This window comes from Sinohyriopsis cumingii, unplaced genomic scaffold (genome assembly GCF_028554795.1).
Source record: "Sinohyriopsis cumingii isolate HCF-2022 unplaced genomic scaffold, ASM2855479v2 utg000957l, whole genome shotgun sequence".
Lineage (NCBI taxonomy): Eukaryota > Metazoa > Mollusca > Bivalvia > Unionida > Unionidae > Sinohyriopsis > Sinohyriopsis cumingii.
The window spans coordinates 1,364,615-1,436,703 of NW_028315947.1; the positions used below are offsets into that span (position 1 = coordinate 1,364,615).

A 72,089-nucleotide genomic window follows, 5' to 3' on the forward strand; every position below is an offset into this window, starting at 1 on the left:
TTTTACAGACCGATCCGTAAAATAAGGCATTTGTTCTGCTCATGAATCAAAAGATATTGTTTTTGTGCATTTGTTTCATCTTTGTGTCCGTCACGTTACTTATAAGCACCGTTTGCGATACAGCTATCAACCCGGACAGGTGACATCCCTTTGGGCGGACGTCCGCCGTGAAGTTTCAGATAAATCTGCAACCCCGTTGGTCAGTGGCCCCGGGGGCAAGGTTCAAAATTTAATATACATAGTCCTGTTGATTACTGTATGAGTTTCATTTTCATTTGGTACAGTTCATAAATTACTCAAGGTATATTATGCAATTAACCTTCTTTCTCACAGTAAGTTACATGGGTCTTGGGACACGGGTTATTTGGGTCAAAATATACATGGGTCTTGGGACACGGGTTATTTGGGTCAAAATATACATGGGTCTTGGGACACGGGTTATTTGGGTCAAAATATACATGGGTCCTGGGACACGGGTTATTTGGGTCAAAATATACATGGGTCTTGGGACACGGGGTATTTGGGTCAAAATATACATGGGTCTTGGGACACGGGTTGTTTGGGTCAAAATATACATGGGTCCTGGGACACGAGTTATTTGGGTCAAAATATAGACCACCATGACATGTAATCGTGGACGTCAATTACAGATCTCGGCTAATAATATAGCTCTCACTGACCCGCATGACCTGGTATCGTTACTAAGCGATGTTGTCGTTTACATTGAACTAATGGCCTTTGAGATTTATGCAAAAGCTTCCTTTTTCTTTTGTAAGCTCTTATTTTATGTAGCTTTCAAACTCGTTTGACGACTGTAAGTGATACCGGTTGACAACAATTTTTCCAACATTTCATTGCATCCCTCCCCCCCCCCCCCGGGTTCTGGTTCAGAGTTAACAGTCCAGGGGTGGGATGGGGTGGAGGATTTATATTTTGGTGGAGAGAGTAGGTGTATGGATTTGCGATGGTGAATCATTTAAGTCCCACTATCAAAAAAGAAAGTATTCTCAAACCATCCCGTTGGTTTGTACCACCCCACCCACAACGATTTTAAAAACAGAAGGCGGCAAAATATGTACAAAAAAATGCACAAAGCTTAATCACTTCATTCATTGATTTATAACCTGTCACCAGGGGGTATCAAACAGTCATTTTGTCTGCGTTTTGAATCAAACGGAGACTCGAACCCACGCAGACATAGGTGAGATGGCAGTGATCCTTAACGGAGAGCGCTTTAGACCACTCGGCCACTCGGGGCCCACTGTTTTGTATGAAACATAGACCGCTCCGGTGGCCTAGTGGTTAGAGCGTCCGCCTCGAACGTGGAACGTAGTGGGTTCGAACCCCGGCCGAGTCCTACCAAAGACTTATAAAAAGGATACTAACAGCTGCCTTGCCTGGCGCTCAGTACTGGTTTCGTGGATTGCTTATTTTTCCAGCCAAATTTGAAGTTTCATTTACTAGACAATTTTCTTTTTCTCTATGCCTTTTCTGCCATTGAATATGAAATTGGACAATTTTCGGACAAATTACAATGACTGGCTGAACGCTTTCATCCCTTAGTCACACATATCGTGTTGGGGAGCTTACTACTATAGGAAGATAAAAGGATGCCAAAACGTAAATATTCGCACCCACCGACCGTTTAGAATGGTTAACTGTGGATCTGTTTTGATTAAGTTTCGGGATTTGTATATTCTGGGTTAAGTTGTTATGATCATTTTCTTTTATGGGCATGAACTTTTCTTCTTTTTTTTTTCTTCTTGGGACGGGGAGGGGGAGAGGATCCCGTACAATTTACCGATATATCGTCAAAATATTGATCTAAATAGAGCATCAACATTGGCACTATATGAGGATATTTCTACAGCTTCACGTTTGGGGTTATGGTGAATTGTTTCACATCGTCTTACTGATTAATATCGTGTGTAATTTATCATCATATCGACAAAAATGCCAAATTTAAAAAGGAATGGTTTAGTGCATTGTTTTGTGCAGAGTGTTTCACAACTGCGCCTATAAAGAATTCATACTTTGGTTTTGGGAAGATCAAAAGGTTTTCTGAAGTCGCTAATTGATCTCTGAAAGACCATTCAAGGATTTATTACTGTACTCAATATCTTTGATAGATAGGCGGAGACTGATGTTGATTTGTAACAGACATTCAATATATTTATTGTGCTTTAAGTATGAAACAGCATCTCCTTTGGTCTTTCTGTTATTTCGTGATAAAACAACCAATGCCTTAGACTAACATATCAATACCTAAAATCCGACGAAACTGACATAATCAATCGACCTTGTTCCGTGTCAGCGCATCCATGCTTGTATGACGTAATACACAGTTCCATTTTATTTTCCCCAAATACATTTTATGTTGGTTTTCTTTTTTTTCTGTATTTTTTTTTTGAGGGGGGAGGGGTCCGGCCTATAGCGAAAACGCTTAGGAATCTATTATTATTATTATTATTATTGTTAATGACACGCAATACAAATTAATCAACTTTGTGTCTCTATCCTCGTCTACTAATATATTATATAATACCCACAGAGTATTTATCTTTAATGTTATTATATTACTTATTCTGACATTGAATGGACCGTGCAGTAAATAATTTCTTTGAGTCTGGCCCCGAAATGAAGTTTCTTTGAGACCGTCCCCGAAATGAAGCGATTTCCTAATGACAAACTTAAGCATTATTGCTAAAAAGCAAATGCATTTTCAGAAGAAAAAAAAAGACTACATTCCAATTAAAGCACCTTTCCAGGTCTGATAACAGTATGTGCAAGTGAATGAATCATGCATTTGTGTGTGTATCATTATAATTAAACAATACTTTCCTGGAGTTTACCAGCTAATAATATCTTTATTAATACCATTTTCCTATAGTGTAGCGGGTAGGTATATCACAATGACATTGTTCCTAGTAATATAGCAGGTAGATATATCCAAAGTAATGTCTCTTTGTATCCTGACGGGCTTTTTAGTAAGCCAGGGGTGATAATCCGCTACCCTACTTTATTACTGGTGTCGCTTTTGCGGAGCTTTCATCTTCTAGTTTCTCATGAAGATAGATAAACCTGCTTAACCAGTCTCAGCAAGCGCGAGTGCATTTTTCTCGCCATTGTGACCAAACATGTCCTTTTCGCTCTGCTTGAATGAGCCTTTCAAAGTTTCTCACTGGTTTGTTGGAGGTTGTTACATTGTGTTCTTGATGGCAATTTGTTTATGTATACGCAGGAAAGATGAGAACATTTCTACACAGACGGCCATAGTTCATACTGGAGAATAGCAGATTGTCGCCCTTGGCTTGTGACGATGTCTGTCAAGATAATATAACAGTTTTTCGATCTGCTTTTCTCCTTAATAGAAAATAAATAAAGGCCAACGCATCACTAAACGATTGGCTGTGGTCGCGAAAACTTGTTTTGATTGCGATTTGATTGCATGTGAGTCATTGGAGCTACATATCACAGTGATAGACAGGTGAAGCTGTACACCTTACTGATCACCTGCCAATGTCTACTGGCTATAACGCAGGTTAGCTTATTATTAAATACACAACAGACTGACCAATAAGGGCTTTCAGGTCACCTTCCACAAAATATACTTCTTGTGAACTACATTTAAAGTAAAAGCATGTGCCAAGAGTGCAAAAGGTAATATTTTATCAATTACAAGACGTGTGTTTGAGTGAACAAGGTAGCAGTGGCATCACTCGGGTTGGTGTCACCCAGTGCGGTAGCTCATGGTGTCACCCCCATGGTCCTCCTTCCGTAACAGACCATACAGAATCCTTAGTAATGTCATTTTGGTGTCACCCCCTCTGATGGTGTCATCCGGTGCAGTCCGCACCCCCGCATCCCCCTAGCGACGCCACTGCTGTGCCTGCTAGTCATGTATTTAACTATGATCGGTTATCCGCTTATGAAATCCGACTAGACCGAGCAGTGTGTGCTCTGTAAAATTTGCAATTTTTCATTTTGGTGTCACCCCTCTGAGATGGTGTCACCCGGTGCGGTCCGCACCCGCCGCACCCCTCTAGCGACGCCACTGCAAGGTAGTGCACTTCATTGAACAAGTTTGTTTCAGTAAGGTGAACAAGTTTGTTCACTAACGTAAACAAGTTTGTACACTATGGTGAACAAGGTAGTGTTCTATAGTAAACAAGGTAGTATTCTATAGTGAACAAGGTAGTGTTCTATAGTGAACACGGTAGTGTACTAAAGTGAATAAGGTAGTGCACTAAAGTGAGTAAGGTAGTGCACTATAGTGAACAAAGTATTGCACTATGGTGAGAAAGGTGTTACATTATAATGAATAAGGTATCGCACAATGGTATAAAATGGTGCATCAGGGTGACATTGACCTTCCTTGCACACTGGAAATATACTGGTAGAAATAAGATAGCATAATATTAGAAACTGTTGTGAATGAATGAATGAATGAATGAATGAATGAATGAATGAATGAATGAATGAATGAATGAATGAGTGAGTGAGTGAGTGAGTGAATGAATGAATGAATGAATGAATGAATGAATGAATGAATCAATCAATCAATCAATCAAAGAATGAATAATCGTCTTGGTGGTTCTATTTGTCGTGTGTGGTGATGTCGCTAGTGATATTCCTTCAATTAATATTAATTTGTAACGAATATAAGCCGTCTATGAATAAGATGAAGATTGTCTATATAATTCGGTTTAAGAATTGATAATACAACCGAATTTCATAAATAACAGAAAAAAATATATTTTTAGACTTTCAAATATAAATAAATTCAAAGACTAATTTATCACATTCCTTGATTAAAACATGTATGTGTCTATTAGGACAAAAATTATATCCTAATATGTCTATACATCCTTGTGTTCTTCCTTCCTTCAAACTGAGTATATGACTAGTTACTTCATCCGGGAACAGGTCAAAACGTACCCAAACCGAAACGTACCCAAGTCAAAACGCACCCAAATCAAAAGATACCATAATTAAAACATTACCCACGCTCGCTTTAAATAATAATATAAATTTAGCGTCTTGTGTTTCCTATGACAGTGTCCGGCCTGAGCAATAGAAATCGGCAGACGCAATGGAACCATCTTACGTTATGAGTTAGACTGGTTACTGTTACAACTAACTGCTCATGCTAATAAAACAATGCCCAAAATACCGAGAACAGAAACACCATAAATTAAACTGGATTTATGTGATTTTTTTTTTCATGTGAGTCAGCACATATTTCTAGTTCACTTGTCAGTAAGCGATATATCGTGTACTATATATAGTACATGTCACACCGGTTGTGTAAGTATTCAACACTGATTATTTCAGTAATGGGTGTCATTTTTTAGAATTTGATTATACATACCTTTAAGTGGCAAGTATTCATTTGATTTGGATTTGTATACAGCCATATTCTTTTGGAAGGTCATTATTTAGACACTAGGAGAGGTACATAAGGCAAAATCAATGATAAAGTACGTACACATTTTTGGACAAAATGAACTTAAAGGTGTGATCCAGTACAATCTGAATTCAGTGTAGCTCGCTGTGATGTCACAATGAAAACTACGCATATAGAAAAACAAATTCGTACTACCCTCGATCGTGACGATTCCACTCGACGCGCTATTATTTTGATCCAAGTTTAGTACATCACACCATTGTAAAAGTTCATAGCGATAGAAAATTTTTGTTTGGAAGTTTCTTGGTGACAATTAAGGTGCAGCGCATTCAATAATCAGCATTGAATAGACATTCGTTAAAGAAAATTAGTGTTACGTTTTAAAAGAACAATTCATAATTAAGTTAGACGAGTAAATGCGCATACATGACCCACGTGACTTGTACTAAAATTGCATTTCATATGGCTTTTTAAAGTGCAACAGCACATAATACAAGAAAATTGTTGGCCAGTGAGCTTTTGTAAAAATAAATAAAAAAGACAATTAGCATCTCTGCCGAACGTTACATTGGATTTAGGTGGATTGCAGGTGTTTAATTTTACATGTTCAACCGATCTGATAAGTCTAAATATTTGTAGGAATACATGGATTTTAATGCAGCTACATATTTTATATTACTCCTTAAAAGGAACGATAAGAAGTATTACTGGTAATTCAGCTGGTATGACTGAAATACGCAATGGAAAAATGGAAAGCAATGGAAATAAAACGAAATACGAATTGGAAAAATGGAACGCAACGCAAATAAAGAGGCAGTGAATTTTTTGTGTGTTCTTCAATGTTAATATTAAAAAGTCAAAAGAAGTGTTTAGTCGTCAGATGTATACATACCTGTTTCTATTGCGAAATAGAAAATGGAATTAATGTTCAAAACTGACGTTAATAATTGTATGAAAGGTGTGCATTTGAGTACTGGTTAAAACACATGAAGCAATCATCAAGCATGGTTCAGATGAGTTGGTGGAATTTTCTCCATGGAAAAACACAACATAAATATATTCAAACGATAATGTTTAACCTAAAGACGTATTTTTTATGTGCGCTGGAGCAAGATCGTAAGATAAAATAGTTCCATTGCATCTGCCAATCTCCATTGCTCACCAGGCCGGTCAGTGACTGTCACGTGAAATACAATACAGCATAATGATGTCATTATTTAAAGCAAGTTTTGGATCGTATTTTAATTTGGGTACACTTTGATTTGGGTACGTTTTGACTTGGGTACGTTTCGGTCTGGGTACGTTTTGACTTGGGTACGACGTGGATACGTTTTGACTGTAAACCACTTCATCTTACCTGTATCCTAAAATTGGCCAAAATTGTCCTCTGGTAATCATTTCCAGTAAAGGAGACTATATCCACATCTGATTGTTAAAGCCAAATTTCGAAAGTATAAGCTACGGTAAGGGGACCAATTGACATGACCCAAATTTTGACATTGTAAGTAATGGCAAGGGGACCAACTGACCTGCCCCAAATTTCGAAATTGTTGTTGTTGTTGTTGTAGGGTTTAACGCCATTTTTCAGCACACGATACATGGCGGCCAGTATTAATGGTGGATTAAGAACCCGGGAAAACCCCGGAAAGAACCACCGACCCACGAGAAGCTACTGGCAAGCTTTCTCACATACCCACATTGGCCGAATCCGAGACTCGAATCCACGCAGACAGAGGTGAGATGGCAGTGATCCGTAACGGAGAGCGCTTTAGACCACTCGGCCACTCGGGGCCCCAATTTCGAAATTGTAATTAATGGCAAGGGGACCAATTGACCTGCCCAAAATTTTGAAATTGTAATTAATGTTAAGGGAACCAAATGACCTACAGTATGATATCTTTATCTCCACATGCTTCATTTGCATATTCATATGCATACTCATTTGTATATTCGCTAAAATTTGTTGATGTAATTTTGAAATGCGATAGTGCAGATAACACTGATAGATTTCCCAAAATGTTATTCCTGCTTGTGTTAGAGACTGATATTCAAACTTACATTGTATCTCAGCTAAAGTAACTGCTTCCAGTGACCTAGTGGTTAAAGCATCCGCCTCGGATGCGGGAGGTCGTGGGTTCGATCCCCGGCCGAGTCATACCAAAGCTTGGCTCCCATCATTAAGAAGTCAGTGTTAGGACTGGTCGGCCTGGTGTCAGGATAATGTGAATGGGTGGGACATCATGCTACATGTCTGCGGTATGATGTCCCAGTGCTAGACATCACTGTAAACTGCTACGCCGCAGACATCGTAGCGATATGGCTGAAAAATTGTTAAAGATACGTTAAAAATCCAAATCACACACACACACTCAGCTATCTCTAGTATGTTGCCGCATGTGCTCGCTTATAAGTCCATCTCAACTGCAAACTGATAAAACCCAGACTTGACGTCATATAATGCGCTAACAGAGCTAGGTCTGTGCATTTTATTCGGAGTAGTCAGTACTACAAGCAACATTGATCATGACCTGTAGGTACATTATGCTACGACAAATCAGAGTCTACGACGTTTGCCGTTGGGCTCGACTTGTACACGAATACAGAGGGTAATTACGTTTCATCAACAATCATTACTAGCATGTGATTATTCAGTTCTCAATTCTGGCAAGCACGTGGTAAATGTTAATATACAGAACGTCCTTTATTACAAATGGGTGGACATTTTAGAGTAACGTGGGGGTAAAACTGGGAGATAATCACCGCCTTATCGTCTTCAGCATCTAAATGACCAGACATTTAAATTATATGCATGGTTTGACAAATAAACGTGATCACTTTGTGAGGATGGAGTGGTGGTAGGGTCATTATTGGATATTGACTGTTCAGGGTGCGTTTCTACCTGGACAGAGGAAACAACCCTACCTAAATAAGGTATAAATGCTTCCCTATAAGGTCGCAAGCAGACGATATTCTGCCCATTTTAACTGGACGATGGGTAACCTGGCAGTTTCTCTTATATGCGACCACCACCATTGTCCATTTGGAACAAGGCACACTGAAGTAAAATCAAATTTAAAATTACAAATATAGATACTAACAGAAAGCCTGAGTTGCGTTCTGTTTATGTATGTTTTTTAACAGTATCTTGAGATTCAATAAATTTACTTCAACTTCCAAACACCATATAATCACAATGGTAAATCTGCCAGCATGCCACAAATATGGCTGCTGATGACGTCATTCGGGAACTATTAACGATGCTCTCGTGATCAGTTAGCCAATACAATATATATTTGGGATTATCTTGAGTTGCAAACTATGTATGGGTGTCTACTTATATGGTGGGTAGCTGTGAGTGCATTGGTCGTCCCACGCTGCTTAGAACCGGAAAGCTCGATATCCATCAGTCCAGTAGCGTTCTAACTAGGGGTGGGGTGGGGTGCGGACGTGGTTGTTGTCACCAGAGGCTTTGGGGCGCCAAAACACCTTTAGGCCTTCATCGTCGCCTCGGGCGCCATTTACCACAACAGTAACACCAATAGTGCTCGAAATTTCGAAATTTGTCTTTAACAATCAGCTATGTACTGGAATTGTTTATTAGAATACGCCACTGCTTTAGCCCGTCAGTCCATATTTTTGTGTCAACTTACACTGGCGGGTAGACATTCAAGAACCTGAAACCTACACCAAAAGAGTATAGCTACATTGGGAATATATGTGACGTCATTGATGTCCAGGTGATTGTATGGATACTAGTGGTGTTACTGTTTTCGCATTATGACTAACTCCGGAGTGATGTAGCCATAACGCAACCACCTGTTTTTCGCCGGGTCGAGGGAGTGGGGGTGGAGAGATAACAAATTATGTCATGTGATCTGTGAAATTTATCATTTATTTTCAAAATTATCGATTCCCTTCATTATGCATTAGGTTTATGTTATAAATAGAACAAGACAACATCGATCAACATATGGTTACCCATCCCATTTTCTATCTCAAATATCGTATGAGTTTACCAGATTAAAATCTGTTGAGATTAACATTTCTATTGGGTAGCCAGCCATGACTACATCTTTAGATTAACATTTCTACTGGGTAATCAGCCATGACTACATCTTCAGATTAACATTTCTATTGAGTAATCAGCCAATACTACATCTTCAGATTAACATTTCTATTGGGTAGTCAGCCATGACTACATCTTCAGATTAACATTTCTATTGGGTAGTCAGCCATGACTACATCTTCAGATTAACATTTCTATTGGGTAATCAGCCAATACTACATCTTCAGATTAACATTTATATTGGGTAGTCAGCCATGACTACATCTTCAGATTAACATTTCTATTGGGTAATCAGCCATGACTACATCTTCAGATTAACATTTCTATTGGGTAGTCAGCCAATACTACATCTTCAGATTAACATTTATATTGGGTAGTCAGCCATGACTACATCTTCAGATTAACATTTCTGTTGGGTAATCAGCCATGACTACAGCTTTAGATTAACACTTCTATAGGATAGTCAGCCATGACTACATCTTCATATTAACATTTCTACTGGGTAATCAGCCAATACTACATCTTCAGATTAACACTTTTATAGGATAGTCAGCCATGACTACATCTTCATATTAACATTTATGTTGGATATTCAGCCATGACTACTTCTTCCGATTATTATTTCTATTGGATAGTCAGCCATGACTACATCTTCAGATTAACATTTCTCTTGGGCAGTCAGCCATGACTACATCTTCAGATTTACATTTCTACTGGGTAATCAGCCATGACTACATCTTCAGATTAACATTTTTATTGGGTAATCAGCCAATACTACATCTTCAGATTAACATTTCTATTGGGTAGTCAGCCAATACTACATCTTCAGATTAACATTTCTATTGGGTAGTCAGCCATGACTACATCTTCAGATTAACATTTCTATTGGGTAATCAGCCAATACTACATCTTCAGATTAACATTTCTATTGGGTAGTCAGCCATGACTACATCTTCAGATTAACATTTCTATTGGGTAATCAGCCAATACTACATCTTCAGATTAACATTTCTATTGGGTAGTCAGCCATGACTACATCTTCAGATTAACATTTCTATTGGGTAATCAGCCATGACTACATCTTCAGATTAACACTTCTATAGGATAGTCAGCCATGACTACATCTTCATATTAACATTTCTATTGGGTAGTCAGCCATGACTACATCTTCAGATTATTATTTCTATTGGATTATTTCTATTGGACAGTCAGCCATGACTACATCTTCAGATTAACATTTCTATTGGATCTTCAGCCAAGAGTACATCTTCAGAAAAAAAAATATTTTTGCTCGCAAGTAAGTCGAAGAAGGAGATCCCGTTTTGTCTGCTATTTTAGATCAAAAGATACATGGTTATTATTTTTATTTAATAAGCGCAAACTTTGTCGAACAATACCTATCCCAAACTGAATTGTAATCGTCCACACCCCATAACTGATGATTATAGTTCAAATTATGTTTGACAAGTTTCTGTTATTTCCATCTTTAGTTTCAGTGAATAATCGTCTTCTCCACTTCAATATTGGATAAACATCAGCTTGCATACATATAATTACCGTTTGACCTTGCACTGCTCAGTACATATTCTTACATCTGACATCGCTTCAAGGTCTATGCGCCCTTGTTCATTACGCTCTCTAATTTGGCCATGTGGCTTCCAATACGCACAGCACAAGCTATGAGTTGTAAGTACTTTTAACTGATTGGAGTACCTAAAGTACAGTATTGTAATTACTTTTAACTGACTGGAGTACATATTGTAATTACTTTCAGCTGATTGGAGTACCTAAATTACAGTATTGTAATCGCTTTTAACTTACTGGAGTAGCTAAATTACAGTATTGTAATTATGTTTAACTGATTGGTGTACTTAACTACAGTATTGTAATTATTTTAACTGATTGGAGTACTTAACTACAGTATTGTAATTACTTTTAACTAATTGGGTACCTAAACTACAGTGTTGTTACTTACAAACAGGTTAAACTATTTATTCGAATGCCACTTCAACAAGCAATTTAAATTTGTTTTATTGAGTTTTCAAACGTTAACCAGAAAATGAAAGTCGAAAATATTTCAAAACAATTTTGATACATTAAATGTAAATGAGAAAATATACAGGTGTCTTAACGCCATAGTGCTAACCTATTCATATTATCGGTTACAGATGACCAACTTTACAATTACATGCTCATGTGAGTTAATTAGAACGAAAAAAGTCATGATCTTTCCAACTGTGTCAATTTTTGGTGAGTTTTTTAAACCCCCAAAAATCCATTGCTTGTTCTAGTGGTATATATACCCATTTGTAACTAACAGTGATGTAATAAAAAGTAGAATTAATTACCATGTATAGTTTCTGCCGTGCTCGTTGGAAGTCATATCACAAAAATACATGGTGTGATGACTAATAAGGGTAGATAAACGTACAACTGCTAACTGTATGATCGTTGGGACTAAACCAATATTATAAGTTATGGATTGCAGGTTATGATTACTGTACCACTGTCTGTATGGAGTTCTTAAAACTGTACTATAGTCTTTCCTATATTTAGTAGTACTTGATGGTTAACGGACAAAAAGTCACAATTTGAAAGTATCGTGGCAATGGTGAACATGTGGACAAAAGTCAGGATAAAATGTCACACTTTAAATTTTCTAATTCTCCAAGGTCCATAAGACAAAATGTCACAAATGCACTAAGGACATAGTCACAACTACACCTATATTTAGGACATAGTAACAACTACACATATATGTAGGACATAGTAACAACTACACATATATGTAGGACATATTCACAACTACACCTATATGTAGGACATAGTCACAACTACACCTATATGTAGGGCATAGTCACAACTACACCTATATGTAGGACATAGTCACAACTACATCTATATGTGGGACATAGTCACAACTACACCTATATGTAGGACATAGTCACAAATACACCTAACAAATACACCTATATGTAGGACATAGTCACAAATACACCTATATGTAGGACATAAAGTCACAAGATGAAAAGTCTTTACAGAAGGGTTTTTGTACATTGTTATTGTTGTGGGTTTACGCCATCTTTCATCACATGATAGGCTATACATGGGTGGCGGTAATTATACTAGTGGAGGAAGAACCCAGAAAAATCCTAGTAAGAACCACAGGTGCGCGAAACGCCACTGGCAATCTTTTTCAAACACCGAATGGTAAAGGCGAGCGCTTCAGACCACTGGGCCACAAATGGTCCCTTGTTTATACGTAATATGCATAAGATAAAAGTGTAGTACTGCTGATTTGCAAATGATTACAATAAACTGATGGCTTCACAAGAAAAATGAAAATTGTTTAGCAACTTTAGTCCTAAGAGAACAGGGTAAAACAAACAAAACACGGAGATCACTAAGGTCAATTTAAGACTTTCTGGGGGCAGGTAAAGGTTGTTTAAATTAGAATTAAAAAAAAGCCCAATTTTTGTCTTATCTTTTAAACAAGTATATAAATAAAATCAAACCATTTTTGTGCTAATTTGGTGGGCTTTTTTTGTGTTGCGTGATTTCAAATATGAGCATGTTCACCGTATATATGATTTAGAAAAAAAATATAAAACCCGAGGTTTTTGTCAAAGAAATCATTCCAGAGTTGAAATCGACAAACAAGCAACACATTATAAAAGTTCTCACTTAGCTCTCGTAACGAACAAAATTTGACCAATATCGAAAATAATTTTACTTTTATTTAATGTTTCTTCAAATTAGAAAAGGAAAATTTCTTCCGCATAGCCAGTTCGAAGGACTACACAAATGGGGTACGAACATCAATACAACAAAAAGCACCACGATTTTCTTACATGCATGGAAAGGACAACTATATATCGATTCCTGGCAAGGATCAATAAAAAAAAATATCAGATGGGGCTAGGAAGCCAGCCGAAAGGCGTAATGCGTGAGAATGGAAGCACAAGTCTTTCCTGAAATACAATTTAGACTTAGGAACGGAACGAATGGAAACCTGGAAACCACAATCTAATACATCCCTATAAAAAAGAAAAGGAAATAGAATACAAATATTCAAAATACAAATTTTTGAAATATGCATAAAACTACGGGGTGGCTGTATTGGGTCATATACGGATATAAAACCCCTTTAACTTTCGATCTAATGGTGGTCACCTCAAACCCTACTATTAATCCATATCTGGAGGTCGGAGAAGTGTCCACACAAGTAAAACGGTTGGTTCTAAACTCCGTTTTGAAGGTTACTTGTATATTATACATGAATTAGATACGTTCGAGCAAAGAAATATGTGCACACTTAGGTCCAGCACTGACTGGATGTAGAGGTATTTTCTCCAAAGACTTGCAAAAAGAAAATCCGATTCCAGGCCAAAGGCCTGCCCCATAATCACGTCCCTGGTAGAAAAAAAAAAAAAAAGAGAGAAAAAAAGAAGTGAAAATAGCCAAAAATAAATAAATAAAAACAACCTACACACAACATGACAGAAAGCTATGTTAAATCATAACGCACTCAGCAATATTTTTGCAGACTGTGTATCAGCGTGTTCAAATTATGTCAAAGCCAGGCTACCAGTTGCAGAAAATCGTCAAAGAACAGTTTGATGCCCGAGTATACAATGAGAAATAATAAGGAATGCCAGGGGCGATTTGTTGTTGACCATATAATTTCACTGAGATGTCTTTGGGGCCATCCATTTAGTGCGTACGCAAGAATCTGGCAAAGCTTGACCCCTCCCCACTCCCTGTACACATGCACACATTTTTACACATACACCTACGTACGTTTGACGCCCTGTTTAATAAAAACAGATACTCCACCGACGATGACTGTCTAGCTGCATCAAATAAATAAGCTGCGTAACTTTAGAAAGTTTTAAAAAAATCAAACGCCTGCTGAACCCAGTTGAACAGGTTAGGTATTAGACAAATTATTATCGTGGTTTCAACCCCCACCCCCACCCGTTTCATATGTGTACGTACATTATCAGTAGACCCCTCCCCATACGCAAGCGTATGCATTTGGGTTAACCCCCTTCCTCCTTCCATGCGTACGTACTAAATGGACGGCCCCTTTCTCTAAATCAATTTGTCGCAGGTGAGTTGACACAAGGTAGCTGCAAATACGTGTATGGGTAGCGTGCTACAAAGGCTACACAAAGCAACACTAAATACATGTATACACTTTGTGTTGTGCGCTGTAAAGGGTTAACATAGCCGCCAGGCTTGGAAAGCAACAGGTTTTGACTGGAACGCACTATAATAAAGTTTATATTGTGACATTCTATGGCAATCGATTACTTTTGTTACAGCTGTCAGTACTTTCAGCTACGATTCGACCTGGTGGAATATCACACACAAAATATTTGTCAAAATATATTCTCGTTAATATGAATAAAATATATCATGCAAACAAGAAAACACCCATTCATAAATCCACACATTGTCCCCTTTTTCCATCGATTAGACATCATAACAATTACAAGACACAAAGAGAACATCATGAACACTATTACTACTACAAGAACCTAATACTATTACCACAACAAACATTATTACTACCACTACTTGGGGGGTGGGGGTGGGGCTTCAACTCAATGCCTTCTTATACATTCATTATATCATTCAATATCAAGCAGGAAGGTCAAAGCGTCCCTATTTACTAACCCAGGGGTGGATCGATATTATTCACATACCATTCGGTTTCTTTGCATGTCTGCCGATTGAAACAAAAACATAAAGCCTCAAGGTTTAAAAAAAAAAGCCAAATAAGTAACTTTATTGACTGATTTATAATTTCTAACCTGGTTATCGCCAAGGGATCATAACACTCTCATATTTATAGCGTTTGAAAGCAAACGGAAGCTCCCGATGTAAAGAGGTGTGATGTGATTTTTATTTTTAACGTAGCTTTAACAATTTTTCAGTCATATCGCTACGATGTCTGCAATGTGGCAGTTTATAGTGATGTCTAGCACTGGGGCATCATGCCGCAGACATGTAGCATGATGTCCCACCCAGTCACATTATCCTGACACCAGGCCGACCACCTGACACCAGGCCGACCACCTAACACTAACCTCTTAATGCTGAACGCCAAGCGAGGCAGCTGTTAGTACCATTTTTTAAGTCTCTGGTATGACTCGGCCGGGGATTGAACCCACAACCTCCCGCATCCAAGGCGGACGCTCTAACCACTAGGCCACCGGAGGGGTTCCCGATGTAAAGAAGCAAATAGAGTGCTCGTTATCAATTGTTAGTTTCTAGAACAGACTATTTCAGTGAAAGAATAATGTGTCGTCTGTGTTTAATATTTGCAATATCTAATTTAATATTTCTAAAACAAATTGAACAAATAAATAGGATAAACTTTTATGTGCACGTGTTCTAAGAGATTAAATTCAAAATTTACGTAATTAATGAAATTTTCCAAGACGGTGAACTACATCATATCTGTTGTTTGAAAATATAGACACGTCCAAGCAAATATGGTGACCATTTTGATTCGGAACACCAAGAAATTTACAGTATTTTGTACCACATGGCGACAATCATGTTAGAACTTATAAATAAATCGATGAATGAAATGACTTAATTTTGTGCATATTTTATATCACTGATGCCTTCTATTTGTAAAATTGTTGTTGGTGGTGGGGTTTACAAACAAATGGGATGGTGGGAGAATACTTTAGAAACATCACCAGGTGCGGTTGATAAACACGAAGGCGAACATATCGCACATAATTCCCAGTGGGTTGTCTCGGGAGCTATAACAGCGTTTTAGGGCATAATTTTAACTATATAACTGTAAAGAAATCGTACTCCTGGAAACGTTCGGGTTATTTCGCGCTCACTTACCCATTAACCCCACCTCGCACCTCGTAATCAATCGCACTATCAATATAATTTCCTTATATATATATATATATATATATATATATATATATATATATATATATATATACACACACACACACACAGACACACACAACGAAATGCTACACGTAAAATTAATTTTATGTCGTTCAATACTGGTTCACTAAAATTATATATAAACACTGCCATAACTCGCATTAGCTGAGGTTCAGCATTTTCAAAACAGATATGTATGTACTATCTTTTTTTAAATAGTAAACCAAGTTCAATATAGTGCACCGCGTAGTGTATCATTAGTACACTCAAGTGCATTGTGGCGTAAGGTTCTGTTTATGCGCAACAGTGCAAGGTGCAAGTCTTTCCTCTATAATGCAATGCATATTATCAGTTTTACACATTTTTATTCAATTCGGACCTATCTAAATATCAAAGCTAAACTTTCTGGCAAAAAGTTTTTAAGACATTTTAAGCCAATTAATAAATGGGTAACAAAATCGGCCTCTTTACCACTCGTCCGATTGTGCTGACTGTAGACTCAAGATAATGTTCTAAAAACAGATCGTTAAAACCAGTCAGATGATGTAAGGCATCGTTCTTGATTAGACCGAATACGAGTCGCGTGATCTATTTTGAACTCGTGCACTTCGGTATAAATATGTTAGGTGTTGTTACCTGTAAAGCTGGTTACAAGCCAAAAACGCCGCTGTAATATCAGATTATGTACATTCCACGCCTTGCAAGGATCCAGCATAGTACGAAATAGATGTCGAAGGAGCAAGTTTAAACTTTAAAACAGCAACGAGTAGATTTTTGAGCAATAGTGTGGCTGGTACATTAGCTATTATGACAAAGAATACGCGATCAATAGAACGCGTGCTCGCGTCTGAGAGAGAGAGAGAGAGAGAGAGAAAGAGAGAGCAGTGATAAATGCATAATCGCTGTATATCTTGTAGCAGTTGTGCTTCCGATTGATGCCTACTGTTTTTTTGTGCAAGACAAACTTTTAACACACGGTTAACACGGTTTACGTATGTAAAAATCGACCGTTTTGATTGCCCCAACCCCCTCCTATTAAACAAAATAAAAAAGGAAGAAAGAAAAAACGCCCATATTATTATGCTGGCTTCATAAAAAGCGTTATTTAATATCATAGTCTTTCGTTGACGGTTCAGTATATCGGATCACCGGTCGTTACGATACATTATAATTGTGTTCTTTTTATAAATTCACAGACACTTGAAATTGGAAACAAACAAATAAGATTTAATGCGTGTTCTGTCTTTCTTTATATTGCATTCTTTTTTTTAAATTACAACAATATTACAGATGGTATATGATAATTAAATATCTGCATTTATTAAAAAATGTCAAAGCTTGTATTAATAAGATGTACTGAATTGAAATGATACACTTATGTCCACCTTAAGACGTTTTTAAAAACAATAAGCTCAGAATATGTATTGGGATACAATAACATATCGTATCGGGGCTTACCTATTATGATACATATCGTATCTGGGCTTATCTATTATGATACATATCGTATCTGGGCTTACCTATTGTGATACATATCGTATCGGGGCTTACCTATTATGACACATATCGTATCGGGGCTTACCTATTATGACACATATCGTATCGGGGCTTACCTATTATGACACATATCGTATCGGGCTTACCTATTATGATACATATCGTATAGCAAAATCAGTGGACATACACATTGCTGCTACAAAATCAATAGTCATACGCACTCGTACTACAACACCAATAGACATACAGACTAGTACAACATAAATGTGCATATAAACTCGTGCTGCAACATACACAATCGTACTGCAACGTCGGTTGATATACACAATCGTACTTCAAACGTTTTGAGTTTCAAAATGACAGCACAACGTGTACGGCATCACCGACTGCATGTGGGCAACCATCACAAATTGCATTTGCTTACCACTGTACGAGCCAAGTCTGGGACAACAAATTTCTGAAGCGAGTGATTAACATACTGTGAAAACATAAACCCACTCACAATAGAAAAACAGTTGTTCGATTGGAAGTTTTCACCCCACCCACTTCGGTGGGTTGGGTTACGTGGATTTCTTGGATGGTTAGTACCCCACCCAATAAAAGGTAAATAACTGCTCTCTGAAATAAACGGTCGAGTTTATTTTTTTAATCAGGGTTTAAGTTTACACAAGAGGCCGTCGAATAAATGGGCATTATTACTATTCGTGTTTACACCATACCAACAGGCAGAAGAATCAACAGGCATTACTACTCGTGTTTATACCATACCCTACAGGCATTACTACTCGTGTTTATACCATACCATACAGGCATTACTACTCGTGTTTATACCATACCCTACAGGCATTACTACTCGTGTTTATACCATACCCTACAGGCATTACTACTAGAGTTTACACATACCCAACAAGCAGTATAATCAACGGACATAACTACTCGAGCAGGTAGGGTCTAACATGAATTTGTTCTTATCTACTCACAAAATTAAAATTAAAAAAAAAATCTGCCGATCGTGACTTTCTAAAAGAAGACGGTGATATGATGTATATACTCTTTCAACTTGATAGTGAAAGTGGTCACCCGCAGAGTAAGACTACTTTAAGTCCTACCACTCCAATTCAAACAAGTTAAACGTTGTTTTGGTGGCAAGGCCAAATTTTTGTGTTATCAGCCAGTTTTTAGACAGAAACAAAAATTAGAATTTTGAGAACCATATCATCCTTGCCGAGCTGGTCCAAACTGGAAATTGTTGCCTCGGGTTGCAGTAGACACTTGATTCAAATCGGTTTTATTAATGAAAAGGGCTGGACGAGACACAACGGAATAGTCTATGGTACGAGCTTGCGTGACAAGACTAGGAAATATGGCGATGACGTCACGCTTTACGTACGTGCATTTGCACACGGGTAAAACGATCGATAAGGCACTGAGAACATCGATCGAGTAGCCGACTGGTAAAAACAATAATACCAACAATAATGATGATGATGATGTCACTAGATCACGTTCTTGCTAGTACAAGTATTTACTTAAGCTCATATGTACACATAAACTTACAAACAAAATGACGCTACATTAGAGATCCATTCGTTTCACAAATGGATTGAGGTGGCAGTTATATCGCGATTCTTATCCCGTCTACGATATCCTTCAGCAACAATAAAACTGTAAAAATTAGCTGCAGCAATACTGGCACAATTTTGCATTTATGACCCACTGGGTGCAGTGCCGTCTTAAGGCATGGGCACACTGGGCAGTTGCCCAGGGCCTCACGCTTCTAGGGGCATCATGCTGCCCATATTGTTAATGAATATTGAAAGATATTTTGGCAATTTAATTTGCTTTAAAAGTGCAGTGGGAAGCACGTTTCCCAATTTAAAAAATAGTGACATCTAGCTGAATTCCTGTGGGTGTGTAGGGCCGGTAGGAGGTACCAGTGCATTGCTTTGCCCAGAGCCTACAATGTTGTTAAGACGGCCCTGACTGGGTGAAAATCACATGCCACCCATTTCGAGAGGAGTATCAAGAATTTCAAGATGGCTACTGTTGTGGGCATGCTGGATATTATTAGACCAGCACCATTTACATTTAAGACCAACTGGAAATCATTGGATACTTTCTAGTTAAAACCCAAGTAAATATGACTGTTCAAGTAGAATTGTTATAACGAGATTTTGTGAGATGGCTGCCACCGCGGTTATATTGTACGTACCAGCTGGACATCATTGGATACTTTCTAATTAAAACCCAAGTAGAGTTGTAATAACGAGATTTTGTAAGATGACTGCCACGGCGGTTAAATTTGACGTTAGATCGGCGCCACTGTTATTGTTTAGAACCATCTACACTTTATATATTAAAAGTCTTTTATAGAAAACAATATTCATATGACCATCCATTAACGAGGATCTGTGATAACATAAATTCCAAGATGGCCGATGTGGTTGCCATATTGGATGCCTGAGCAGCAACTTTTCATTGCCTACCAGCTAATCCATGGATTCAATCTGGATGTAAAATTTCAAGGCAATTCCCCAAGGAGTTTAGGAGAACTCGAGATAAATGACCCGTACTAACGGATTGAACACATGCTATCCCTCAAGCTCTTCTGTTGTATGACCGGAAGACTTAATAATAAATTAATAAAGCAAGAAATGGTGATCTTCACATTACTTAATGGGTGGTAACAAGTAGGAATTTCAAGCACACAATGAATGCGAAAAAAAAATGATTCCTCGGTCCAGTGCCAGTAGTAAAATTACTCCATGTTTGCGAACATTACCTTTTAGAGCTCGCCTTTCTATACATTTATAAAATAGCAGACATATGATCTGCCAGATTTGCAGGTATGTATGTATGTATGTATGTATGTCTACACAGATGATTGGGTATGTATACGCATCTATGCATTCACGTACGTTGACGTACTTGTCAATTCTTCCAAACACTTTCGCTTTTTAACAGTTTGTTGACTTGGAATCAGAAAAAGACATTTTATGGATTAGCTGTTTGCGAAACATTTCACTTTAACGAATTGTATCCGCCAGTTTATCAATTTATTTCGATGGATCTTTCGGTCAAGTTCGTCACACTGGCGTATGGATGTTACAGGTGTTAGTGATTTGGATTTTTAACATAACTTCAGTCTTTTCGCTACGATGTCTGCAGTGTGGCAGTTTATAGTGATGTCTAGCACTGGGGCATCATTTCGAAGACATTTAGCATGGTGTCCCACCCAGTCACATCATACTGACACCGTTCCGACTAGTCCAAATGCTAACCTCTTAGTGCTGAGCGCCAAGCGGGGCAGCTTTTAGTACAATTTTTATTATAAGTCTTTGGTATGACTCGATCGGGGTTCGAGCCCTCGACCTGCCGCATCAGAGGCGGACGTTCTAACAACTTAGGTCACCGGAGCGGTCATGTTGTGTTGAAAATGAGATGAACATAGTAATTGTAAATTTAAGATGTTCACAAAATGAAATTTATCAGAATTGTTTAAGAGAAAAAGAGCAATGTGAAAGTAGACAATGTTTTAAAGTTTATATATTGTATTCTGCCAAGACCAGTTATGTACCCACGTGATTTCATATTACTTCTGAATGTTTATTCTTGCTCTGATTGTAAATGTTAAACAGTTATGCCAACGGATTATCGATCGTCACCTTATAATATTGTAGTACTTTTCATTCTCATATATCATCGTCGTGTAACGTGAGATTTACTTTCAATTCATGAAGTTGTGTTCGGTTCTGGGCTAAGCGAAGAAATTGCCAATCAAAACACTTCAAAGAAACAAGATCCAACGCGACTATTCAGCTGGGGTTTTTCTATATACTATGCTTGTTCTACAAATATCCGTGAGCGGATCACCCTTTGATATCAATCCACAGAGTCAATGCAACGAGATTGATGAAAAGCATCTTATCGACCGTGTCCATTGCCTTTATGAACTGATTAGATGACAGTAAGGAGTCGTTTATTTTAATTGATTACGCAGAGGATAGACTTCAACGTGCGGTACTGCATTTGAAGCGGAACAATTATGCTGAAAGCTGCAGTATGTGTTTGCGTTTAAACAAGAAAATGTATATATCCTCAATCTAGCAAAATGTCACATGAGACGATCGTTTCTAATTGGATACAAAGAGTTTACTAAATTATGTTTGCAAGGAACGTCATGAGGAATGTTCAGAGAAAGAAAATTGACCATAAATTGGAAGGTTAAACGTAATACTGCCAGTATGAGGTGACTATTGCCCCAGAGTCATAAGCAAGACTCTGTGGCGGCAAAAATGTCAAATATAATACAACTAAGAAAGAACAAAATTTGAGCTATGTTTGGGTTGATAATTATCCACAGCCTAAATTCATGGACTGTGAAGAAATGATGTGTTGCAATTATTGTAAACTATATCATAACAATTCTGGAAATTCAGCCCTGTATTAGATAAAATAAATTCTTGATTTAGCAAAGCTTATCGTTAGTTTCTTTTACCTTATAATCAACGTAAAGCACGGTATATGCATGACACTACACTAGGGACGGCCATTTTCAAACTACATGAAAATATGCGTGTTTGTGTGATGGATTTTAAAAGTAGCTTTAACAGTTTTTCAGTCATATCGCTACGATGTCTGCAGTGTGGCAGTTTATCGTGATGTCTAGGGGCATCATGCCGCAGACATGTAGCATGATGTCCCACCCAGTCACATTAACCTGAGCAGTCCTAACACTAACCTCTTAATGCTGGGCACCTAGCCTAGCGAGGCCTCTGTTATTACCAGTCTTTGGTATGACTTGGCCGGGGTTTGAACCCGCGACCTCCCGCATCCGAGGACGCTATTACCACAAAGCCACCGGAGCGGTATATGAAAATGAAATGCAGAACAAGTAAAAACAAATTACATGCTGCCCAATATGGAAAACCAGAATGACCTTAAGCTTTTGTTTTGTCGATTGACCAAGTCTTCAGAAAGAAGTTAAAGAAGGTATGAATACTAGTGTGTGTGTGAGAAGTCTTTGGTATGCCTCGGCCGGGGACCGGACCCACGACCCCCGTATCCGAGGCGGACGCTCTAACCACTAGGCCACCAAAGCGGTCCTGAATACTAGGAAATTCCTGTATATTCTTGCTGGCGGAAGTAATGATGCCACAATATCGGAGCAAGAAACAGTGTAAGATACATTGATATTAAAACAAATTAACAACTAAGATATATGAAGAAATAAATAGGTTGTACAAGAGATTGAATTTTGGAACAAGTGAAAATGCAGGTGGGGTAAAGTGCGTTTTCTGAAACCATCTGAGCGTGTAATGTTTGCAAGTCGCAGCATTACGTTTTTGGAAGTCCTTAAATCCGTCAAACGGTCGTCATAACGCTGCCAATGTTTTGCACAGTTGATGAACGAGCATATACTGATGCGTGTTAAATGGGGAATCTAGGAAGCAACAAGAATCAACATTGATTCTGAAAATATATTTGACATGATTGGAAATATATACTACACACGAAATAATACATACACGTATTAATATCAGAAGAACACGTTTTTAAAAATTTCAGCTATGTAATACTATATTGGTTAGTTTTTGTTCACATTTTGCCTAAACACGCACGGTGCCGGCGAGTTACCGTTCTTTCAGTAGTGATTGAACTTGAAAAAGTTTAAATACACACCTCACCCATATTCATGCACCCCCCCCCCCACCATATCGTTATAAAAGCAGGCATAGAAGATCGTACATAATCGTTTACTTTGTTTTTCAAAGTTCAATTACGGTTATTATGCCAAATATCAATCAACCCTTCCCAGAAATGCATTCAGTCGTACGTATGAAACACGTGTCATGATAAAATCGTTGTATAACCAGCGCCCACTAATAGCGGCGCCTATTGCTACAATAATAATGTAACAAACTTCCTGAAACAGCAAAATAACCACAAAGCGAAATATTCGTTTCATATGTTTAATACTTTAAAATATTTCCAGCTACTTCAATAAATAAATCGTTAATCACATGCTATAAATGCGTCATCACGTCATGCCATGAGTTGTCACCGAATGTTTTACTCATCCAATCGAGTGACCTAGTTTCCGGCCAACACAAAGGAGCGACAAGCTCTAGTGAAACGCTTCACTGCCTCTCAGACACGACACAAACACCTCGTCATGGCGACGTGAACAATAAAATACCACAAGTCTCCATTGAACAAAGGCGTTCCCGGTTTTCACCGGATAACCATAGTTTATGATGACTAACGGGCCGTGGCAAGACACTGAATGATAGGGCGGACAAAGGTTTTTGGCTTTGAGAGGCTCCCAGTGGGGTGGCAGAAATGGAAAAAAAAAATAAAACAGAAGACGAGCAAATGTAGTTAAATAAGACGATCAATGTGGAATACTTCAAATTTGGCCCAACCATCCCTTTATATAAAAGTTAAAACTATTATATTATACTGCACTGTCAATCAGTGATTTGAACATCTGCCCTTAGATTAACAAGCTTTTATGCAAACCCGATTAATTGAATTACACTAAAGCTATCTAATAAGAGTGTCTTCATTCTTTGTTTACAGTCAAACAAACAAAAACGGGACATTCCAGTGAAACTATAGAAACACACTATCATGACAAAGTAAAGGAAAACAAAAGAAACAGATCTTGTTATGAGGTGTGAAATTTTTTGAAAATTATAAGCAAACTTCCGTTATAAGAAAGATGGCTATTAACTTTACCCACCAAAGTGAAAATGATGTACAGGACAAAAGAGTAATCCCCACTAGTAGCCTCAATCGTTACAATCCTAAGAATCAACTACCTCATGGCTGGTTTGCAAAATGTGTGGTAAAACAATAAATAATATTGGCCGACAAAGTTCTGAGATCAACAATACGATACAATACGCTGCAAGGAACACTTTCGATGATCCAATAGTTTAATTTCCGTTCCTAAAGTCAATGTTCATGTGTGCTGGACACGACTAACACAGACTGTGTATAATGTAATCAGGTAAAATTGATTGCACAAGTCATTATCACACTGTTAATACACTTATATCCATTATCGTATATCGAATTAAATCAAATTCGACAACGCCTTACAACTTGTTCATAATGAAACAACCGAGCATATAATTCGCACAGATAACGGTAATTTTAAATTCGTCCTAACACCTTTCTGTTCATCACTCATACTGCTAAGGCAATTACACTGGACAAAGACACTGAATCCACTTTGACTTCAATGCTGCATGAAACACTGTCTGGTTTTAGATGACAAGTTCCTAACCGTTGTGATCGCTCATGAATATTGGAATGTACACTCGACTGAGATTCACTTTCCGAGTTTTGTTCCATTGGTCCATCTTGACACAAACCCCTGAACCCCGAATTAAAGATGGTGACCAGACTGGATATTTGAGATGTTTCCGTCTGCATGCTTTCTACGCCGTCGTTTGAATCTTCGTAATCGCTGTGCACCGAATTAGCATCGTTGTCCATTCGGGGTTTTTTGGGAGTAACCAAATCGCAATCAAAGTCACGTGATCTTCTTCTCTTTCCACAACATTTAATACATAGCTTGTTTTTTACATTTTCACTGACAGTGTAAGTGTGGCTTTCCTGTAAAACTCCATTGTCTGTGATCATTGGATTTGAGAAACTACTGTGTGTTGACTTTTCTGCGTAGGATGAAACATGAGTAGGCGCGTTGTTTTCCTTGTTTTCCAAGTCATTTACGTCAATGGTGACCTCTGACCCAGGTAAGACGCGCGAGTCACTGACCTCGTTTCGAGTACACTCAACTTCCACTGACACGTTGTTGTATGCGTGTTCTTCAGTTTGAATTTTACTTACAGTTTCTTTTGGTAATTCAGATGGTGAATATTTTGTCGTCTCGGGTTGTGATTTTCGGCTAGCTATCATATTATGGAAACTTTCCATCATGTAAGCAGTCCGGGCTTTATTCAACACACAAGCCACTAACAGGTTCTTATGCAAGTTGATACCACCACGCTGTTGTCTTGAGGCTACTATTTTCCCCAAAGACACTGTAATTAGCCTCTGTGCTTCAATTGCTGCCATATTTGTAGATTATATACTTAAATTCCTTTTCCAATGTCCTTAAAGGGTATTTCAAAATCAGTAATTACACTCCGATTGCTGACTGCACAGCAAATCTGACTCGACACCACTCTGGCAGCTTCGCTACTATAATGGCGTAGCGTAGTAAAACATCCTACTTATGATATGGTTGACGTCATTGTCGCGCGGGACAACCAATCAAAATCGCACGAAAGGTGCGTGGCGTTAGAATTGACCAATCAACGCAGACCCTAATTATAGCTTTTAACTTTCCACAATATGATAGTCTAAAAATAGTCCATGACCGTCTGAATAAAGGAAAATTGCATGTAACTAAGTTAGCCGCCGCGTGTTTAAACCTGCCTGAGTCACGGTAATAATCACTAAGGCTGTACACGCACCACATGATTATGACCGGAATTTTACTCAGCATTTTCACAGGTGCTTTGTCTAAAGAAAAACTAAGATAAGTATCGTTGTTTTATGCAATAGCTTAATAATATATACACAAAAATAAAGTTCTTGCAATACATACTCTCTTTGTTGCGGAGATTACAGAAAAATTAGGGAATATAAATGTGAGAGATCTGGAAATTTGTGAATCAAGCCAGATAATTGGGTCAATGGTTAACGGTATAGCAGGGCTCACCAAGGAGATTTTAGGAATAACCTGGTCTTAAAAATAACTTTGTCGGTCTAGTTGCATGATTTTCTTTAAAGTCTGTGATATCTGACTAGGAGATGTGCGCTAGATCAGGATAATGCAAACTGGGTGACGATTTAAAAAAATAAAACAAAAGATGTAAATAAACAGAAAAACGAGTATTTAGATACACTGTGAGTTTTATTTGTGCCAGTATAGAAATTAGTATGCATTAAAATACAATGAAAATATTCCTCTTCCAGACCAATCTCGAATTTTTTTTTAAATATTAAAAGAATGTTCAAAAACATGTTAATATCAAGACTACCAAACTTTTATTGACAGTCTACATCGTGGTTAAAACGAACAGGTTAATGATATTGTCTTAATCATAATAAAATACATGAATTACCTTTCAATAATTTTTGTATGCTTCTCATCTTTGTCTTGTTTGACCATCCCTTCGTCCGTCCGTCCGCTCTCCAATCCGTTTGTCCGTTGCAGTGCATATGTCGCTCTTTAATCGACTGTAGAAAGCATGGATACGTTTGATTAGAACAGAGCTGAGAATGGGTGGGGGGAAGCAACCGGGGATATATCCCCGGGGCCCGGGCCGGTAAGAGGCCCTGGCCGAATAACACTTTTTAATTTCATAAAAGAAAAATCTTGCTTCAACAAGAACTAAGAGAGGCCCGTGTGTGTATTACCCCAGGGCCTGTCATCGCTCTCTACGGCCCTGCATTACAATATATAACTGTAAAAAAAAAAAAAAAAAATGAAAGATTTGACTTTTCAGGTAAATTAAAGGTAACTGATACTTCGGTTAATGTTAAGGTTAATGGCGATTGCTACGTTGAACATTACATGACTCGTATACATCATAAAGAGAAATACGTTGGGTAAGGGGGGCACTGAGTGGCCGAGTGGTCTAAAGCGCTCTCCGTTACGGATCACTACCATCTCACCTCTGTCTGCGTGGGTTCGAGTCTCGGATTCAGCCAACGTAGGTATGTGAGAAAGCTTGCCAGTAGCTTCTCAAGGGTCGATGGTTCTTTCCGGGGATTTCTCGGGTTCTTCCTCTACCATTAATACTGGCTGCCATGTATAGCCTATCGTGTGCTGAAAAATGGCGTTAAACCCTACAACAACAACAACAACAACAACGTTGGGTAAGTGTCGGAACTTGAACGTGCACCAAAATGTTCTGACCTCAACACAATCACTAATACTTAATACTGCGAACATGTTTTGTACTGTTGAATTTCTTATACTCTGTTATGCAATTTGAATTGATTTCGTTATCTGTCAAAACAAAAAGTGATCAGTACTTCCGCAATTTGTATCGCTTAACATGCATGAGGACTAAACGCCTACACGGAAGTTTTTACATTGAAGATTCAAGATGCGATTTGGTGGAACAACAAATTCTCATTGCTACTGCATTGTTGCTGCTGCTTTTTTGCACACAAGCAATTAACGGGGTGAGTGCAAAACAAGAATATTTGTGCATCGCGGAATGAAATTATTTCAAAGAGCTATTACAGATATAAGCAAATAACCAAAGCAGACGCAACCACAAGAATTGGGTAAAAATATTTACGAGAGAATGAATGAATGAATGAAGGAAGGAAGGAAGGAAGGAACGAAAGCTAATTATTGGATGCCTGTTGGACAAACTATGTATGTACGGTTGCATGAATGCATGCATGCAAGGACGGATGGAGGAATAGATGGATGGGTTGATATAGATAGTGGATTGATGGTCGGATGGTTGGTTGGCTGGATGGCTTTAGGGACAACTGTACCACATTATGGGGTAGATCATGCCAAGGACTTATGTGCTAAGTGACATTTTCAAGGACACATCGAGGCAGCCAACCGACTGACCTTTGCGGATATTGAACTCGCGACCCTTAGATTACGAGCCGACCTTTAAGAAATTGAGTTACCGTGGCTATGTCCGGTGGATGGATGGGGTGGATAATTGTGTATGCAGTAGGCATACCGTGGCCCTGTCCGGTGGATGGATGTGTGATAATTGTGCATACCGTGGCCCTGTCTGGTGGATGGATACGTGGATAATTGTGTGTGCAGTAGGCATACATTTTTTGTATATATGAGCTGCTGAACAGACGGATCTGCTCACTCACTCGCTCACCTAACATTGAAGTAGCGGGATATATGAAGATGAGTGCTCAGATATAGACTTATGCGATCTGCAAGGTTGTACCAAAATATAGCTTGTTAATTTGCTAATTAATTATAAAGTTAATTAGCTTTTTAGTTCTTTTTCTGCACCAAATATATTTTGTTCCATTAATTTTTGTGCGCTTAACCTTAATGCTATTATGTTCGTCTGTTCACCGGTCTTTTAGCCTCCATTACTTGTATTACTTTTTGTTTATATTAGTTTGCCTATGCAACATAAGCCGAGTACAATATTTTTGCACCAGTCGATTGGGATATCGGTATGGTATACGACAACATTAAAAAATAATTGAAACTTTTCTTGCACATTAGTACAACACATCAATCCACTCTTATAGGGATATGACAGACAAAAAACAACATAAAAATTGATATTCACTATCGCAGTAATACTTGGGTGAACTGTTGTACAAAAATCGATAGTCTCTAAAGCTAGGATATATATAAACATATTCGTTATACACTAGTTTAGTTGTACTATCGCGCTACTTGATATCGTATTCAAATAAATTGGATCATAAAAACCTACAAATGCGGGTGGCTTCAATGATAAAAAGATAAATCATCAACCTCGGCCACAGCCTAACACTGTTTGGTGCTACCTTAATAAGCATTACATAGTGTTCAAACTTACTTTCATCAACCTCGGCCACAGCCTAACACTGTTTGGTGCTACCTTAATAAGCATTACATAGTGTTCAGACTTACTTCTTAGTATGTTAAATTCAAATCAATTGATAATCTTCTTATCCATGAAGTAAAACTAAAATGTATTTATTATTAACAAATCTTAAACCTCATTAAACCTGCCCCCACTCTTTTTATTAAATATTACTCTCCATAGAAATGCAATCATCAGTGTTTGCGCTACAATTTTCACTTTAGCAACGTGAGTGACAGTAATATATTTGAATTTCAAAGTTCCACCACTTATTCCTATTATATCTATGATTCATATTACAGTGTTCCCACTGGAAGCGAATCTCAAGGTGACCAGGGTCAAAGGGCGTAGAGTGCAAAGAAATAGTACTATGGGTCACCATTTGATGCACACCACCTGCTCCTGTCCACTTTGCAAAATATGTTTTTTTTATCTAATGCTGAAATAATTATTATGTATCCACAGGGTCACTCTTGATGCCCTTATCTGATTGATTCTCATTTAAAGGTCACATAGCTTTGTAGTGGAGTTGAGGTTTTCTGAACATGAATAATGCAACGGTAACAAAGCTCTCTTGAATGGTACTTTGCACATTTACACGAGCTGGACAAGGAAAATATGTACCGTATTTAATGATAACCCAGCACAATACGAGTAGGAAACGGTAAGGAGAGAGAGAGAGAGAGAGAGAGAGAGAGAGAGAGAGAGAGAGAGATTTGTGCTTTGACTGATATGTATGCCGTTGATCAAATGTACAATGCCAAAGATAATACTTACGGTGGAATTATTTGTGATGTGTGAAGGAAATCAAATTAAGTTCATGTTGTTTTGTTGTTGCTGCTGCTTTTCCTGTTTCATTGTGCTTTCACTTGGTTCAGCAACTCCATTAGTATATATCGAGTTTGCTTAAGTTTGACTGCAGTAGTGAATATCAGTTTTGTAACGAACAATTTAATGTTGACATTAACCTTTACTAGTAGGATAGTGTATTGCGCTAGTAGACTTTAATTATTTTAGGTATTGTTGTTTTTGTGTTTTATCTCTTAGCGAGTTGGTTGGTGTGACTATGCTGTACTACTCCACATTTTGCCGTGTGAACTTGTGAAGGAGGGATCTCTCTCTCTCTCTCTCATATATATATATATATATATATATATATATATATATATATATATATATATATATATATATATATGTATATATATATGTATATATATATATATATATATATATATATATATATATATATATATATATATATATATATATATATATATATATTGTGTTTTACCATCGGAAAGGACCCACATGAAGCGCATTTTGTTGTTTCATAGGTCAGGTGACAATCTGTGTATAACGGACTAGGTAAACAATGATTCACTGCTATCTTATGTTCAGGATGTGGAATCATTTACAGTTGTGTTTGGATATAATTTAAAAAGAGTGATTTGTTTAAACTGTTCATTGGAATTACAAAGTGCTCATTGACTTTTGGACTTATAACTGGATTACTGAAGACTCATTAAAAACCATTAAGGATTAATATCATTGTGAAACATCAAGACTAAAGGTATATAAACACATTTAGGCTATTGAAATTCATTCGCAATATTTTATACTTTTTGACTTGTGTTAGAACATTTAGAACTTTGTAATAATTGCACGAGTTGTGTTATGTAGCGTAACTCCTCCAACACCTATGAAGATCTTGACGTCAAATGTTAGGATCCAAGAGCGGAGTAGAGGCGTTATATAGATGTGTAAGACGGTTTCAGATTCATTCATCCCCACTGAGTGGAGCTTGGGGATAGGGACATTTTACACATTTGACTGATGGGAGAGGAGGGATGGGTAGCAATAACTGAGAAAAGACTTGAATAATGCTGCTTTTTACTGCAGTCTTCTAAATTTTACAGTGAGACAGACGGACAGACAGACAGCTTACATTTGGACAGATGGATGGATAGTTTGGCAAATTGCCAAAAGTGTATTGACATCCAACAGTGAGGAAATGACGGACGTTTTTGTATTTTCTTCCGGCTTACTAACACTAGTTTTAGATGATTCAAAAAGACCTACCATAAGCTTTACTAGCCCAACCCACGCAAGTATATCAGAGATATCAGTCGACGATTTTAGTTAGAAACTATAAATAGATTCTGATCTCGTAAGATCTTAGAATGCTAAGCAAATCAAATCAAAATGAGAAAATTCCAAGCGAATGTTGTACATTATTTTGCAACCAGGTTCTGAGTAATATATAATAGAAACCTTACCTGTAGATGATAGTGCTTACATAGTGGGGAACTGACTAAGTTCCCTAAGACAGAATCCCTCTGACATGCGTAGGGTAGGACCAGAGGCGGCGTTAGGAGTACGCGGGGCCTAGGGCCGACCATGACCGCGCGGAGCCAGAGTATCGGTATCTCGATTGGTATGCTACTGCAAACACTGATTATGTCCAGATTAGATCAACTGCGATTTGGCGCACGAATTTAGTTTTTTCATTATTGGCGCACAAATTTTTTTTTTTTTTTCATTATTCATAATAAAAATTCTTGTTTGTGGACAACGGGATTTTTAATCGAAATTAGTGGTGTCGAGAAAATGGCTGCATCTATCTGCATCTGTGCTGCCACCTGTTGATTGCGTTACGAAGTTGACTAAGTTGACTTCGCAACTTTGCGTGCATTACGTGCGGCTTGTATCAGCGTTTCCCATTTACCGGAGAACATAGCTTGACAAACTCATAAGGACGACCTTATGCCCGAAGCGCGAGGCCCCCTCAAGGGCGGGGCCTGGGGCGGTCGCCCCACTTGCCACCCCAAAACGCCTTTCATAGGTAGGACAAAAACTCCCTAGGACAAAAGCCACTTAGGGGGAGGGCAAAAAAGCCCTCACTCCAGCTTATATTTCTTAAAATAAATAACTGTACTACAGTGCTCATTCTCTCAAATTATCTGCAATGAATCACAGCAGTTTTAACACGCAATTACTGTGAGTGTTTGATTAAAACAAGAAAATGTTTATAATTGTTTGCTGAAAAAAGTACAGAAATATTAATTATATATTTAAGTGCGAAACATTGCATTGGTTGTAAAAATAATTTAGCAATCGAAAGTTGATGTTCTTCATAGAGCAGGTATGTTATACAGGAAAGGGTGGTGTTGATAAGACTGTATCAGCTGGCGGCATTGGTTGTTACATTGTAAACATGGTTACAGATATCGCATGTTGAAAGCAAATGTCAGGTCTCTCTTTATCAAAGTATATTGTACGCAGGAAGGGTGTTTTTGACAAGAATTTAGTAGGGAAAAAGGTACAATAGTAAGAAAACTAGATCAAATGGGATAAATAAATCATGGTACTAATTCATGTAGTGAGAAGACTTAAAAATTTCCTTAGTCATATTGTCACTTGCTGACATACGTCTTGTTCATAATTCCAATAAAAATAATTGTAACATTTTGTAACATTTGTAATTGTAACATTTTGTCCTGTGACTTTTTAATCATACAATTCTTTCACAACTGTGAAAATTAGAATTGAGACTATTTGTTCTGTGACTTTCTGTTCTACAATTGGGTATCCCTCATGATCTCATTTCTCCAATTCAGTACACAAGGGGATACAATTAGTAGGGCTTTAATTGAAAACATAGGATCATTTTGAAGTATTTCAAAGTGTTCTCATATCAAGACAGTGAAAACTATGCATCAGTCGCAGGTTTAAGATGTTATGTGTGCTTTATCTGAAAGACTGTAAACTAACGAGGATTGCAATATCTGGAGCATGTGTCAAAACTATTCTGCATTTCGCGGCGGTTAGGTTGTTTTATAAAACAATTGGTCATGTCTGGAATTTATGGACCGCACTAGAACCGGTCCACTAAAATGGGAATAAATGGAAAGATTACTTAAATCGTCATTGCCAAGGGATTATATTTTATTATCTGTGTGGTCATTCCAATCGTTAGTATTTTGGATTTTTATTTATCTGCTGTTTTGTAAAATATTACTTGTCAAGTCTCATAAACTTTTTTGACACGTCTGCTTGAGATAAGCGCTGAGATTCAGAATCAACACGTCGGAAATAATCCTGTCACTAACCGCAGAGGTGAGTCTGTACCTTAATTGAGGACGGTCACGTGATATGAATATGGCCGCGCCCATTGAAAGACACACGTATGTATGTATGTATGTATGTATGTATGTATGTATGTATGTCCCTCACAGAGACATCTAAAATAAACGCGTCCCTTAACAAGCACGTGTAACCACTCCGGTGGCCAAAGTGGTTAGAGCGTCCGCCTCGGATGCGGGAGGTCGTGGGTTCGATCCCTGGCCGAGTCATACCAAAGACTTACAAAAATGGTACTAACAGCTGCCTCGCTTTGCGCTCAGCGTTAAGAGGTTAGTGTTAGGATTGGTCGGCCCGGTGTCAGGATAATGTGACTGGGTGGGACAATGCCACATGTATGCGGCATGATGCCCCAGTGCTAGACAACACTGTAAACTGCCACACTGCAAACATCGTAACGATATGACTAAAAAATTGTTAAAGCTACGCTAAAAATCCAAATCAGACACACACAAACAAGCACGCGTATCTAAACTATAAGCAAATCCATCGAAAGCAATAGCAGTTCTTCCTTCTTTTTTTTTTGGGAGGGTGCTCTCCCCGGTTGATCTTCTCAGACCATTTGGGGAAGGTGCTGTCCCCGACGATTGATCTTCTCAGACCCTCCTGCTCTACGTATGATTGTGTGTATGCTCTATTTTTGTGTATGCTATTGTTTGTATTATTTATACATTTAATAATTTTAATGTTTTCTACATATACTTATATAGCATGATTTTTTTTAAAAAGTATTTTATTGTTTTAATAATTTTTTTTACTTTAAAGATGAAATGATAATCTATTCCAGACATTCCTCATCGTGCAGTAGGAACGTTTCGCTCATGTTTGCATCTTTTTCTCGTTTCTGCCACTTTAATGCTCTTCTTCGTTTGTCTATGTCTTCTTGTTTTGTCGAAGTTGATGGGATTGGTCCGGTTGTTATTTTCTCTGGTAGTGTCCTTGTAGTTGACGTCATGTATTCTTGGCATTCGTTATATTCTTCTAGATGCTTATTTATCTGGTTGCCTGTCCTTTGGGCTGATTGTTGTTGTGGTTTTAGTGTTCCAGTTGTTTTTGTTTCTCTTGTAATGTTAGATTTCTCTTTGCTTCGCTGATTTTCTTCTACTTGGTTTTTTTCCCCCTCTAATTTTTGTTACTCCTGTTTCTGTTTCCCTTGTTGTGTGTTTCCCTTTTTTGTAATTGGCTGTATTTGTTTCTTTATTTTTCCTTCCATCTTTTGTTTCCCTTGTGGTTCATTTGCTTTCTGTATTCCTTGTTTCTGCAAATTATTTTGTTGTTGTTGTTGTTAGACTAGTTTTTGTTCTAGCTGTTGTTGTTGTGCACCTTGTTGCTGTTTTGGGTTTTGACTCCCTTTATTCGTTTCTTGTAGTTTTTGTCGCTCCATCTCTTGTTTCTCTTTTTCTAGCTGCTGTTGTTGGTATTGTATTTGTCCAATCTGTCCAATCTGTTGCATTTTCTGGTTTTCGTTTATTTGTTCAAGGTTACGTTTACTCTCCTTTTGTTGCTCCTTTTGTCTTACTATCTCATTTTCCTGGTTCCCTTGTTCAGTTTGTTGATGTTGTTGTTGTTGGTTTTTGGGGCATTTGTGTTGAGTGTGCCCCGTCTTTTCGCATCTGTTACATATTCTATGGTATATACAGCCCTTCTTCCTTCTTTTGTTTTTGTTCCTTTGAGGTATAAAACACTGTCACAGTTGCTATCTTCTCAATTATTTTATTTATGTGTATTTATTATTTTTAAACTAGGCAATGAAATGTACCCAAATCTGAACACATACTTGAAATGCAGTCTTTTGAAGATAAACACCTTCATAATCATTATAGCAATTTAAAAAGATTAATTAGTTTGTCTCAAATTTCGTAGACTTGATGAAATGCCAGAAATACTTAACGAAATGGCCATTTTATGCTGACTTCCTACATTAATTGCCAACGAGTCTTTGATGATACTTTCGATCCGCGCCTTTTACTATCTACTCATACCTCCTGCAGATCTATTCAGAAAGTTTGCAGTTGGTATTTTAACATGGACTGCAATTGTTGCATATTTTACGAAAGATTAGCCATTTGGTTCCATTGTCCGAAACTCGCCTGTGTTTATTTTATGCATCAATTAGCAGGAATATTTTGGTACCTCCCTCAGCTATGTACAAAGATGACAGTTTTTATCAAGATTGCTTTGATAATAATTACTGCACGTTATGAGGATAAATTTAGTTTGCTCAACTGCCGGAAATTAGCAACACTGTTTTATATTTCCTTGCGCTGCGCTTATTTTTTAATCTACTCGTACCTACGTTTTTATGTGCACATCTCTTAGTTTTGTTATGATGACTTGATAACAATTATTGCACAGTTAAAGGATTTGTTACTTTGCTGAACTGTATAAATCTTGTTTATATCGTTACTTAAGGCATTTATTATCAATAGTATAATTTTGCACTATCGCGTAGTACTCTTCCATACATACCAACGATTCCACCCAATTAACCGCCAATGTGGAGGTCACTGACAAACATGTGTGTGTGTGTGTGTGTGTGTGTGTGTGTGTGTGTGTATGTGTGTCGCGGTTAGGGTATGTTAGTGTGGCTAGAGAAGACGTGGGTTTGTATGAAGGTGTTCAAAATGCAGACAAAAAGATAGATATTTAGATAGATAGGTGCATACATACATACATACATACATACATGCATACATACATACATACATACATAAAAATCGATATTTTTGGAAAAGTGTGTTAACTTCTATTTCGTATTCAACAAATAATTTCTAATTTCAGGGTGTTTGTCTTTTTGTAATCATATCATTATGTATGTTTTTATGTTATAGGTGTTGTCTTGTTGTCTAATGTTGTAAAGCGCTTAGAGCTTCTAAAGATTAGGCGCTATACAAAGTCCTCATTATTAGTAGTATTAGTATTATTAGTATTATTATTATGTTCCACCGCATTCAAGAATTTGTTTTTAAAGGCTGGTACTCGTGATTCATAAGAAAGATGTCTTACAACAAAAATCGTTCACATCCATCCCACGTAGATTTGTCTCAGAGAGTGAAGACTGGTACACGTGATTCATATGTAGGAAAAGACCTCTTGCATCAAATCGTGTATATCCAACTGTATTAAGTTTGTTTGAAGGGGAAATAATTATATTTTTGAACAACCAAAGTTCACTCCTAATATATCACGAAAAAATGTGTGCAAGGTTAATTATAACTGGTTCAAAGACGTGGGGAGGGGGTTAGGCGATCAGAGATGTTGGTTAAGCCCCAATTCCTACATAACTTGAATTATTTTCTCATTAAAAGGCTATTTCTGGCAAATGATTAATGCGCCTCGGATTTCACGAATAGTTCTTTGCGCATTACATTAAATATATTCAAGCCAAAGGAAATGTGTCATTGTAGGATTGGCATCTTGTGCAGGGTCATTGCTACTCAGGGCGACGACCCATTTTATTTTGGGATTTATTTTAATATTGATAAAGGTCAATGATCTAAAAGCTTTGAAATTGCCTATATATTCAAACGACAGGGGCACTATTAAGTTTTGTATACCTTCAAAGGACAAGGACACTGTTCAGCAGTGTATATATTCAAACGAGAGGAACAGTGTATATATTCAAACGAGAGGAACACTGTTTAGCAGTGTATATATTCAAACGACAGGGGCACTATTAAGTAGTGTATACCTTCAAAGGACAAGGACACTGTTCAGCAGTGTATATATTCAAACGAGAGGAACACTGTTCAGCAGTGTATATATTCAAACGAGAGGAACACTATTCAGCAGTGTATATATTCAAACGACAGGGGCACTATTAAGTAGTGTATACCTTCAAAGGACAAGGACACTGTTCAGCAGTGTATATATTCAAACGAGAGGAACACTGTTCAGCAGTGTATATATTCAAACGACAAGGACACTATTTAGCAGTAAATTTACGTTTAAGACAGTTCTTTGCAACTCCATTTTATTCGGTTTATGAAAAAGGCAACAAAATTTATAACTCTTTGGTTTCGATTTATATTAATTTGTTTCTCACAAACTTTCAACACAGTGCGATTCATTAGAATAATTAAAGTATATTTCTTTGTTTGTGACAAATCCAAATCATAGTGTAATGGAATGATTAAAATATATTTCTTTATTTGTGACAAATGCAGGTCATGGTGATTTGGAATGATTCAAGTTTATTTCTTTGTTGTTGTTTATTTTGTGTGACAGTTCCAGGTCATGACGTAGTGGAATGTTAGCCAAACTAAGCGGTTAGGGAACTTATTGTGGAGGTTACCATAAATTCTGACTGCTAATACGTTATGGAAATAAGCTACGTATGTTTGGGATCGGGGTAGTTGTGGTTGTATATGTTGAGTATTTATTATCAGACAGTAGGTGTCACACCAACAAATTAATGTACTACTCGTTATTGTTAAATATATAGTATTTGACTGAATACTGTTTGTTAGTTTGTGATTTTTTTTCTTTCATTTAAATTAAATAAAGTAAAAAGCCAAAAAAAAGTTCACACTAAGTAAGAGCGGACCCCGAATAGTCGAGTGGTCTAAAGCACTCACCGTTACGGGTCACTGCCATCTCACCTCTGTTTGCGTGGGTTCGAGTCTCGGGCTCACACAATGTGCGTACGTGAGAAAGCTGCCCCTGGGTCGAGGGTTCTTTTCAGGGTGTTCAGGGGTTCTTTCTCCACCAGTTATACTGGCCGACATGTATAGCATATCTTGTGCTTAAACATAGCGTTAAAGCCGTTACCAACAACATCAACAACAATAACAAAGTAAGAGAGATAAAATACGTGCAACTAATTCACGTGATTGTAGGTAAACAATGTTCTAGAGTGTCATAGTAACATCCCAACCTAATATACGCATGTATTCGTAAGTATTCATACGGCACAAAACCGGCTAGCAGTTCATTTTTACCTGCCCTTCGCCCGCCCCCACCCCCCATCGCAGATAGGTATTTATCGGCGGTGAAAGTGACCGGCAGTCAATTCACAATCGTTCTTTAAGGATCAAGTATGCACTTTTAGAACATTCACGACACTGTCCCTTATATAAAAAAAATACCGTTAGATTCCTTTTTATGGCTTGATTCACGGCAAATAGTGTGATTTCATTCATTTTCACGGTTATCATCAATGCTCTTCTAACTGACGGTATTTCATTTGACCTTGACCTTCCCAGTGTTAAAATGTACCTGCCCAACCAACATCCCTTCTTTAATGTCAATTGATCTTGACCGTCCGAGTGTTAAAGGGGGTCTCGTTTGGCCGAATGGTCACCTTTACATATCGCTCAGACATCTTACTATGTCCGCGTGAATTCTAGTCTCAGCTCAACCAGCGTGGATATGTGAGACAGCTTGCCAGTAGCTGGTCGTCGGTACTTTCTGTGATCTTCTCGGATTCTTCCTCCACCAATATTCTGGCCGCCATGTCTTTGTCTAACATGTGTTGAAATGCTAAATCCGAAACAAACAAACCAAAACCGAGACTTAAAATTTACAAACTCCATCTTTCTCTACGATATATTTTGGCATGTATCACAAGTCAAATTGTAACGTCCCATCCTTCTCTACGATATATTGTGGCATGTATCACAAGTCAAATTGTAACGTCCCATCCTTCTCTACGATATATTTTGGCATGTATCACAAGTCAAATTGTAACGTCCCATCCTTCTCTACGATATATTGTGGCATGTATCACAAGTCAAATTGTAACGTCCCATCCTTCTCTACGATATATTGTGGCATGTATCACAAGTCAAATTGTAACGTCCCATCCTTCTCTACGATATATTGTGGCATTTATCACACGTCATATTGTAAACGCCGAACACCAATCTCAGATATGAAACACTATATGTGTAATATTTCTTCAAATTAAAAAACAGCAGCAAAAAATAAAATAAAACAAAACAAAGAAAACAAAAACACATTGGTTAACTCGAATCAACAACTATCAGAATGTACAAGTTGTACTTGTTTGACGAACAATACAATCTATGTTTGTTTCAACAGCTTAAAAGTCTCAAGAACAGAGTACAACACATCCGTCTCCCTCGGCCTTTCTGATCTCTTCGTCAGTTATATTTCATCATTTAAATACATATTTATGATATTGAGAACCCGTTTGCCATCGTTATCCTTAAAAAAAAATTTACCATAAAAAATAATTGACTTCTGTGTTTAAAAAACCTCATCATATTGTTTTGCTCATGTAGGTTGACGTATTTTTCATGTAGTAGATGTAGGGTCACGTATCCTTTCTCTCTCTCTCTCTCTCTCTCTAAAGACATAAAATGGTACTAGTAGCTCCCTCTCTAGGCGCTCAGTATTAAGAGGTTAGTGTTAGAACTGGTCGGCTTCAGGTGTCTGGATAATGTGACTGGGTGGGACATCATGCTACATATCTGCGGCATGATGCCCCAGTGCTAGACATCACTATAAACTGCCACACTGCAGACATCGTAGCGATATGACTGAAAAATTGTTAAAGCTACGTTAAAAATCCAAATCACAGACAAACACACGTTCCGATTCTAACATTAACAAACTTCAGTCAGTGTCGCTGATGGGGTGTTTATAGGATTGAATATTGTCTTCCTAGTCAAGCACAGAGTTTTTTTTTAAATTTTATTTTTATATTTTTGTCGAACCAAGCCAACTGTTTAAGGTAAATACTCTATATGGAGAAACAAGTCAGACCCTTTTCAAACTTTCAAGTAATGAGGAAAACGTTATGCGAATTTACATGGAATCAATTATGTCTTGATGAGGAGAAAGGTTTTAATAATGATAAAGACCGGCCTTAATGCACTTTTGACCATATTGAGCACAATTTAAATGCTAGCTACAAAGAAAATAAAGGAATGATCCCTTTCAAACACGGGATTTATACTTGTACTTATTTCCATAATAAAATGTACAGCATCGGCTATTTGAACTTTCAGTTCACTCTTTTGTTTTCACTCCATAATTATCGCGGGATTTCATGTGCACGCGTTAACGTACCTTCTTGAGACAGTGCGATGTCTGTCGGAGTTCCCAATTCCGTCATATACAAGCAGGTAACACCCTGGAGCAAGGTCATTTTTTTGTATATCTGACTTACACAGTGGTAAATAAGATAGTGTTAGCCACTGAGTTTTGAGTTTGATTTTTTTTCTGTTTTGTTTCTTTTTTATGCTTGTTAGTTTTGAATGTTGTTGTTGTAACATAACGATACTATCTGCATGTTCTTTTGTCGGCATATCCTGTGAGATAACAAAACCTGAAGGCCAGGATCCCTTAACGAATTTGTTGCGTAAAATAGCATTCATGGCACAAAGCAAAACGCTTTTTTCCCCAACAAAACAAAAACCTTCATTTGTTTTGCGTAGCCTATTTTGGTGAATTCCCAATATATTCCTCATCCCCACCCCCACTCCCACAAAGGCAAAAGTGAAAGCTTTATAAATAAGCAGTGCCGGATTAAACCCCGTGGAGGCCTTTTGGCCCTTAGGCAGTCGAAATTTTGGGGCCCCCCTCGCAAATTATATTCTAATACGTTTTATCAATATTATTTTAATCCTTTGTAGCGGGGCCCCTAGACCAGTGCCTACTCTGCCTATTTTGGTAATCCGGCACTGTAAATAAGTTTAATTACAATTGACGACCATTTCTTCATGTACTTTCTTTCTAATCAGGTAAATCACCACCCCATCCACTTGTGTGGGGAGGAGGAGGCTATTTATCAAAGAGCTATCTTTCCCCCTTTCTCTCACGCACCACACTTTTTGGAGCCCCGAGATGCATCTAAAATTGAATAGACTGGTTTTTGAAAGTTATTTATCATCAAACATCGTTGCATGTATCATCACAATATAGAGCCAAACAAAATTCCAATTTACCAATCAAAACGTGACTTTCTACTCTCACCTACATTCAGGTTCCAAACCTGTGACTATCATCTATCTACTCAGCCTAGTGCAAAATCAAATCGAAATTACCCAAATTGATCCCCTCCTTTCATTGGTACAGCTGGATTTTAAGTTTAAAATAATTTACCGACTGTCAGACAGACGGACGAATTGATTCACTGACAGACGCACATGTCTGGTCACAATATATCCTCAAAACTGTTTAATCATAAAATTTCTTCAAAATTGGGAATATTATATAAAAAATATTCATTATTATATAATTATAGAATAAATTTTAATACTTTTGGGAGAATTACCCCTTTAAACCCTAACTGTGATAATCTTTCTTTTCTCACGCTGACGTCTTTTATTTACACATCAACCTATTGACTACTAGTAGGACATGCCTTTAGTGTCTAAGTGGTATCAGTATGGAATGTCGAGTACTTTTGATTTATGAACCAAGTGACCCATGTATGGGTGTATATCTGAGGCCGACTGGTTAATGGACATGAACAAGGGTAAACACGTACACACTATTAACAGCAACAAGATGACTTCTGTACAACCAAGCTTTATTACACGAGATGCACCGAAGTGTCGTTTTATTCGGATATTATAAAATTATTGATTGTTTACATGCGTTATACTTTTGACCTTACCAATCAACCGATTTCGTGACCCCAATTTTTATGTTCATCCATAGCGTTTAAACTCGAATGAATGTAAGGAATGAATTAATAAATTCAGGATTTCAATGGCATTAATCTAAACAATGGTCGCTCTATGTGCGCATCCGCGATCGTACGTTGGATTAGTCGATTTGAAATTAGGGGTCCAAGTTCTGCATATCAACCGTTTTGCAATCGTGGAAACATGTTGCACAAAATAGTAAGTCGATGCAGTATAGTGCTTCGCATGGTAATACTAGTAAATTGGGCGTTTATTTTCTTTACCTCAGGTAACCATTGTCCCTTTATCTAAAATGAAATCGACTCGGCCATGTTTGTGAACAAATTCATTTGTTAGTAAAAGCACTAATTCATTAATGACACCATTGTGAACCTAAATGTGAAAGAGCGAGAAGCGTGCCTTATTTCAAAGAATGGCTAAGAGTGAAATTTGAAACACTGAGAAACGAAGCAATCGAATGTTCACCACTTTATTGCGTAATGCAAACAACAACTTCCTTGTGGGCGCGGACCGGATTAAAGTTATCTAAAGTCACACCCTATGATGTAAATAAGAGGATAAACCTGGTCACGGGTAGGATCCGGACCGTGGGCCCTTTCGTGGCCACATAATTTGAATCTTACTAGTCATTGCAGATCCAGGATTTGTCACCAGCTAAGTCGGTTATTACTCATACCCTACTTACCCACCCACGTACAGATAGCCAACCATACTTAAACCATGAGTAGATAATGGGTAGAAGTCTGCATCAACATTTGCAGAAAAATAAACGCACATTATACTTCCTAACTGATAGGACTAACTACACACCTAGCGGACGGGTGCTGCATCTGCAACTGCAAGTAGTTTTAAATCTGCATTCTATTAAGCAAACTAAGAATAACCCACAAGCTTAATTATTAAGCGTGTTACTTGTAACTTAACTAATGGGTGTGGGCTTTCATGTTCCACCACTGAAATCTGCATTAATCTGATGAATGGTAACAGAACCTTTCCAAACGATGTCATTAGCAGCCATATTGGCGACTGATCGATTTTTACCGTTCACTATATTTTTTTAGTGCAGGATATATCAGCTAAAATAAGTTCTATTAATATGAAGAAAATAATATAAAATACATATTATTGAAAAGAGCAGATGAAAACCTTTCAAGCATTATCTATACCAGTAATTTATTTGATCTCTTTGTCCTAGCTTGATACATTGAAAATAGGAATTTTAGTAACCTTCTCGTAGATCCAGACATCAGCTGGATCAATGCAAATGTAAATGTGGCATAAAATCCTTTTCGAGTAACCTTATGTGGCAGGAGATAGTTTCGTAAATTAGCCCTAGTCAAATTTCTCAACTTAAGGCTGTCATGTTACTCTTTCAGTTATTATTGTTTAATAATTAAAAATATTTAAATGTTTGTGAATTAGGTGTTTCGGGCTTGTGATGTTCCTGAAATTGACGCGAGGTATGCAGGGCCGGCGCTACCATATAGGCAAACTAGGCAGCCGCCTAGGACGCTGATTTCATTGGGCGCATTTTAAAAAAAAAAAAAAATTATTGTTTATAGATATTGAAATTGATATTTTCCGGGGGGGGGGGCGCCAGAATCTAACCTTGCTTAGGGCGCCAGATAGTCTGGCCGGGTCTGGCGCCGGCCCTGGTGGTATGTACACCTCCCATGGTTACTTCGCAGCATGTAGACAGTTTTATGTACCGACAGTTCACTATGAAGCACACATAGCCACTCGTAGTAGTAGACAAATGGGCTTAAGATGACAGGGGACAGTTTTGTAAATTGGCCTCTGGCAAGTTTCTTAAAATAAGACTATGGTGTGACTTTTTGAGCTATTATTGTATAATAATTCAAGATATGGACATATTTGTGAATTCGGTCTTATCGGCTTATGTTCGTGAAATGGATGTGAGACATGTTCACCTCATGTAGTCACTGCACAGTATATAGCCAGTGAAATACAAATAGTCGACTCGGAAGCAGAGCTAGCCTCCTATTACAGTAGACATGTTGGTTCAAGGCAAGTTGAATATCTCAAAAACTGCCCTGGATGACAACTATTTTGAACTGCATCAAGCTATTAAGTACACGATATTTTTGGAAATTATCACCATGGGAAATTGCTTCTATTTGTACTGAACATCACGTGTTTTCAATAATAGTCATCGGACATGACAAATGCATGTATTCATTCGTAGGTGGGGTGCGTCAACATTTTATTATATGACTGTACACTGACTTGTCAGTCAAGTGAATGATATTCTTATATTTTGCTTTATTATAGCTATCCAAAATATGGACTTTTGCAATTTAGTTTTTAAGACTTTTTATATTAGGCAGGTGTATGCAACATCAAATTTGTGCATACGAACTACCCTTGCACTCAATGGCAAGTTGAATACGTAAAAAACGGACAGGATGGCAACCATTTTGATTCGCATCAAGCTGTTTTGGACACGAATTCTTTTGTCTTAAAATTAACACATAGGGAAAGACCGTGCGTTTACAGGCTGAGCTTAACTGTAGAAATATGAACTTCGGTCGTCAAATAATGCATGTATAAATTTGGGGCTGGGGTGCATTAAACTGCATTTTCTACTAACTTCCATTTGACTTGACAGGACAATTGAATGATGTTCTTATGTTTTATTTTATTGCTTATCGAAAAAATAATGGACCTTTTCGACCTCATTTGTGTATTTTAATTTTAGGAATTTTCATATTATGCAAGTGGACGCGGCCATAAATTTGTGCATAGCAACTGTCCCTTGCACACTTATGAGGCAGATTTATACAAGATATACAAGGATTTGTTTATAAATAGTATCTCTTCCCAATCAAGAGTTAACATGATAGTACTGGTGATCTTGCGGTTTGTGCACGTTTAATACATCATACGTCATAAATGAAAAATAGGAGTAATTGATCTTTATTTCGGCTATTTTGAAACAAAAGCATATGGTCATCGGATTTCAGGCTAAATAACCACGACAAATTGAAACAACAATGAGATCACAAATCTGGAAGATAGGTGGGTTGTACAAGTGTGTTCTCAACAATTTAACAAGCACTAAACAAAACTGTATAGTTATTTGGCAGTGCGCCAGTATCGACAATTGTTTTGGTTTTATGTTCTATTTAGATCTCTCTTTTCTTTGAAATGTTTACATTTCGTAGGAAACACAATTCTGGGTCACGGTAATTCTTATCGTCTCGTTATTCCCTCGTATGTTACCTTTCCTAACACACAAATGATCTAATTAAAAGCTTTTAATGAAAAACAATAGAATAAACACAAACAATTACATGCGTTGATATTTACTTGGTAATTTGACGAGAGCTTCATTACTACCAGGTTCCGAATATCCAAGCTGTTCGGACTTACTTACCTACGAATCTAATTTTAGGCATTATAGATAATCTATTTTTAAACTGGTATCGTTTATACAACAATACTGGATTGCATGCCTCGTAGTTTTGGCGATGAATGTTGAAGGGCTATTGGCTATGCTGGATAGGGGTGGGGGTGGGGTATAGCATACTAGAATATCACATTAAAGATCACAACAAGGGGAGTGATTTCTTATCAGCCGGGTTAGTGTTTGATTCTTTTAACCTCGGGATACTTTATTCAACGAAGATTGGGGCTATCAATCAGAACAAGAATGTTTTCAAGCTGTTTAAAAGAAAGATTTTTCTAAAAAATAAAACCTCCTTCCCACCTTCAAAAGATTAAATGGTATGTCCCTAAATAGCAATGCTACATTATTGAATCATAATACTTAAAATGGAGTGTGGCGGTAAAACCAGTTAAGGGGAAGAAACATTTGTAAGAGCTAGAATGGGCAATCTTGCATTGTATATTAAACACAACAGGAAACAGCACGAAGAGAGAACCGAACAATGGGCATTGTAATTATCCTAATGCTTACCAAATAATAATAATAATAATAATAATAATAATAATAATAATGCTTACCCTGAGTGGCCGAGTGGTCTAAAGCGCTTTCCGTTACGGATCACTGCCATCTCACCTCTGTATGCGTAGGTTCGAGTCTCGGATTCGGCCAATGTGGGTATGTGAGAAAGCTTGCCAGTAGCTTCTCGACGGTCGGTGGTTCTTTCCGGGATTTTCCCTGGTTCTTCCTCAACCATTAATACTGGCCGCCATGTATAGCCTATCGTATGCTGAAAAAATGGCGTTAAACCCTACAACAACAACAACAACCAAATGTGAGAGATGTAATGAGTGGTAAATTTGTCATATACATTGGGCTTTACGTACACCACATGTGACAACATCCACATGCAACCTAACAGCGGCAGTCGTTTTCGTCTTCTTCGTTGTCAGTACAGGTCCATGAATGAAAAGTATATTACAAACATACCGTTTACCGATCAGTATTCAAGACACCATTTTGAAAATCTATTTGTGGTCAGTATTATTGATGGACAAGAAAAGTGTTTTGTTTGATGCATACTATCAACTGAGTTATACTTCTGTTTACATTTCCCTAAGTGGTTCGAACCACACACACACACACACACATTTTCCTTGCTTTTCCTCTGTGGTTTCAACGCATGTGGTCCTGTCATTATTAATCCACAATAATTGATATGTTTCTGTAGTTCGTATTTAAATAAGCTAGATATATTAAAAAATGTATTGTAAAAAAAATAGTCACAAACGGCATCAATATTGATTTTGCTTTTAACGGGGAGAACGTATAGTCTTGTAGGATGTGCACGGCAAGAGTGTTCATGAGGAAAACACCGTTATTGTTATGAAAACGACTAACTAATCAAGTTTTAAAAAAAATATGATAAGTGATATACTTTTGGAAGAAGAGCTTTCCTTCAGCTTGCTCTGATTTTACGGTTGTCACTAATTTTGAATTACAACTGTAATATAGATTAACATATTTGGAGAAGTAAGTCTTACTATATACTTTATCGTGTTTCCACAGATGATTCTACCGTTAGCCGATTGGGCCACATGTCGAGAAAAAATTATATTTCTCGTTATACTTATTTAGACATATATTCATATCAGTGGTTCTATAGTTAACATTTATTTAATCTTTTTTATTTTTATGGCTTTGGGATTCTTTTTGTGGCATTCAAAGACTTTGGTCGTTTTGATTTTGCTGCAGAAGAGTCAATTGCAAAAGACGAGGGGTGCTTTAAAAAATGGAATGCAAGGGATAGAAAAAGTCAAATAATAGGTATGCGATAAGTAAATTTTCTATGCATCATGAGTTACGAAGGTGGAACGGCATCTTCGTCACAATAATAGGTATGCATCATATGATTTGATAAAGAAGAAAGGAGAATCAGACGGACAGAAAGTAATGAAAAATTGTCGTGCGTTGCATTTTCATTCACGTTAATGGAAACTGCGTGTTTTTCAAAATGAGAGTACAACTTCTAAGTTTAAAATCAGGCAGTCCATAGACGCGTAGAATGGTTATATAATAATAAAGCTAATGTGTCTGAAAGAGCACGTCGTTGAAATCTCTGCTCATTCTCATCCATGTGACAAAGCCAGGAAGGTCCCATAGAATCGTGGCCGTCCTGAAACCGTGCATATAGAAGCCAAAAGATGGGACTACAGAGCATGTTATCGGTTATTGGCCATGGTTGCGGTAAAATATCTTTCTTTCAAGACCAGTCCAAGACTTAAAAAATCGAACAGCCGCTGACATTAATGTCCGATCCATGTAGGGAAGTATGAGAGTTGATGATGGAGTAAGCTGACAAGTACTGTTAGAAATATTTGATTTGTTTGACCATTCGGTACTCATGAGAAGACTATCTGGTTTGGTTGACCATTCATTACTCATTATAAGACTGTCGGGTTTGGTTGACTATTCGGTACTCATCAAATGACTATCTGATTCTGTTGACCATTCGGTGCTCATTAGAATACTATCTGGTTTGGTTGGCCATTCGGCGCTCAGTTGAAGACTATCAGCGTAAAGTTTTTCTATAGACTCAGTTACTTGGTTCACATTATGTCTCATTAAGAGTCTGAGTGTTATTATTTATGGGTAAATATACTTTCTACTCAAGTCATATTTTAAGATGTTGTTGTTCCTCAAGGCTCTTTATTAAAGCCTATTCTTTTTCTTCTGTTTAGGAAGTTAGCTTTGTGTCCAGTACGGTCGAACACTGACCTATTCGATGAAGATTCTACACCGCATACATCTGCAAAATCGCTCGATTCTGTTGAAAATAAACTTCAAATTGACTTCAACCATCTATTAGTTTGGTTGAAGAGATAGAATGCATATTAATGCATCTAAAACAAAACGTATAGCAGTCGGAAAGAAAGGCAGAGCCTGTACACAAACATAGACTTACCACTCATACATAATGGCTTAAATGTGCCCTTTGTTACAAATCAAAACATGTTGATATCTAGTTGTGATCGAGACCATAGCTAGATTCATTTATCGATCTCCTATTTAAATTTTTAGTCGAAAGTATAACTCTGTTAAAACTACTGTCGAACTTTCTACCTCCCCAGTCGCTTGAACTTTATTTTTTCTGGATAAATGCTACCATTGATAGACTATGGCAGTACCATATGGAAAACACTTCCACTTATAAGCTATCCATTACTGGAAAAACTCCAAAAAGGGAATACAATTCTGATTGTTCATATAACGGCTCAATTTACTGTTTTGTTTTCACGTCCACATTGGCTACCTAAGCATATTCATTATTTTCAAGGATTCATGACATATGTCTCTAAAGAATCTTTCTCCGGATTATATCTGCAACATAATTCAAATACAATCAACAAATATTGTACGTAATCTTCGATCAACAACAAACTACAGATTCCTAGGTCGAGAATCTTCCATTTTAAAAACTCCATTACTGTATCAGTGCTAGCCGTTTGGAATTTTGTACTTCTTTGGGATACGAAATTCAAAGTCCCTAGAATCGTTGTAAAGTTCATTAAAGAAATTATTTTTTTTTTAACCAGCTGGAACGATATATTAAATCCTCCTAATACAGAATGTTATCCTTGTATCCAGATTATCGGTGCATGTGCCATTTTATGGATGATGATGATGATGACGACGACGAAGAAGGAAAAGACGATTATTATTATTATTATTATTATCATCATGTTGTTGTTGTTGTTATTGTTGTTGGTAAAGTTGTTTTTGTTGCTGTTGTTGTTTTTGATGATGATGATGATGATGATGATGATGTAGTTCCATGTATCGCTGAAATGATTTTTTAAAAAAATCCTTTCTTCCCATGATCACCAAATTAGGACACAGTGGGAGTCCATCCTAGAGAAGAAGTGATAACAAATGGAGAACAAAAGGTTTGGCATAAACGGGTGACTTTACTGAGGATTGCCATGGAGGTTGGATTAAAAAACTGACACGAATGCACACGATGCACAAGGAAGAGTGCATGTAATATTTCAGGCCGAAACAAAGAATTTACCGTGTTTTAAAGTACGCAACAAAAATAGCACTTTCTGCAGTGAAGCTAAAGGAAAGTTGTCAGTAAGAAGAACACGTCTGCTTTAAGAAATTTGCGAGAGAGCTCCCTGTCAATGGAGGTTGTCATGGTAGTGGAGGTATTTCAAAAACCTGAATACAGAATGTTATCATTGTATCTAGATAGTATCTGTACTTGCTCTGTTTTATGTATGTATGACTTCTGACATGTTGAACGTGTACACCTGTATATAGTCTGTTGTTCGTATCTGTACCTGTTGATACTATTGTTACATATATGAATCCATTTTAAATCTGGGTGGGTGCGTGTGAGAGCAAACCTGAGCGTGCTAGTGACTTCAACCATAACGTTAAAATGTGGAGGACTATATGGCAGATGAGTTTTAAATGACCACATGTGCTATCTTGAAATAATAATAAAAATAATAACACTCTACTGCTACTTAGTTATTATTATTATTATTATGATTATTATTATTATTGTTGTTATTGTTGTTGTTGTCTTAATGTTCTAACAGGTTATGTTATTACAAATCATTTACATTCGGTATGTTTGTCGGCGCGAGTGCGAGCATACCTGTGATAGAGACATACAACGTAACCTGTTAAAAAGGTGAGTACCACATGGCAGATGGAATCAGGTCACAATAAATAGTTCCGGTTCAGTACCCACGAATGTAGTTCTAGTCTATATTTAGAACATTTGTTCCTCTCTCATTTTGGTGTTGATAGAAGTTATATTTATGCATATTTTGGTAGGGATTTAAAGGCAATTGTTTATTTTTGAGAATAGGAGCTCAGGGTGTGGTGGTCCGTGTGTCTTTCGGCGACAGTGCACAGTGAGTAATAAGGCCTTGGTGACGATCCAGAAGTGAAGTATGTGTTCTGTTTACATGCTGCTCTGTTAACAGTCCAGCCTCTCAAAAAAATGCAGGTGAACCTTTGACAAGAACTTCACCGTGAAGTCATCTTTGAAGGTATTTTATATTAACATATGATTTTTATTGATTGTCACACAGTGGAAAGTTCAATGCTGAGAAACAAATGTAGAAAACTAATTTGTGTTCTATGTCCAGATGAGTTTTTCATGATCAAATGTGCAGTGGCGTCACTAGGGGGTGAGGGGCGTGCGGACCGCACCAGGTGACACCATCAGAGGGGGTGACACCAAAATGATTGTCTATAAAACTCTTGAATTTTTGTTATTCAGGAAGGAGGTTCATGGGGGTGACACAGTCGCTACCTAACTGGGTGACACCAACTCTAGTGACGCTACTGCAAATGTGTTATCCTTATTGAATGACGATTATTATTATTATTATTATTATTGTTGTTGTTGTTGTTGTTGTAGTTATTGGCTATGAACAAACCATCTACCATGTGGTCCTCAATTTTTTAACAGGTTATGTTATAAAAATAAAACTCCGGTATGCTCGCACACATAAGAAGACAAAGGAAAAATCGGAAGTTTCTTTGCCTATGTCGTTCGAACATACATGGTGCACTCCTTGAGAGGCGGATCGCCAAACACATCAAATTAATGTGTATTTCCACAATTATTTCATAGATTATTTCATATCCTGACGGAAATGGCCTACTGACGTTCCGATCGTTTATCCTTTAGAGTTAGACCTTCACATCACGGTTTTAAAGGCTGCGACCATATTTGGATCATATGATGTTTCGACATTACGGTACTGATTTCGCACAGGCACGGGTACCCTGCAAGCTATAATTTGTACACATTTGCTATAATCCAATTTATCCACATAAGAATGTAAGTTAATCGTGCATACCCGTGAAAGAATGTAAGGAGAATAAGATACCCTAAAATTAGATTGATTTTTTTTTTTTTCGGGCTCTTGTTTGTTCATTTCGTTTAAAAATTTCGTTTCCATTTCGAGATAGTAATTCCCAGGTTAAGTTTCTTTCCCTTAATTACTTACACCATAGTTCTAATTTTAAACTTATATTCATTTCCTAAAAAATATTTCTTTATGAAAGATATATGCGTGATGAATCATGCCTACTGCATACAGGTCTTAATTTTCGTAACTTCACATTCCTTCGTTCACAAACTATTTGCAGCTTTGTTAATATGTAACTTAGCACAAACATTAATCAATTATGTAATGAATTAAAGAAACAATTTCAATAATTAATTGATCCGTACATACAATTTTCTTTAGTAATCGATAAATGTCAGATTTTAAAATGATTAGTTTTGTTACGTGTTTACGGCCCAGCAATTTAAGGGTAATTAGTGCCGAGATTATTCAAGTAAAATGCCTTGCCCAATGGCATACCACGTAGCCCATCCCGTCTGATCTGGCGGTAGGATTCGAACCCGCCCCATTTTTCAGTCGCAAGTAGATGTTTGCTCTTGTCTCTATTTGATTGACCTTACGAAGTATTTTTCTTCCAATAATGTGCCGGGATCCTCTGGAACATACTCTGAGGCTACATCGGTCCTATTTTACCTCCCCAATGGGAGGGTACGTCTGGCCTATTCTACATTTCTGAAGGTAGGGTACACCAGACCTATTGTACCCCCCCCCCCCCGGGCCAACTAGGCCGCAGTTTAAATGAGCAGGATAGGTTATGGAATTTACATCATACCTAAGTCTTTATTAATTATTTAATTATTTAAATTTAAGAAAGGAGACTAGGGACAAGAAACCCAACTGATGAAAACAACCTTGACCCTGAGATCTCTGGCTATTACTTCATATAAGTTTTCAAAATACTACAATATAACAGGTGCATTTTAAGAAGAAAAAAACATCAAAGTAATGAGAACATATATGACCGCAGTTTGTTTCTTTCCAGCTTGTGATGATCTGTCAAGGAGGTGAAACTGAAATCAGATGGAAGATTTTACAACGACTTGGTATGCTTGGTCTTGTTTTTTTTTTTTTTTTTTTGGTAGATAATTTGTTACAGTGCAGAATTCCACTCGCATGAAGTACGTCTATAAGGTTCCCTAAAACTGAAGGGACACATTGGTTATTGCAACATTTCTCCGCTCCTCGACTTTTCAGGAACATGGACGAACGTGTTGATTAAGCTGTCATTTTTATTTACTACTGTAATACAGTTATGATACTCTGTACTCTAGCGTTTTGAAATGACAAATAAAGTTTCTTTTTTTTAGTAATAAATGAATGCGGAAGTGGTTGTGGTGTCGCCTTACTTTATTCAGTCTTTAGGTCAGGCACATCAGTCACTGGCACATACAACTAACTCCTTAATTGTGGACACGTGTAGTGGCTGGGGTGGGTGTGCGGATAGTGGGTGGGTGGTGGAGTGTTCGTGTGGAAGAATCAGAACTTGTCGATCTGGCAGACCGTCACTTAATTTGGTCGCTTTATGTTTTGTCAGACTTTGCACCCCATAATTGTTTACGTAATAAATCAGACGGAGCACGCTTCAAAGGAATGCTGAATCAACTATGCTGGACTGATAAATGGTCTCAGGCATGTGAAGTTCTTCAACTGTACTCAAGGCCGTGTATCAGGTCAGATACGACGCCATCGATGCTTGGTTTGCTACTATACATATCTTTTTCCGGCTCCTTATGCCATTGACTACGCTTCCTCACCTTCTGTATATTAGCTGACTTGGAAACACGAAATTCAGTTCCAGAAGAGAGATACAATCTCCTGATATGGAAATAAGATATCACTTGCTCCAATACATAATTTCTCAAGTCGTATGTTCCCTAGTAACTTGTGCGTAATCTCATTTGCGTAAAACTTTGTTTTTTTTTTTGTTTTTTTTACAAAAATAGCTCACAACCTGAGTAATTCACATAATTACTGCCAAAATTCTGGAAGGTTGCTTATTCCTAAAAGAAATTACAGATGTTGTTGTAAACGTTTATTTAAATCGTTATTTATCATTAAATATTAGAAACTGGCTTTCTTACGAGACGCTTATTCATTTTATCTTAAAGTTCATAAGCACGCGTCGCCCCTGGAAAAATAATTAAGTAAATCATCGGTGCCTTCATGGAGGAAGATACTTCATCTGAAAGATTTTGGGGTTTCTTTTCTTAAATGTAGGAATGTTCCTAGTAAAAAAGAAGACATGCTCGCTCTTTTATTATACATAGATATAATAAATATATATCAGTCGAGACAAATATCGGTTGATGTAGGCATGGGCAACTTCCTGCAGGGCGCAGCCGGATAAGCCACACCCTATGATGAAATTAACGGATCAAACCAGGACACGGGCACGATCCGGACTGCGGGCCGTATTTTGTCCACCCTAGGATTAGTACATATATGTATTTATGTGACTGATTTTATCACATGTAGTTTCGCGAAGATAGCTATTAATATCTCTGCCCACAAAATGCAATAAACAATCGCACGTAAAAAATGTTCGTACGATACAATTTTCTAAACTCCAGCTTAACAATTTAGACCTGTTAGTAAAAATAGTAAAAAAAGTATTAAAAAGAAACTTATTTTTAAAAGCTCTTGTATACACAGAGTTTCTCAGACAGAACTAATTTGACGGATTTAATTAGTGATTCAGAGTCTCGATAGGTAAAATCACAATCCTAGTATTTCACTTACTTTACTGCCCCGGGCAATTAATATTTCAAGTTAAGTAGGTTTTCCATGTATATTATACATGTTGTCCTATGTGTATTTATCTCAGCCCATCATGACTCCACTAGATCTGACAAGAACATGATCGAATTGCTAGATATATGGATGGAGGGATCGAAGAATGAGCGAATAGATTACTTTACGGACAAATTAGAGTAGGATAGTGAATACAGGTAAAACAAAATGATTGATAGTTTTACTTCAGGCATGTGACTTGACCTAGTTTCCTCTGTCTTGTACAACGTTTTATTATTTGGAAATTAGGCCTTTTGTGCAATTCGGAAGTAGAGGGTAATCTACAAATATCTAATTATAGTGTATAATCTACAATGTCCAATATGACTATAGTGTCCAGTATAATGTAGTGTTTATCAGCTTTTGACAAAGTTTCTCGAATTGTAGATTATTTTGCAAGGGTGCAAACATTTAGTAGAAGCTCACGCAGCACATTTTGTATTGGATAGCGCCACACGTAACAATTAACTTTGACGCATGGGCTGGGCCCGCAATAAATCTGTCACATGTCTCCTACGGTATTATTTCTCATACCGGAGAAAGATGGACAATTAAAATTTAAACAGCTCCGTGCCCCCCAGGAAGCAATCCCGACGGCCTATGTATAAATAGCTCAAGGTGGAAAGTATAACAGTTTACTAAAATATAACAAGTGAATTCAATACTTCCCGTGACAATTTCTCAATCTTAGTTCTTTCAAACTCGTAAAATCGATGACCTGATATAAGTTGCCAATCAACATCATACGAATTAAACGGTCTTAAGAGAGAGAGAGAGAGAGAGAGAGAGAGAGAGATTGTTTCCTTTCCGATGTTGACTCGGTCACTCATCTGTCACTCCTCTTGTCGTCTTTGATACTCTGGTACCCTTACTAATGTACTGTCCTGGCACTTCCGTTTCTCCCGATCACGTGCTCCTTCCGGCACTGCACCTAAACCCCAAACCTCTGAGTCACTTTGACATTACCCACGCGCTCTTCGCGTCTCGTCCACGTTTCCGCTCTTGGGTGTCGAGCCTTTCACTTCCAACAGAAATCTTCCTGTCGATTGTAGAATTAAACTGACTCTATTCTAAATAAACATTCAGCACTTTCTCAAAGATCATTCATTCGAATAATGGGCAATTCATTAACAGGTCAACTCAAGCACTCACATCTAAGTATTCCTAACACGCTTTGTTCTGTAATGATTATGCTATAACAACAGTGTTATTGACGAGTTCTAATACATGCATACACATCCCTAATTGTTAACTTCTCGATATAGTAAACTATCACCATCAATAGCAATCATATGCATTTTCCACCTTACGAGTTATAAAAGGCACATACAAATATATATATATATATATATATATATATATATATATATATATATATATATATATATATATATATATATATATATATATATATATATATATATATATATAAAGTAATTCGTAACTATATATTCATATACTTGTAAGCAAGTACAAGTTATATAAATTCTCTAATTATTAATATGCAGGATTCTCACTCGCGAAGCTATTCGGTCCAAGTTTTCTGTGGCAGGGGAAGCCTGGCTTCGAGATCAGTAAAAATTACTTTATAAGTTACATTGTCAAAGGACGTGTGTCTAGAAAGTTGAGGATACGGAAAATAGGAAAGGGAGCGAGTTTCGGAAAATCACAAGGTATATTATCCATTACCTACAACATGTTCGTTCGTATAGGTCTGTAGTTGTTTGTTGAATTTATTCGTTTTAAATTTATATTTCAATATTCCGTGAGTTCTGAAGTCAATGTTTTGCATGCATTTGTCTTGAACCTAATTGGAATCATGTATCCTAAGAATTTCAAGCATAACTTCTGATACAAATCGTGTGAATGTGCGTATTCCTGTGTCTTAAATGATGTACATAATGTATGCTAAGAATTAATTTTTTTCTGTCCGGAAATGTAATATAGTTAGAACAAGGAGTGAAGTCCATTAATTCGTTTGTGTAATTATGTTGTGAATTCGTTTCAAGCGAGAAATGGGCGCATGGCGATCGAGATAGTCCAATCAGTTATGTATGCCAACAGGGCCGCAGTACTATTTACTAAGTTGTCATGTTATGTACGAATGCGGCTATTTGCTAGGGAAGACATGACTTTCATGTTAACTGAGTTGTATATTGGTGGCGGGTTGCGAACTGACCCACATTAGCCTTATTCGGTTAAATAACGATAAGACGATATATCAGCCGTAGTTCTGTTGAATTACGAGAAGACGATATCTGACGTAACAAGAGTGGTGATTTTTGTTCGATTCCACAAGTAGGAGAGCCTAAAAAATATTAAGGTTGCGTTGTTATTTATTTAAAGGGGAAAATAGCTCCATAAATATTCATTACGCAGAGGAAAGATGAACAGACAATAAGGTTACGGTCAATGGGCCAGAGAACAAGATTACGGTCAATGGGCCAGATTACAAGGTTACGGTCAATTGGCTAGAAGACCCTGGAGAGAGAGAGAGAGAGAGAGAGAGAGAGAGAGAGAGAGAGAGAGAGAGAGAGAGAGTAAATGGAGTACGGCAACTCTGACCTGTCACCAATTTTGACTTTGTGAGGACGGGAAAAGTCCATGTTATGCATTCATGCTGAGCAAACGAGCTTGATCGTTCACTCTCTTTTATGAAGAAATTTGTTGTATCGGTATAACAAAATGTCTAATTGCATTTCTTTCAAATTTTGTAATCTTATTTGTAAGAGAAAACGTATCCTTCAAATATCATGTTTATTTTCATCAGTTCATGTAATTTTTATATTTTACATATGAGGGTGTGTTCATGGCCGAATTAATGCCTTTGGGGGCCCTGGGCACAGCCAACATTGGGGCCCATAGCTATCCTGCCTTGTCCGTATATATGGTTACAGTACTATAAACAACACTATCTGTAAAATCAGACGATAATATGCGGGGCCCCTTGAGCCCCGGGGGCTCTGTCTGTGAAATCAGACGATAATATAAGGGGCACCTTGAGCCTCGGGGGCCCTGGGCACGTTGCCTACTTTGCCTGTGGATAATCCGGCCCTGAGGGAGTTGTTCTATTCTATATCGCTGCTCAGATGCCATGTATTATCACCTATTAATTTCATAATTTCATAATTTGTGTTATTAATTACTCGATCCGGGCATTACCAACTTGGTCGATCATCTCCTATAGTACAAGTCACATTGGTCATGTATGTGCATTTACTCATTTAAATTAAATATAAATTGTTCTTTTAAAATTTAACACTAATCGTCTTCAACCAAAGTCTATCCATTCCTGATTACTGAATACTCTGCACCTTAACTGTCACCAAGAAACATCCAGATGAAAATTATCTATCACTTTGGACTTTTACAATGATGGCCATATACTAAACTTGGGTCAAAATAAGAACGGGTCGAGTGGAATCGTCCCAATCGAGGGGGGTATGAAGTTGTTTATCAATCTGCGTAGCTTTCATTGTGACATGACAGCGCGGACATTCCGACAAAAATGTCTACGTACTTTAACATTGATTTTACCGTATACACCTCTCAAGGCGGCTAAATAATGACCTTCCAAAGGAGTATGGATGTATAGGAATCCAAGTCAAGTGAATACTTGCCACTTAAAGATATGTATGTAGTCTGGAATCCCGACCGAGTTTTGCCAGTGACTTGTAAAAACGGTAGTAGCAGTTGCCTCGGTTGACGCTCAGCATTAAGAGGTTAATGTTTTGGACTGGTCGGCCTGGTGTCAGGATATTGTGACTGGGTGGGACATCGTGCTACATGTCTGTGGCATGATGCACCAATGCTAGACATCACCATAAACTGCCACACTGCAGACATCGCAGTGATATGACTCAAACTGTTAAACCCACGTTAAACACACACACATACACAAACACACATACACACACACACTTTTAGAGTCGAGGTCTTTTCAGTTATAATAACGCCTGCCAAATTTGTTTTTGGGACCAACCACACAGCTGTACTGCCCTCCCCATGTCTCATGATGTCCAAACAATGGATGCGTACGTCTGGATGGTCATAAATTAGGCAAATTTGACGCAATGAATAATGACCTCACTTCTAGAAATAGTTCGTGTGGGCAGTCAAACCCTGCAGAGTTACAGAAAACCATATTGTTACGCAAACTGATGGGGTGTTTACAATGTCTCCCTACAAAAAGGTGGAAATTAAATAATATTCTTCATTTCAGTAATTTAAACTACCTTTGTATGATAATACTATATTGAATACACTTTATACTGTATGACTCTCGGATATTAAGTATTGTTCTTGTTTAGGTAATAAATTGGTGCATAAAGCTGTAGACTTTGCTATAAAATCAAGCATTAGAAGTTTTCTAAAGATGGACGGGTACTCCAACGTTTATCTGAAAAACCATTTTCTTCTCTATTATCATGGAAACTTTTAAAAAAAAATAAACGCATAGCATTTGTCGTAAACTATTCGCAAATGATTTCAAGGACGGAAGTTACAAAAATCTCGCGGAAGCAATATCACTTTCATATCTACCTGTCTCAGTATTAATGTTATGGCTTGAACATATAAATATAAAAAATCCAGTGAAACGTAAAGCGGTAAGCCTCCGCATAGATTTTTCTCAACATTCTGTAATGATTGTTTTCTCAATAATAATAATTAGATTTTGCTGATTGATTTGTCTTTTTCATGCCAATTGTGACACATGCAATATTTTTAATGTCTAAAACAATGAATGCATGATATTAATCGCACATAGTTTTTCGGTATGTAAAATAATCGTCTGGTATTCTAACACGAATTTAATTAGAATTTTGCAGCCTTGAAATAAAAAGGAATACACAAAATGAGACGGAGGAACAAACAGAAGTAGATGTAAATATAATGGCAAGTAAATGAGTACAAAGAAGAACAAAATGAACGAGAGAATGAAAACACGGACGAACAAACAATAAACGAATGTAAGAAAAGATAGACAAATAGGAGAATTGCGAAATATTTTAATATACACACGAATTAGAATAAACATGAGGATAATACAATGGCCATATCATTTCAAACATTTTAATCTTACGGAGACCAGGGATGGAAATAAAACATTCAAATTACGATAATGAATGGAGATTACTATATAGTGTTTTTTTTTTACTTACTGTTTTTATATGACCGAACAATCAGACAAGTAGTCGTTAAATCACTAATCTCCCGTAATTGGAGAGATTAAAGTCATAAAACGAGTTTTTTTTTGTGTGTGTTAAATGTGTTAAATCTGATTAAAATGATATCATTGAGTGTTATTTTGTAGAAAATGATATTAGCAGAGCCTCGTAGGACACACTGTATAAGACACAGATCAGTGTACACGGTGTACACTCCAATTTGTCCGTTTGTTCGTGCGGCAATATTGTGGCGGACGCCAGACCTCTTTGGTAAATGACATCATATTCTATTTTTAGCAACAAGTAGATTTTCTAAACCGCCATATTTATTTTAGCATATCACCACGCAAATGGTATGTTGAAACAAATAATGTTAATGCTTAGTCAGTTGGAGAAATTAGGTTAAACTGATAAATAATAAGCCAGCCTCAATTTGTAAACACAGGAAAGTGTTGTTAGGAAACAATCAACCTGGACCCTACTTGCACTTCAGCAGCGACTGGGTTTTAAACCCAAATTTAGACAGATCAATGGTTGTTCGGTACCAGTTCTTCATAAATACAGCTCTTCGTTTGAAAAGGTCTCTTCATTGTACTATAATGTCTTTAAATGCAAGTTTTTTTTCTGTCATTCTGCATACTGCACCTTTTAGTTTGTTAATTTGAAGCTACGGTCAGATATGTTAAGCATGCAATAGCCATGACTTGTCAGAACGTATCCGAGTTTAAAAACATGCATTCTTGAAATTGTAATTGAGACTTCGGCTTTTCAGTTTCCAGTTTCCATCTTAAATGTATTAGTTTGTGTTGCTCGGTACACATGTGTCCAATTTAGTCTCTTCTGCGTAGCATAGGCTAGAGGATTTATTTTCTTATTAATTTTTTTATGTCTCCGTCGATTCTACATCCATCAAAGTTAAGGGATTCATTCTGCTTGGAGGTTACTGTCCATCACAGTAAAAACATGTCACAAGGCCTGCATTTGATTACTGTCCATCACAGTAAAAACATGTCACAAGGCCTGCATGTGACCTTCAACCCAGAGGCGTAGCAAGACCCCTCGCCCCAACGTAATTCCGGAGCCGCTCACAATAAAAAGAAATGTTGCTTGAGGAACACTTTCCCCGCCCCATTCCTTTCCCTGGTGCGGGTATTACTTTGGCGGTTCCTACGCCAGTGATTCAATCTGATTTCTTGAGTTCTTGTTAACAAAATCACAGGTTACTCTGGAATCTCCCTTGTTTTCTGCGAGTGGTCGAGATCACAATGTTTCTAGACCCATCCCACCATAAACTCATTGCCTCATTTATCTTTGTTTATTTCATATCTGATTTGCAAAATATGTTCTCCGATTCTGATTTGTCTTTGTAAATACCTTATGCCTTTATGCTGTGGATATGATGAATATATATATATATATATATATATATATATATATATATATATATATATATATATATATATATATATATATATATATATATATATAAAATTATCTCTCTTTCTAAGTAAAATTACCTAATTATTTTTAACGCTGCTATAATGTAGCATTGGTTACAAGAATATTTTAAGTATGCCAAACTTGCTCTGCCATTAGTAGTATATGGGGTCACCCTCGCGTCAAGGGGACTTACCATGCAAAAACAGTCGATGCACTCTGGCGTCAAGGGGAATTTAACATGGGGGAATTTTAACATGGATGGAACTGTAGAGCGTCAAGGGGAATTGAACATGGAAATTGAACAGGACCGGTACTTTAACGTCAGTGGGACTTTAACGTTAAAATATGGGGTTTGCACTTTGTCGTCAATGGAAATTCAACATGGGAATGCCACCTGGGGATCAATGGGAATTAAACATTGGTGACGTCATAGGTTTATAGGGTCAACACCTTTTATAGAGTGAAATGTATTTGTAGGGACAAAGAGTTGATAGGGACAAACATAGATATATAGAAACAAACAAATACACATCCAAACACACAAAAAAGAGGACAGAAATATTCTAAAGAAAGACTCACAGATAGAATAGAGACTCTATAAAGAAAAGTCTGTTGTATGGGTTCAAAACATTTATTCAAGTATACACATGGGCTCTCTGGCCTGTGCTTTGGTCTAAGCACTATCCATTTAATACATAAACATTTGGACATAAAACAAACCTATTTACGAGTTGTTTAGTTATTGACTCTAGTAAACTAATGTTTAAAATTAATGTTTACTCCTTTCTAAAATCACTTCATATGCAACAAATTTACATTAAATGTTCGTTTATAAGAAAAAGCTAAACCAAAACAAGTGACAAACAAACAAATAAGAGAAAATTCATGTTTGTCATTCTATTCGTCACACACGTTGTTTAAAATCTGGTCAGCTACCACTTGTGTCCCAGGATAGATGTTTCCCATCACGTACTCCCTTTCAATCGTAAATCTGCTGTTACGTCCATCGTGCTAGGTACACTTAACGGTAAGCGAATCAAGAGCAGTCATCGTCTTCTTCCCATGGAGGTACAACATATGCCATATGAATAGTCACTTTTCCTTCGGTGATGTTAAATTTTTCTCTCATCGACTGCACGTCTTCAGTAGCCCTCAAAAGTTTGGAAGAAGTTATTTCTGCAGGTGTGCTAAATCCGAGACATACAGGCGAGTTCAAACTGTCGTGATACATAGATAGGCTCAAACGACCTCGATCTTTGACTTGACAATGACATTTGAGTTCCTCTAACAGTGAGTCAAGTAGATCCGTAATGAAACCTGATACTTCCTCGGCTGGAACGTCAGATACGAAGTCTTTAAATTTCACCGTGTAGGTGTGAGTTGTTCTAAATTTTCTCGAGGTCGCTGTCTGAGTCATTTGGATGCTAAAATACTCCTTTAGGTCTACTGAATCCTTTTCCTTCTTGAACGCACTTTGCTGTCACGGTATGGTGGTGAAAGAGGTCAATAATGTTTGTTCCTTCTCTTTTTTCTTCTGCGTAGAGTTATTCATCTTTCTCGTCGCTTGTCTTCGCAATGAAGTGTCATTCTTGGAAGTTGTCCCTTTTTATATGCTGACCAATATCGATGTGACCGTACGGCAACGTAAAGTGATTGGGAAGTCTCACTCGCTTCTGGTACACGATTTGATAGACTTTTTCCAGGGATCGACTGACGATTTGGTGAGTGGGTAAACGTACAATCTTGTTGGGTTGATAGGTGGTCACTTTAAAGTGTTGATCTTTTCCAGATTGCAAGGCTTCTTTCAATACCCCAAAGTTGACCACTCGACTGGTACGATAATTCAGAGTCAATCCTTTCACTTTACACTTCGTGTGCACTTCTCCTTGTTTGTCCCGGTATTCGTAGCCGTAATTTTTAGGACCGCCACTCGCGAAACTTAGAATCTTGTTGTCGGGGTGTTCGTCTGTCCAGGCTCCTAAACGGTCTTCTTCGATGTTAGGGTGTTGCTCACCCGGTCGAACGATGTAGATGCAACTGTCCCTGTCAAAGTACAGGACGCGATCCCCTAACAGTTCTAAAGCTTCGTACAATTTTAAGCGAGCATGGGCTGTCACGTAAGCCGCAATGATGACATTTCCAAAGGGGTCGTCTTGTACAAAGTCCAGATCTTCTTCGTAATTGATTAAGATCAAATCCTCGCGAACGACGTCCACGTGTTTCATGAATTTGTTTTTATCGTGAATCATCTGAAAGTAGCGGGAAGGTTCTGTCAAATATTCCGTCTTGGGTAAACACGGGCGTTGTGCCATTTTACCCCACAAGCAATTTAACATCACTTTGGCAAACGATCGCCTGTCTTCGTTTTTCTCGATGTGGTCTAAAGGGATGCCTTCTTGTGCCAAGTATTTCTCTTTGAATGTCTTTTGGTCTTCGGGAGTGTGACACCAGGAAGGATAGCCACTGGCTTCTTGCTTTAGTTTCAAAAAGGCATCCACGTAGTCTGCGAAAATGCCTTTCTGAGTGGGGTCACCCTTGTGGCATTGTTCTGTCTTGGGAAAGTGACAAAGTTCGTACACTTCTAACAGTTGGTATCCCATGTCCATAGCTTTGAACAATTCTACGCTGACCCAGGTTTCCGTCAAGGCCCGTTCTTCCTGGGTGTGCTGACAAGGCTGATCTTGGTTGCACGCTTCGGCACAAGTACGGCACAAGGGAAACATCAGTTTGCCTTGACAATGGTGAGGTAAGACGGGGTGGTATAGGTTCGTGGGAGACAAAACTTTGCACTTGATCAAGCCTTCATATTGTCGAATGTTGACCAGGTCGATGTGTTCCGTCAGCAATCGCGGGTGCCCTGTAGGAAAGTGACAATATTTGCACACGTAAGGATACAGTGAACACACATCCAAGTATTTGATTCTTCTCCTTTCTCTTCGTCGGCTTGGTACAGCAAACAGGTGGCATTGGTCCTTCCTCCATACAAACTATCCCTCGGGTTCAAGGGGTTCATGAACTGGTAACTTTCCACGACACGTTTAAACTCGGGATCGATTTTCAAACGGTGATCGTATTCGTGTTCCCACATTTCCACCACTTGGTATCCTTGCTGTTCTAACTTCAAGCGTCGCTGACAAGTGTCCTGGTACAGGTCTTCCATGGTCCGTTGTAAAAACTGATTTTTAGTGTCACGATCAGGGTAGCAGACGGGACATCCGTGAAATAAGCAACCGTTAAACTCGTACACGATCTTGGGCTTTTTTAAGTCCCAGCCATCGACCGAATACGTTCCGATGGTCTTTTCACCTCCTCCGTTGCGGGCATGCTGAATCCATTTGTCTTCCTTGTCGCACAAGTAACGTAACCAGCGTAGGGCTTTGACCGAGTATTGACGTTTGACATAGTTGGTCGTTTGAGGACTGATGACAGCCACGGTCTTTTGAGGCATGAATCGTTGGCGGTACACTAAGGAACACGCTTTGGGAATGGTGCAAGCTTTTTTCAAAGGATCGAACCCCTCCGTGTTCCATGAACAGTTCTCGAAATTTTCCACAGTAACGTCGTAAAATGTCCACGTCGGAACGACAATACTTTAACATTTCTTCCTGAAAGTCGAAGGGGTCGGAGGCATGAGCCTGGTACCAAGCGTAGCAATCTTCTAGTTGTTCGGTACGCATGTTGTCGGGGTCGTAATAGTGAGCCTCAGGCAAATGGGGTAGAACGGCATGTTGATTGGCTTCCGTATTAAAAAAGTGAGAAAAATAACCTTTAGCCATTTCTCGTTTTAGGCATTCGACTCAAAGGCATGGCCAAGTAACTCATCGAATCTTTAAACTGCACTTGTCCCACTTGCATGAAAATGATTTTGGCTCCATTCAAAGTGACTTTAGGATGCTCGGTACCATGTTCCGTATAGTACCTCAAAAGAAACTGTCCATCGTATCCGGAGAAATTGTGAGCCATCACTGTGGCATGGCGATGACAATCTCGGTAACGTTCGATGTCCTCTTTGCTCCATGTCTTGTCGATGGGGTCTAAGACCCATTTGGCAAAAGCGTCTAGCGTCTTTGGTCCTCGAAAGATTTTTTCACGCCCTCCAGGAATTTTGCTGCAGTGAGGGCAATAACTGAAGATAGGTTCTTGAATACACTTCTCGCACGCTCGATGAGCCACGCAGAAATTAGGAATGTGAATGCCAGTCTCTTGCATGCATTCGAAATCGAAAAAGATGAAATTGCCTTTATTCTTCTTCTTGTGACCGTCATCTTCCTCTTGTTGGGGTTGGTATTTTTGCATGTAACATTGATGTTCCAAGTCCACGATGTGGTGACAAATGTGACATTTTTTCTTTCCTGAACATACGTGTGCCTTGGCACTATTGGCACGTATGCCTTGTCCACACGCGGGGCACAATCTCAGCAGCTGACAAGCGCATTTCTTCTGTGAACCTTGTGTTTTCAAATGTTGTTGGTAACAGGTAGGACTGACAAACGTGCACTGACAAGCTGGACAATGCACTCGTCCTTCGTCCAGACAGGGTTGAGAGGCCAAACATCCTGAGCATTTCGATCCACAATGTTTGTGTTGTTCTCGACTTTTATAGCTACAGTCACACTTCTCACAATAATAAACATATCCCAGGATTCCAGTGATACTGGTAATGGTATCGAAATGTTCATCGTGATGATAAAGGTGAATGTATTTTCCATCCTTAAAATCTTGGCCTCGAAACAACAGAGGCCCACGCACTTCTTGAGGGTGCACTTTCAAGGTGTAGCGTGGAGCTAGGACATCTTGCAAGTTTTGCATTTCAGGAATGCCACAGGGTGTGTCTTTGGACAGGCCAGCTTGTTGTAACAGGAGTTCTGCTTCATTTTGTTGTTTGGCTCGGTCCGATTGTTGAATAGTTTTCCAGGCTCTTTTCCATTCTGCCGTGTCGTTCTTGTTGGCATAGGTTCGTCCCACCACGATGGCTCGGGCTAAGCACATCTGGTCTTGAGGGTTGCTAATTTGGACGAGACTCTTTTTGGTGCTGCAAAGGTCGTTCACCAGTAGGATCTTTTTGCCATCCTGTCCCTCGAGGAAGAGAGACGTGAGCCATTTTCAGTGTGGCTTTACCATCGGTGATGTCAAACTTGTCATTGGATTGTTGCACCTGTTGTATCTTGTCCATGACTTTGGAAGGGGTCAGTTCTGTGGGTCTGCTAAACTCAATCCAAACAGGGGATTTCAAGCTGTCGTGTTGTATGGATAGTGTCAAGCGATCGTCTTCTTTGGGTTGACTTTGTCGCTTGAGTGTGGTGAGCAAAGAATCCCACATCTCGGTGATGAACCCTTCTGCTTTCTCTAAGAGTACTTCGGACTTGAAATCTTTAAACTTCACCGTGTAGGTGTAAGCCGTGGTTCTAAATTTTCTAGAGGAGCGCTTTTCCGTCTCTCGCATGTGATAGTACTTTTCAGGGTTGACTGGTGAACTTTGGTTTGGAGTAGACTCTCTCTGTCTGGTCGCAGACGTGGAAGGTTTTGGTTCAGGTTCGCTCATGTCTTCTATTTGAGCGAACACTTCTTTTCGTGTGTGAGGCGATACGTCACTTCGCTGCCTCTTACGTTCTTCTTCTCTCTCACTGAAATCGTGCGATCGTTTCATCTCGATGGCTGATTCAGAAATGATTTAACCAAGTTCATTCTTTCCATATATACCCTCTCTACCTCTTGCTGTGACAATGACTTGGTATATTTCACAAGGCAAGTGAAAGCCAAGTATATAGGAACCCAACGACAGCGGTGCGTCTTAAACACCTCATGCATCTTGACGACCCTTCGATTCAAACCCTACCACGAAAGAAAATAGTTGCAAGAAAAATAACACAGACAGTCGGTGTCTTCAAGAGAGCTAGAGACGGCACTGTGTCGCTGGGACACGTACGTACTCTAGAAAACTACGCTACTCGACAACGTGAGTGTGCTTGTCAAAATGTTTGAGTAAGATTAAAAATGTTTGTCAGTTTCAAAACGCGAACCAATACTGTGGTCGTTTAATATTTGATGTGGCAAGAATGGTACAATACGCAACAAAGGGTTTGTACCTTTACACTCCAGTCTGTCTGTACTGCAACGGTAACAGCGTTCTTGCGTTGGTATTATTTTGCCACACTACCTTTAAAGAAAAACAATGCATCACTCATCATAAACGATTTCATTGGCTATACTTATTTTCTTACCGCTTTCGCTTCAAATTGACTTCAGTACTTTTTTGCACATCGACAGGATCGGACGTGTTTGTTTTTTAAATTCTGCGGCTGGTCGCTACACTACTGTCAACAAGCCCTGAATTTACAACCAAACAATATGTTACACATTGTAAGTGACTTCACTGGCTAACCGATATTTTACACTTCTGTCTCTATTGATGTGAGTGTGCTTGTCAAAATGTTTGAGTAAGATTAAAAATGTTTGTCAGTTTCAAAACGCGAACCAGTACTGTGGCCGTTTAATATTTGATGTAGCAAGAAGAAATGGTACAATACGCAACAAAGGGTTTGTACGTTTACACTCCAATCTGTCTGCAATGCAATGGCAACAATGCTCTTGCGTTGGTATTATTTTGCCACTACCTTAAAAGAAACAATGCATCACTCATCATAAACGATTTCATTGGCTATACTTATTTTCTTACCGCTTTCGCTTCGAATTCGATTTCAGTAACTTTTCGCACAGTGACAAGATCGGATGTGTTTTTTTATTCTGCGGCTGGTCGCTACACTACATGCCCTGAATTTACAACCAAACAATGTGTGACACATTGTAAGTGACTTCATTGGCTAACCGATATTTTACACTTCTGTCTCTATTGATGTGAGTGTGCTTGTCAAAATGTTTGAGTAAGATTAAAAATGTTTGTCAGTTTCAAAACGCGAACAACTACTGTGGCCGTTTAATAATTGATGTGGAAGAAGAAATGGTACAATACGCAACAAAGGGTTTGTACCTTTACACTCTAATCTGTCTGCACTGCAATGGTAACAGCGCTCTTGCGTTGGTACTATTTTGCCACACTACCTTATAAAAAAAAACAATGCATCACTCATCATAAACGATTTCATTGGCTATACTTATTTTCTTACCGCTTTCGCTTCCAATTGACTTCAGTACCTTTTTGCACAGTGACAACATTGGACGGGTTTTTTGTATTCTGCGGCTGTCGCTACTCTACTTGCCCTGAATTTACAACCAAACAATGTGTTACACATTGTAAGTGACTTCATTGGTCAGTCGATATTTTCCACCGCCTTAGCTTCAAATTGGTTTCACTTGTTATTCGCACCGTGAGATGATCAGACACGTTTTTCTGTACCTGACCATTAGTCACTTCACAAACAATAAAACTAACACAGAAATGATCACGCCATGAAAGTGCACCCTCAAGAAGTGCGTGGGCCTCTCTTGTTTCGAGACCAAGATTTTAAGGATGGAAAATACATTCACCTTTATCATCACGATGAACATTTCGATACCATTACCAGTATCACTAGATTCCTGGGATATGTTTATTATTGTGAGAAATGTGACTGTGGCTATAAAAATCGAGAACAACACAAACATTGTGGATCGAAATGCTCAGGATGTTTGGCCTCTCAACCCTGTCTGGACGAAGGACGAGTGCATTGTCCAGCTTGTCAGCGCACGTTTGTCAGTCCTACCTGTTACCAACAACATTTGAAAACACAAGGTTCACAGAAGAAATGCGCTTGTCAACTGCTGAGATTGTGCCCCGCGTGTGGACAAGGCATACGTGCCAATAGTGCCAAGGCACACGTATGTTCAGGAAAGAAAAAATGTCACATTTGTCACCACATCGTGGACTTGGAACATTAATGTTACATGCAAAAATACTAACCCCAACAAGAGGAAGATGACGGTCACAAGAAGAAGAATAAAGGCAATTTCATCTTTTTCGATTTCGAATGCATGCAAGAGACTGGCATTCACATCCTAATTTCTGCGTGGTTCATCGAGCGTGCGAGAAGTGTATTCAAGAACCTATCTTCAGTTATTGCCCTCACTGCAGCAAAATTCCTGGAGGGCGTGAAAAAATCTTTCGAGGACCAAAGACGCTAGACGCTTTTGCCAAATGGGTCTTAGACCCCATCGACAAGACATGGAGCAAAGAGGACATCGAACGTTACCGAGATTGTCATCGCCATGCCACAGTGATGGCTCACAATTTCTCCGGATACGATGGACAGCTTCTTTTGAGGTACTATACGGAACATGGTACCGAGCATCCTAAAGTCACTTTGAATGGAGCCAAAATCATTTTCATGCAAGTGGGACAAGTGCAGTTTAAAGATTCGATGAGTTACTTGGCCATGCCTTTGAGTCGAATGCCTAAAACGAGAAATGGCTAAAGGTTATTTTCCTCACTTTTTTAATACGGAAGCCAATCAACATGCCGTTCTACCCCATTTGCCTGAGGCTCACTATTACGACCCCGACAACATGCGTACCGAACAACTAGAAGATTGCTACGCTTGGTACCAGGCTCATGCCTCCGACCCCTTCGACTTTCAGGAAGAAATGTTAAAGTATTGTCGTTCCGACGTGGACATTTTACGACGTTACTGTGGAAAATTTCGAGAACTGTTCATGGAACACGGAGGGGTTCGATCCTTTGAAAAAAGCTTGCACCATTCCCAAAGCGTGTTCCTTAGTGTACCGCCAACGATTCATGCCTCAAAAGACCGTGGCTGTCATCAGTCCTCAAACGACCAACTATGTCAAACGTCAATACTCGGTCAAAGCCCTACGCTGGTTACGTTACTTGTGCGACAAGGAAGACAAATGGATTCAGCATGCCCGCAACGGAGGAGGTGAAAAGACCATCGGAACGTATTCGGTCGATGGCTGGGACTTAAAAAAGCCCAAGAACGTGTACGAGTTTAACGGTTGCTTATTTCACGGATGTCCCGTCTGCTACCCTGATCGTGACACTAAAAATCAGTTTTTACAACGGACCATGGAAGACCTGTACCAGGACACTTGTCAGCGACGCTTGAAGTTAGAACAGCAAGGATACCAAGTGGTGGAAATGTGGGAACACGAATACGATCACCGTTTGAAAATCGATCCCGAGTTTAAACGTGTCGTGGAAAGTTACCAGTTCATGAACCCCCTGAACCCGAGGGATAGTTTGTATGGAGGAAGGACCAATGCCACCTGTTTGCTGTACCAAGCCGACGAAGAGAAAGGAGAAGAAATCAAATACTTGGATGTGTGTTCACTGTATCCTTACGTGTGCAAATATTGTCACTTTCCTACAGGGCACCCGGGATTGCTGACGGAACACATCGACCTGGTCAACATTCGACAATATGAAGGCTTGATCAAGTGCAAAGTTTTGTCTCCCACGAACCTATACCACCCCGTCTTACCTCACCATTGTCAAGGCAAACTGATGTTTCCCTTGTGCCGTACTTGTGCCGAAGCGTGCAACCAAGATCAGCCTTGTCAGCACACCCAGGAAGAACGGGCCTTGACGGGAACCTGGGTCAGCGTAGAATTGTTCAAAGCTATGGACATGGGATACCAACTGTTAGAAGTGTACGAACTTTGTCACTTTCCCAAGACAGAACAATGCCACAAGGGTGACCCCACTCAGAAAGGCATTTTCGCAGACTACGTGGATGCCTTTTGAAACTAAAGCAAGAAGCCAGTGGCTATCCTTCCTGGTGTCACACTCCCGAAGACCAAAAGACATTCAAAGAGAAATACTTGGCACAAGAAGGCATCCCTTTAGACCACATCGAGAAAAACGAAGACAGGCGATCGTTTGCCAAAGTGATGTTAAATTGCTTGTGGGGTAAAATGGCACAACGCCCGTGTTTACCCAAGACGGAATATTTGACAGAACCTTCCCGCTACTTTCAGATGATTCACGACAAAACCAAATTCATGAAACACGTGGACGTCGTTCGCGAGGATTTGATCTTAATCAATTACGAAGAAGATCTGGACTTTGTACAAGACGACCCCTTTGGAAATGTCATCATTGCGGCTTACGTGACAGCCCATGCTCGCTTAAAATTGTACGAAGCTTTAGAACTGTTAGGGGATCGCGTCCTGTACTTTGACAGGGGCAGTTGCATCTACATCGTTCGACCGGGTGAGCAACACCCTAACATCGAAGAAGACCGTTTAGGAGCCTGGACAGACGAACACCCCGACAACAAGATTCTAAGTTTCGCGAGTGGCGGTCCTAAAAATTACGGCTACGAATACCGGGACAAACAAGGAGAAGTGCACACGAAGTGTAAAGTGAAAGGATTGACTCTGAATTATCGTACCAGTCGAGTGGTCAACTTTGGGGTATTGAAAGAAGCCTTGCAATCTGGAAAAGATCAACACTTTAAAGTGACCACCTATCAACCCAACAAGATTGTACGTTTACCCACTCACCAAATCGTCAGTCGATCCCTGGAAAAAGTCTATCAAATCGTGTACCAGAAGCGAGTGAGACTTCCCAATCACTTTACGTTGCCGTACGGTCACATCGATATTGGTCAGCATATAAAAAGGGACAACTTCCAAGAATGACACTTCATTGCGAAGACAAGCGACGAGAAAGATGAATAACTCTACGCAGAAGAAAAAAGAGAAGGAACAAACATTATTGACCTCTTTCACCACCATACCGTGACAGCAAAGTGCGTTCAAGAAGGAAAAGGATTCAGTAGACCTAAAGGAGTATTTTAGCATCCAAATGACTCAGACAGCGACCTCGAGAAAATTTAGAACAACTCACACCTACACGGTGAAATTTAAAGACTTCGTATCTGACGTTCCAGCCGAGGAAGTATCAGGTTTCATTACGGATCTACTTGACTCACTGTTAGAGGAACTCAAATGTCATTGTCAAGTCAAAGATCGAGGTCGTTTGAGCCTATCTATGTATCACGACAGTTTGAACTCGCCTGTATGTCTCGGATTTAGCACACCTGCAGAAATAACTTCTTCCAAACTTTTGAGGGCTACTGAAGACGTGCAGTCGATGAGAGAAAAATTTAACATCACCGAAGGAAAAGTGACTATTCATAT

At 38.3% G+C, this 72,089-nt stretch overlaps 1 protein-coding gene and 1 long non-coding RNA gene across 2 annotated transcripts; one reads left to right on the plus strand and one right to left on the minus strand.

The window, feature by feature from the left end:
* Positions 1-23,855: 23,855 nt before the first annotated feature.
* On the minus strand, positions 23,856-26,130 carry LOC149772956 (uncharacterized). Its single transcript, XM_089947023.1, has one exon. The coding sequence runs from the start codon at positions 25,983-25,985 to the stop codon at positions 25,092-25,094; it is 894 nt and encodes a 297-aa protein (XP_089803149.1). The 5' UTR covers positions 25,986-26,130; the 3' UTR covers positions 23,856-25,091.
* Positions 26,131-43,004: 16,874 nt separating this feature from the next.
* Positions 43,005-52,927, plus strand: LOC149772957 (uncharacterized). Its single transcript, XR_016417522.1, has 3 exons — positions 43,005-43,093; positions 50,544-50,727; positions 52,580-52,927. It is a non-coding gene; the product is annotated as an uncharacterized LOC149772957 (long non-coding RNA).
* Positions 52,928-72,089: the final 19,162 nt, after the last annotated feature.

Excerpts from the sequence above, each read along its gene's own strand:
- LOC149772956 (XM_089947023.1), bottom strand. The coding sequence starts at position 25,985 with ATGGCAGCAATTGAAGCACAGAGGCTAATTACAGTGTCTTTGGGGAAA.